Here is a 71,571-nt window from a genome sequence, read left to right as displayed (position 1 = left end):
CCATCCTAAAATTAATCTTCCACTTCGTAAACAAGAATTACGTTTAGTTTGGCTCATTATTCCTTCCCGGCAAACGACACGCTGATTCGAAGGTACTTTTTTTGCAAGCAGCAAAAGGACCTGAAGCATTCCCAAAAACAACCACCCGCACCCCCACTCCCACTCCTTCAACCATACCTTCAAAAAGGATTCCCAGTAAGCTCATATTCTCAGGGCCCGTCGGGCTTTTCCAGAGCTGGGGAAGATTTTCTCCCGTCACCGAAAACAAGAACTTCTTCCCCGAGGCTTTCCGCATTCGTACGTTTGTTCCGTTAAGTGGGTGGGCTTTTTTCCCCGAGTCAATCATGGTGTGTCGGGACCAGTTTTTCACACATACATCCTAACATGAACACACACACACGCGTGCACTAGCATAGACACCTGCTGGGAGGGAAATTTTAATTAAATTTACAACCATTATCACGATACTGCCCGAGTGCGCGCGCGTGTCTGTGTGTGAAAATGGTTGGGTCGGGTTTTTCGGAGGTCGCCCACGGGGTTATACGAACATAAGGCCTCCGTAATGCATACATGTACGTACATATATCCGTTACAGCAGGGTACCGTTTCGCATCAGAGCTGTGTTTTGCTCATTACATGATGGGTGTGCAGAAAATTATGACGAAAATAATAACGTGTGCCTTTGAGTGAACGGAAGGAAGAGGTGACGTATCTTCATTACATACACAAAGCGCACAGGAGTAATGAGCCCATGCGTTTTTTCTTTCGTACTACAAAGTTTACTTACAACTTTCTCACTCGTCCCCATCGAACGACCACCCTTGAAGGACACTTTGGGAAAGATATATTCGATAGAAAAATATTTTTCCATCGGAGAATTTTAATTAAGTTTAAATTTTCACGTCATGCTTGTGTGCCAAACACAAAACACAAACCATCATCCGCTCGTGCGGTACGTTGCAACACAACTGGCAATCTTTGCAGAATTTTTTTTCCCATCCAAAGGGAAAGCTCGCACAGCAGAAATGCGTTACTGGAAAGTGCCTGTCTCCCTGTAGTCAGCCTCCGCAAACTCCAAATAAACATCTCAACATGAAATTCTGTGTTACACACCGTCACCATGTAATTCTTGAAGCACCTTCCGTAGCTTAATTCTAACCGGAAAACTTTCATCCACGAAGGTTCGGCACCAGCGACAAGGATTTACCTTTCGCGTGGCGAAAATTGGTGCAAATGTGCGCCAACCCAACTTATCGTGGCTTCCGAAAACGGGCTTTACCGACCCCTGCTTGGTCTGCTCGGTCGGGCGCATGGCAATCGTTCTAATTACCTTCTTTCTTGTGGTGAAACCGTCGTTCCCTTCGTGTTGGGTGTAAGGTGTTGAAGATGGAAGGAATCTTCAGCAAACTATGTTTCGTTGAGGTTTCTTCCGTTGCGGATGGGTACACACACACACAGACACCTTCCCTTCATGCTCTGGGAAACTATTTTCGATGTTAGATTATTCTGCATCCTTTTGGCTCGTTTTAGGGATAAAGAAAAGGGCAATGGGAGTTTGTGGGGCGGGTTTGCTGTGCGCTAAAATAAATACATTTAGGTTGATTCGAGGTTCAACCCAACGGTCTTCTAGAAGCAGAGTTCGGCAAGCAATCGCGGGTGTCGGTTGGCAGAATCGAGAAGATCAATAGCTGCCACAAAGTAAACATCGTTCAGAATTGATTAACAGGATGAAAGCAAATTTTAATATCATCATTAAAAAACGGGGAAATCTTGTTTGCAAAACTTTACGCATTGAGGGAATTGAATAATTTTGCTAAAATTTGAACCAAAATGCTTAACATTAGCTACATATATTTAAGTGCCACCAAAGCACCTAAATGTATGCAATTTTCATCGCAAAATAATGTTTTCAACTACTTTCCTAACATAATGAACCTAATATTGAGTATTTTTACCAAATCTTCAGGGTTGCCGAGCCCTGGAGATTCTGTCGAGGCTAAACCCCTTTACCATCACGTCCGCAACGGCTTCTCATCGCGATTCGCAAAATTGGGTTCACACGTTTGACGTGGTTAAAAGTTTGCCTTAGAATCGTCGTTTTGTCACCACGGCGCTAGAGACTTGCGCCTTCCGCCGTACCCCCGTAGAACAAAGATTCTTCGCCAACAACGGTCCCGAGACGAAACTTGAGTGAGTGATTGCAGCGAGATAAACTTTCATCACACCACAAAGCGAAACGTGTCCTTGCCGTCGTGCATCGTGTGCGTTCTTCCAGCAGCATCAGTGGAATGATAGCTGATTGTGAGCACAGACACACGCGTCTATATATGCACAGCGTTGGATGAGCTGTGGAAGCAAATCTTGCTCACGCTTGCTTGCACAATGCACATCTCCAATCCGGTGGGATGCGAGTCAAGTCAAGTTTTCCTTTGCCAGCGCATCAGTGCCGGAGATAGGTTGATTATTGATTCTGGTGCGAAAATATGTTTGTCAAGGCATGGGGGAAAACCACAGCTTCTTCTTTGAACAACCAAGCCTGAAGCCTGATGGTTTAAGGTTTGGAAATATTCCATTTCACACACACACACACACTCACAAAAACAAGCTTTTTGTCGCCATGTGACGCATCAGATTGAAATCCCGCTCGTCGAACTCAATACAGGATTATTTGCTTACCCCGCTCCTTCTCTCACCCCTAACCCACCGACAACTCCTCTGACAGGTGCTGATCAGTTTGTGCAGCGCGGAATTGCGGAATTGGAAAATAAGCTCTTTCCCATCGAAACAAAAATGCAATGCCAATCAAATTCACACCCTGTGCTTACAATGTGTGGCATGTAATCAGAGAAAGAATGATGCACACAAACACACACAGACACAGACACTCATCACATACTTCAAACTCGTAAAAAAGTAAAGTGAAATCTTTTTTAAATTAAAATCCTCTGGTACCTCACTGATGGCCTCAGTCTGGTGGAAACATGCGCACACGCACACACGCACACACGCACCCGTACAAGTGATCCACCCCGTCGTCCATCAGCTGCATCGCTGGAGTGGATAATGGCCAATCAGTGTTTAATTATTCCACTTAATACACTGCACGTGGGGACATTGCTTCATTTACGTTGTAGCCGGTCGCCGGTTGCGCCCAAAAAACCGGTAATGGCATTATTTGCTGCAAGTCCTGTCGTATTTGCTGTGATCTTCCTCCTCCTCCCCAAGCGGGAGGGGCGTTTTTTATTTAAACCTTTATGGTATTGTTTTTTTGTGTTTGTGTGTCAGACAAATGAAAGAAATTTAAATTACCGCTGCGAATTGAATTGCATTTTTCGGCAATTAACGCCATCGGCGTGTTTGTTTGTGTTCCTTTCTTTCGCAGAAGCAATCGGAGCAATTGTATTACTCGGGCTCATGTAATGTGCATTGTTTGGTTGACTGTGCGCTGTACTGTTAATTGTACTTAAATGTTGAAAAGGGTGTGATAAAGCACTTGAATAATACATTTAAAAGCAACCTTTTTTCAATAGTGATTATTGTGCTTATTTTCTGTGAAAAATGTTCGCATAAAGTTATCAATTGTAACAAATCCTACAACATTATGTTACCAAACGCATAAAATTATGTAATTTTCTTATCTTACTAGTCAGTCAATGATGTTGCTACCAGATTTCCAAAGAAACTGATTAAATTTTTATAAATTTGTAAATTGAAACCACCTCAACACTTATACACAAATTATCTCTCTATTTAGGATATTATCATACAAATAAAACGCATACAATTGTTCACGTAAAAACCCACCCGACATCCTTATCTCCATAAGCATTATTCGCGCCCGTGCGCTTTTCTAAATTAAATCGGAACATCCAATCTATGAAAAGCACGAGAATAGCGGCCACAGACACACGGACGCACACCGAAAAACTGCATTGCAACAGTGATTTCATTGCTAACAGCGCACAACCACATTCATCATACGTCACCCGGTTACAAAATCCCATTCAGGTAATGGAAAACTCCAGCATCCAACAGAGGAACTCTGAACTATTTTTTTCCTTCTCGTTCTTTCTTCCCTCACCAAAACCTCCGTCCTCCCACCAAAAAAAAAAAAAAAAACGGTCAAACGCCATATTCCCGGTTATGTCGCCGAAAGGTTTGCGACTTAATCTCCACCTAGAGCCATCTTTTGCGCCGTGGTCCAACCAAGGAACGAAGGGACAGATGCAAATGGCATTTACTCCTCCTGCCACTGGTGCCGCTGGGCACGGTTGTGTAGAGTGTGAGGGGAAAATCATCATAATTTTCCATATCTGTCTTGCGCTCCTAACCTCCTAACCGTCGTCCACCTTAACTTAATCTGAACCAAGAAAGCACACGCAAATTTTGCGCTTCTATCCCACCACGCTGCTTCACACACGGTGCCGGTCGCACCAGGTATGGTCGAGCGCGGCACATCACATAAAGCACTTTGGTTCCTGTTCCTGTCCCCGAATGGAACGATGTGTATTCAAAGCTTTCACAGTGTGGCAGTGTGTGTGTGTGTGTGTGTGTGTGTATGTGTGTGTGTGTTTGTATGTCATAGAACGCGCGCACACACACGCTCATAGAGCCACGCGCAAAGTGAACTATTACCCGGGCAAAGTGGGCCGCAGGATATACACCGAGGCTCATGGACAATCCTCGTCGTTGTCGTCTTCTTCGTAGTCCTGATCCCTTCCCTTCTGCACTGCTTTATGCTGGATGTGCTCCGACACTGGTACGGCTCTCGTACCGGATCGTTCCGAGCTCCATCCGAGAACGGCAAAGGTTGGTGAATTGAATCTTTTCTCATTTTTATACACACCTCCACGTGCGTTCCTGCATACTGCATGGGTTGTCGCCGTGTTTCCCAACCCCAAACGCCTTACCGTAGGGCGCGGATCTTCATCGCACTAAAATAAAGTCATCAGAATTTTTATCTTCTTTGCAGCTTCAGACTTCACCACTGGTACACCTTCGCTGACATCCCTTGTCCTCTCAATTCCACCGTGGAATAGTACAATCCCCTCACTGCTAAAGGATATTCCGGGCGTTCCTTTACTTTTTCTCTCCCTCTCTGCCTCCTGTTGTATGGCGCTTTTTTATTTTTTTGCTCACAGAGGACCATCCACCCCACGTGTGTGTGTGTGTCTGTGTGAAAAAAAGCGCGAAGAAAAGGTCGCGAAAAAATAATCCTCCGTTGATATCGTTACGTTTTCGTTTTCATTTTCCCACCCTCAAACCGGTCGTTCGGCCATCTTCTTTTTCACACGCTTCCCTCCAGCGCTTTCCGGCGTGCTTGTTCCACCCCAAAAGTGGAAGTCTTGTGTTGTGCCACACAAACAAACACACACACACACACACACTTAAAAAACAAACTCGCCTTCTTCACACTATTTGCAGTTGACTTGTGGGACTTACGGTCGCATCTCGGCGTTTCGGCGATCCTCTGCCAGCGACAGTCTACAGCCGAGTTCACAGCGAGCACAGAAGGGACCCTCGGGAAAGTGGGTTGCAAACAAAAAAAAAAAAAAAGAAAGGTGGATCATTTCATATCTAGTGTTGTCGCATGTGTTTCCACCCAAAAAAAAACCCCCACCGGCACTCGCGCATATTCTTCTCGCTCCGTCTCGCTTCGCAGGCTGTTTGTCAATTTTAAATTGAATTTTCTTTAATTTAAAATATTTTGCCGTTCTCTTTTTCACATTTTGAACCTCGCCAGCGACGGCGGAATGATGCGTGTTGGGAAATAAAAACACAAAACTCTTTGCGCAAATCCCTGTCTCCAGGGGGTGGTTTTCCTTGATTGGCCGCCGTTGACGGTAGCCGATGCAAAGAAAAACAACTAAAAATGGCTACAAAAAAAACCACCTCGAAAGAGATTTTAAGTCCAAGAAGCCCCCATGAACGGTGCAGAGTTTTGGTGGGTCGGTTGCCGATGTCAAGTAACGCTGAGCTGCTTACACAAAACGTCATCTCGTCGTGAAGGTTTCGTGTTCTTGGCTGCCCCCTGTACCCTCCACTACACGGGCAGAAGAGCACTTGGGGAAGCTGCGAGTCATGCAGGTCACGACGCCGAGGCCTGGCCGTCGTCGTCGCTTCCACACGTATAACTCTGGCACTGGAGGGTGCTTCGTGACACTTGCAGCGTTTTGCCATAGTGCCCCTCCCGGGTACCGCTGGGAGTGGGAAATTGTTTTATGGCGAGCCAGTCGCCAAACCAAGCAGCGAGGGAAAGAGAAGCAACTGCCCACCGCATTTGTGACTTGTGACTGGAATATTTAGAGGATTGGAGCTTGGAATTGAGCTTATCTTTTCTTGTCGAGTGGATGCTTTCCCCTTTAAAATCCTCGCACCAACTCCAGTAAGTGGAGTGGTTCAAGTTGTTTGCTGCGCTATTGAAATTAAGTGAAAACAACACATTCCGAACCCTGCGCCAGGGGTTTGCATTTGTTTTAAGAAAATTAAACTCAACCATAATTCCGTCACGTCAAACCGCGCGTCATGCAGCGTTTTTGTACGTGCAGCTATGAACCCGACAAGACTGCAGTGTGAGCGATGTTACGTGGCGAGTGAAATAAAAATACTTACACATGTACGGATGGACCAGAAAATAGCACCGAACGGATGCTTGGCTCATCTGGCTCCTGATCGTGTAAAAGTCTTCAAGAGCGAGGACAGCCACTACTACCCTAGTGGTTGGATCAAATGAACAAGTAAAATGTAAATTACCTCCAAGCGGGCATGAATATTTCCCCTACGCTAGATGAGCTTCCAGTGTTCGTTTTCTGCTTCTTGCTCTTCTTCCTCCTCTTTCTCACTTAACTTGACTTGAAGTTGTGTACTTCTTTTGCTGAGCTCGCTCAAACACGTCGATACTTTAGCCATCGTTCTGGTCTGCCCTATGGCTTTACATTTATTTTGCTATATTCATTACCAATTCCTTTCATGCATTGCAGAAAACATAACACTCCCGGTGTCACCGCGCCCATTCCAGCACAATCTGTCCATCGCGCCACTATCGGAGGACGATTCGTTGACGTCGTCGGCATCACTATCGTAATGCCGATGTGATATGGAACCGTCCCAGCAGCAGTGTAGAAAATTTACCAAGCAATTACAAAACAAATAAAGCAGCACTGGATGCCGGTGAAGTTTGTGCGAAGGCTGGACTGGAACCCCGTAAGTTACTTTGATGTTTGCCCGAACGAATGAGTGTGTGTTGCTGTGTAGACGGCCAGGTAGGTAAGTTGTTTGTGTGAGTCGTACATGGCACAAATTAAATTGTTCTCCTTCGTTTGACCGGTTTACTTTCCATATATGAGGAGGAGAATATCACACAGGACGCATTGAATCGTGCGTTGATGCTAATTAATTTCACATTTTGTAACAGATTTTGTAGCATGGGTTGAATGGACATGACTTCTTCTTGTATGCCAACCTTCGGTAAAAGCTTACAGTCAGAAGAAAACTTAATTGAGGGTAAAAAAGCGATCGAAAAGTAGTATCTTTCATATGTAGGAAGCAGGGATTGAGCCTTACAGCGAGCGCTGGTTCGAATCTCATAATGAACTTGTCCATTACACATAGAAGCGATTTTTAACAAGCTCACCAAGGGTTCTTGGAACTCGTCCAGTAACGTTCTCCTGATAGCACGCCTCATTCTTTGCTTCGAAATCTGATCAGTCTCTTCTCTTTCACACAAATTTAGCTCAAACTGCAACACGAAACTTCCATTTTCTTGAGCCTTTTTTTATAACTATCGTTTTATCTCATTCATCCATTTAAACGATTCGAAACTCTTCTGCCCTCTAAATCTCGAGGTCCATTATCAGACAATCACAGCTTTTTAAGAGTCCATCCTTCGAACGCTGCCAATTCGAGCTTTTAAAAAGAAATCGTCTCAAGCTAATAGCACCACAAAACTAACCAATCCAACCGACAAACCAATTTCAGTTGCATTTGCCCCATTGCCTCACCGTGTGTAAAGGCTAAACTTTAGCTGCAAAGAAATCTTTTTCCTTTTGTAAAATCTCGTAAAATCGTGTTTTTATGAGCGCAAAACTTTTCACCGTTTGAAATCAACTTATCTTCCAATCGGACCTTCTTGGGTCTTTGTTTAGCAGCGCACCATCACGGTGATGAGTATTTGACTGTTTTTTTTTTTTTTTGGGTTGCTAGCTTTGGCAAATCTTACATTCTGTCCAATAATTCTGATCCCCTGATGGACCACTCAACAGCTCAGGGTCAGAAGAAGTAAAAAAGAGGCTGTTCTCAGCTCAATCTCTCTCTCACACATACACACACAAAGCCTCGAACACGAAAAAGCAATTAAAGTACATTTTATCACTCCCAAATTTGGGGATGCTTTGGGGAACTTGAAGTACGAGAAAAAAATAATTCCAACGAAGGTTTACAAAAAAAAAAAGAATTATGAAAACTTTCTTCACGTATGAATTATTTGCCGTGCCTCGGTACCATTTACCGGTGTTCCGGATTTTCTTTCCCGCAGTTTTACGAGAAGGTTCTGATTACGGTCCGACACTCATCTCAACCACACAATAGCATCATTGTTGTGTTTGTACGCCGGCTGGCAGAGAATGGAATCAACTTACCAAAACTTGCGGCAAGTCGTTAAATTTTTAATCGTCTAGCGGCCACAACAATACCCCATACATTCCACGTATCGATACACATGTCCGATCGTATCATATCGAGCATAAAAATTCTTTGTCAGATTTATCAAGGGATTACTACTACGGCCGGCTGGGCGGAGTGGATGCGCATTTGCCATTTTCTCGAGGCAATGCTATTCTCTTCTCCGTGTCAATTCCCATTAAAAAGTAATAAAGCTAGACAAAATGGCAGACAGCCATCCACCGCGCCGGTATTCCACAGCTTGCGTTCATTTCAGTTCTCGGTAACAATAACGTGCGGATGAAGTAAATCGAAGTTAAATTTAAAACTTTTCCGCACCGGAATGGGGAAAAAAGGGAAACACTAGGGGGTGGGGACAATGATAAAAAGCTTCCTGAACGTGCTGAGACATGTCAGTTATGGTGGATTTATTTTGTCGATGCTTTTTTATTGTCGTATTCCCGCTCACTGCGATTCGAATGGAAAGTAAGCTAACAGTAATAATATTTATTTGCAAGTAAGAAAGCAGAAGGATGACAAAAATCATCAAGGGATTGGTTATCGTAAGACGAGTTTGTCATGCGAATTGCACAACTTCCCTGTTTTTGTGAAGAAAATTACTATCAGTGCCTAAAGTTATGCAATGTTGTGTTGTGCTTCAATTGGAAGCCCTTACATCAAACAAACCTTCAAGGGGCACAGCTTATCTTTGGTCTTCTCTTACTTCATTTTAATTTAATCCTTCGTTATATTGTCTTCCATTTTGATGGAAGAAACTTTACCCAGTAAATTTCATGACTTTATTAAAAGTCGTCGCAGCGCTTGCTCTCTTTTCGCTAAGTTCATCCCGTTCGGGGATAAAGTTGTAAGTTAATTTGTCTTGATTTTTATTAAAACTTCAATCATCCCTTCAACCAACTTGTCAAGGTACACACATCTCCTTCGTTTTCTTTTGTTTTTTCCTTAAATTTATTTTACTGTTGGAGCTATCCACTCCGACAAATTGTACCGAACTCTATTATCAAACTTCATCCATTCCAGCCAAAAAGCGGAGATGTCGATGTAGCAGCATTTTATTTCTAGTACCCCACCATCGTGCCCTCGGCTGCTTATCTAATTCGCACACCCCCGATCTAGTGCAGCTGATAAATATTGAAAAATGAAAACTTCGTTTACCGTCTGTATATACTCGCCCGTTTGAGTGAGTGAGTGAGTGAGTGGCTGCTATCTGACGAAGGGCGATATGGATGCTTTAGGAATATTGAAAACCTCCTTGACAAGAGACCTCACGTCTTCTAAACTATCGTTCTCGTGTACTCAATTTTCTTCAATTTTTTATTTATTTTTTGCAGCAGTTCATACCGACTAGAGTCCACCAGTCGCTGCGAAAATGTTGGGAAAAAAGGGTCGAAAAACATTGCCCTTGGCACACATTTATCTGTCTCGAGCGTATCCCTGTCGACGGCGTAGTCACTGAGGAGGATTTTGGACCCGTTTCAAGTTTGTTTATCGTCTCGCAAAGGGCAGCTTCTTCTGTCTTGCTGCCGTTTCGACGAAACGAACGCGCCAATGCGAGATGTCCCAGCAGACAAAACGATAGTGAAGCGTATATTTGGCGTCTTATAAGCACTATGCAACGAAATAGCGAGCAACACTACCGATAACCGCCACACTCGGACCCGAGAGATAGTCGACGAAAGATAGTCAGTCGTTTCATATTGCGGACAACTTTTCCCTCTATCGAGGATGCATCTAGATTGGTACGACATCGGTAGGGGTTTGTAATTTTGGGACAAACGGGATGTACTTGGCCGAACGAATGGTAGATGGAACACACAGACGCAATCTCGCCTTGGTGTACTGGAATGGGGTTCCAACCAGAAAAAGAAAACAACGACAAATAACGCCCAAGGAACTAGCAATAACTGTCATCCGTTCTGTTCTGTTTCAGTGTTGGCTTGAAAGCGGAAAAAAATCGTCTTCATGCAGAATCTCCAAGAAGGTAACATGTCCTAAACGGCTCTATTTACCAATTTCGGGTGAGTTTTCGGGTTGCCTTCGGTCTGCTTTTGGCGAACGATGTTGGCTCTTACCACCCACGTCAAGGAAGAAATCAACGAACGGTGAAATTGGGCTAACGATATGTAACCTTTTGCTTGTCGGTTTTCTTCAAACTGGAATTTTCGTTATTTGTTTTTCGTTTGTAACTGGCAACTTTGGCCCTTTAAAGTGTGCTCCAACATCCCTTTTTCCTTTAGAATAATTTTATTTAAATTCAAATGTCAGCATCCTTGCAGAGTACTGCCCTGCTCGGCCAAATTATCTCCACTTTTTACCAATTAATCAATAACAGAAAGGAAGAAGCGGTGGCGCCACTTAAATGACGGAACCAATCTGGATCGGATTCATCATTAATTAACCTCACAAATCGTACACAAATCTCTTTTCCCCTTGCGCTCCCGTGCCCGTGTACGATGTCCACAACAAAATGGTTTAAATTTCAGCCTCCACAGTCCGGAATCCGCTTTCCTGCCTAAATCGATTTGATTCCGCATTCGGAATGCCATTTATTCAAATTTCTTTCCCCAATCCCCTCCAAACGGTGTTCAAAAACAAAAAAGCACACGTAAAATGGGAACAGATCCCCCCTCCCTCCCCAAATCGCAACTGAAGTAAAAGCAAACAGACAAACAAAAAAGTCATCTCCATTGTGAACAAGATTTTTCGAAACGATTTTCCATCATGCTTTCTCCTGCTTTCCCAGCCAGCATCAGCGTCAAATATTCAAACTGAGATTTTAGTTTTTTCATCATAAGAGAGAAAAAAGTTTTCATTCATTGCTCTTCTACTTTACGGGAGAATGAATTGGTGTTTTTCATTCTTATTCTAGCATTTCCTTCTCGCTTTTGAGAATTGCAGCAAAACGGAGGTCGTCGTCGCTTTCGCATATTTTCTCCCACAATTCCACCCAGTCCACGTTCGGTGGAAACATTCCTTCGTGGCGAACGGAAAAGCGGGAAATGGAAAATCTTTACCAAATACGTCCGTTAAAAAAGAAAATTACAGCCCCCTTCGGCTGATCCACCAACGATCGTAAAGTGTCGATAAGCCGTCTTTTGTATTGTCCATTGGATTACGCACACACACAGCATATTCACGTCGACACAAACTGTTAAGCATAACGGAAATGGTCATTAAAGATGAGACGGATTCACCTTTAGCGAGGAAGCTTATGCTTTTTTCTATGTATTGACGGTATAAAACTTTGACTTGTTATTGGCTGCCTTAATTTTGTTCCCTCTTTTGAGACGTTCATTTGCCCATCAAGATGTTTTTGTATGTTTGCGCTATTTGGATTTCTTATTTATTTCGATGCCTTGTTGTTGAAAATTTTTCAGAATATTTGTCTCTAGTTAAGGTCTAATATGTAAAGCAATTTACTTACAGAACGCCTTACATTATTAAACTTTGCCCAACCACATCCCATTTTTTCGAAATTTTGCTATCATTTGCAAGCTTTTTATTATCTTTGTTTCGCTTCACCGTATGCTGAAATTTAATCGCAAAATAACGAATGATTTATGCAAACAGTCATCTTTTATCGCTTGCTTGAAAATATTCTTAAACAAAATATTATGATCAATGCTATCCCCAACTACACTCAGCCAACATTTAAGCATAAAGTTTTCCATACAACTCCCCCCACTTTCTCGTTCGGTGGGTTCGCATCATTTTGTTTGACTTTCGTTGCCATTTCTTTCCCTGTGTTTGTGTTGTGCTTCAATCAGCCCTCGACTTCGACAGCAGCAACTATGACTCCGTACAAACGAAGTAATTTCCTTCGGATCGAAACTTTTCCCTTTTACGCCAACGAAACCCAGAGATAGAGAGAGCGGGAAAGCGATCCAAACCGATTGGGAAAGCATTTATCGCACAATGAGAAGGAATATAGAGGGAATGGAAACGGGGAAAAACACAAGGCGACGTATAAGAATGAAGTGTAGAACTTTTACTGACAAGAAACAGGAAAAAAGCGGTAGGAGATTCGCATTCGGATAGATTTGTTTCAATTTATCTACTTTATCTAGCGGCAGCTCGTATTGGGTTTGTTTTGCGAGATCGAATAAGTTTTGTGTTTATTTTTGCTTTTGTAGAGAGGGGACACGTTCTGTTCCCGTTTGTTTGTTTGTTTGTTTTGCTGGTAGTGCTTGTCCCAGTGTCTTGATGGAGACACAAGTGGAAACTTTTAACCGTCCCAAAAAAAAAAAAAACTCTTCACTCTCAAGCTCAACTCATTACCAATTTTGCTTTCAAGGGAAACCCCAAACCCATCTCCAAGCTGACGCGAGCACACCGAACGAACCCGCGAAATGGAACGATTAATTGATTTGATTACAAAATTGTTCCCATTTCCGAGTGGCCCACCCTGGAAGGATGACGGGGCGGTGGAAAAACAAAAATCAAACCACAACAAGCAATCCCCCTCCACAGGAAACTTGGTCTCTTTTCCAGTTCGCTTGCAACCAATTAAATCAGTGCGCCCGATCTCTCTCCCGCGATCTGAATGGAAAGAAGGCAACACAGCCGAATGCGACCATCGTTCAGGTTTTGATTGGTGCTAGGGGTTTGGTGTACCCATCCTTTGGAGGGTGTAATGAGCGGGAAAATTCACTCTGTCGTTCATCGTTCGTCGTGGTGTTTTTTTTTTCTCCTCCTAAACATTCTACGCAAATGGCAACCCTTACTACGAACCAATTCGATATGCATCAGAGGGCATCTTCGTTGCGAACAACAACAAAAAAAAGGAGAAAAGGCATTTACATTCGATTTCCTTTTCTTCTGAAGGAAACGTACCACCATTGCCTGTTTTCCATTCGATTCCATTCATCAACTAATACTTTCGACCGTTGTTTACCGCCCTTTTAAATTGGGGCCGGCCGAGCTTCAAAGCAAGATCGTCGCGCTTCTCATTATCATTTCTAATTTCCTTTTCTTCTTTACTTGCCTTGTTTGTGGTGTCGCTTTGGGTGTGAGAGACAAAAAAATGCAAAACAGCTTGATTTGTGTCACACCATGCAAGGGCGAAGCAAAATAAAAGCTGAGATTGAACTTATCGCTGCATGTTGGTTGCGTACTTTCAGTCACCGCACAACGTACGGCTACCGCTGTGCGCTACCTGCTGCGCTGGATGGAAACTTTCCCAAGGACACTTTCTTCCATTATTTTCACTTTTGTTGCTTTCTCATATTTTTACTCTCCTGCAAACTTGCCGACTCTTCTACCTTCCTTCTGCCAACTGCCTCGACAGCATCTCGCACAAAGCTGTGCAAAGATGCCCGGGTTCCTGGCCCGGAGAGCAAGGACAAACGGTGAAAATTGTATGCGGTGGGGACACAGTGTAATTATTATTAAATACATCCCGTCGTTTTCATTTGCGCAGAAAGCAATCAGTCATTCCGTCGCCATTCCGGGTCTATGCCGGGCCTGCTGCCAGCCTGCCGGTAACCACAGCCAACAACATTGCCAGCTTTTGATTTTATGTCCGTGCTTTTTTCGAGAAGCGCCTGAAAGTAGGCTAGAAATATCTGCGTGCATGGGCAACGCAGCCGTTATCCTTGTCATTGGAGATGAGAAAGTGTGTGTGTGTGTGTGTGTGGAGTGTGAGATGGGGAAAGGGGAGAAGAATGGGGGCTGGAGGTGAGGAGAGAGTAAATTTAAATCCTTCAAAAGCTTTGAAGGAGTCGAGGAATCCCACAATCCAGGTGTGTGGCAGGAAACTCAAGTTCACACCACTTCGACTAATGGAAATGTCCTTAAGTTGTGGTGTACAAGCAGCAAAGAAACGAAGGTTCTGGGAAAACGGAATCAAACAAACACATTCTCTCTCTCTCTCTCTCTCTCTCTCTCTCTCTCACTCCCGCTCTCTATCACACCTACAATAATCAAGAGAAAAAACACATTGCTTACATCCATTTCATTTTCGTCCATTCTTTTTGTCATTCGCCACCGTTGGCGCCACTAGAACGTTGTCCGTCCAGCTGTCCGCCACCCCCAACTCATCTCACGCGGCCATATTCGAACGGGAATTCTCTCTCTCTCTCTCTCTCTCTCTCTCTCTCTCTCTATCCTCCAACTTACTCCCCATTGGAAGTAGCTGTCAAGCTGGTTTGCTGGGTTTTGTGTTATCATGGGGCTACTTCCGGTACCACACAGAATCCACAAATCCATGGCGCGGGACTGTTTGTCGCCAGCCGTAGCCGTTTTACGTCATTCGTTTGATGAGATTTCCTCCCACTCTTCCTCCTGTCCCCCGTTCTTCGTTTAGCATAAAGCCAAGGAAAATGGAGCAGGACACCAAACAACAAATAACAGTCGCGTGTCAATGCGCCAATGTCGCATATCGTCTGATTGTGTGGGTTGTGTCCATTATCTTCCTAGAGAAGTAGATGGTCAAGGGAGAGAAGAGCCGTCGGGGTGACACAGCACAACAATTGCTTCCAATATTACTGATATTAAAAAATTACCACCAAAATTCGGAGAACGTTCTTCGGAGCTAACAAGGCACAAGCTTGGTGCTCTGGGACTGGGACGAAATATTTGCACTAGAAGGTGCGGAACAGAGCGCAGAGGATGGAAACCGTTTATTACGATTGTTTGTCGGAATAAACAGAGCTGGAAAATTCATCCACCACGCGGTGCGGATCGCTGATGGAGTGTTGAAAAATGATGGAAAAATGGTTATTATTTATATTGAAAGGTTATTAATATCGAGAGGACAAATATTGGTGAAACAATTTAATCAAACATTGTTCTTTTATCAAATGGTTATTAAAACTTAAACAAATTATTTTTACAATACAGTTATTCTGTATGACACGCAACAGTACATTTAGGGGCTGTTTTTATAATCCAATCATATCTAGGGAAAACGAAAAAAACGTAAAATTCGATCTTAATATGTCTCCAAACTATTTAAATACACCAAATCGCTCCATAACGACTTATTACTCCGAATGTGCTACACCGTTCACAAGCGTCAATTATGTCAACGGTGCAGAAAATACTTCACAAAAGCACATGTATGTCTCGTACGCCGTACAGTTCATTCGTTCGTTCGCACTTTACGACCTGGAATCACTCTATCGCACAGTGCCCGATGCGAAGAATCCCCGGAACATGACGCAAAACTATGCTCTCCAGCTGTTACTGCATTAACTATGGCTATATTACCCAAATATTGCCCGAGCAAATGTACTTCACTTCACCGAGCAAGGCTTCACAAGTACCGACGGCCGAAGTGGCCGGTGAGTTGCGGAATGCTTCACGTGAACTGAGAACGAATGGGAGGGAATGGGTGGGAGGGGTACTGGCGAATGCTTGCCGCAGTTATTCGACCACAACTCACCCGGGCGGTAGATATTTCGACCGTAAAATACAACCGATGTTGGAGTCGTCCTTGTCGTCGTCGTCGTTGTCGTTAGTACCGCTGGCAAGCTGGCGGTGGTGGTGATGCAACTAGCTGAGTTATGGCCCAGGCAGCTAGAAATCAGCAGCAAACTCTCTACTGCGGCACCACCACCGCACCTAGCACCACTGGCAAGTGGTCCGGGGTTTTTGTTCGGGTTGCTAGTTCTTGATGTACGCTTCGATACGCCCGGAGCAGCTGTTGCCGGAGAAACTTCATCCAAATCTTTCGAATTCACCGAAAAACCAACCAACCCGATGTGTGTGTGAGCGAGCGTATGTTTTTCATCTTGCACGAGGCTGTTCTTTTCGTGAACAACAACCAGCATCCGACGTCGGTACTTGTACTTTGAAGGTCGCGGAGGAAACACCACCGCACGCTCGTTGTGGAAGGAAACATTTGACGAAGTTCCGGAGACACGGTGGGTTTTCCTTTTTTTTTTTATTTGGCCAACACGACTATGTTGGCCAACCACATCATCCATCCATATGGTTCGTGAAACGTTGGTTGATATGCTGGTACGCACTAAAAACGGACCTTTTTTTACCAAAACCATTCGCGAGTCGTAACATCATCAACTAACAGACGCCTCGCTCCGTCGAAGAAAACCACAGTACGCGCAAAAATGGCTGTCAAAAAAGGACATGCATAGGCTGTCCGTTTGTGAAACATTACGATAACATTTTTTTTTGTTCGCCCACACCAAATTCCTTGTCGACCGACCGACCCCCGTTTTTCGAACAACTTCCGGTTTCGCTCGATCGCTAGTGGCTGGATAGATTTTGCCACTTCCGCTCTTCAAACCACTGACAGCTTTGCTTTTGTGTTTGTCTTGGCTAGGTCTTGCTAGAGACGGCGTGATCCGTTGCCAAACGGTTGCCAACATTTGTCAGGATCGGTGCGCACTTACGTAACGCTTATGTGGAGAAGGGGGTGAAAAATAATTCGCAATCGATTGTTTTTGGTCTTTGCTGGCTTTTTCGCGTTCATTGTTGACGATGGGATAGGAAATCGATACCGGGGAACCGGAGACCCGTTTCGATCCGCCCACCGAAGCAACGCAAAGCGAAGAAAAATACACACATATTATCACCGTTGTGTGCGTTGTGTGTGACACTGTCCGTGTACAGCGCAAAAGATGGAAAACTTCAATTTTGTCATCAATGTATTTATGTTTAATATTGAGACGGATCGGAACTGCATGATTCATGTCTTTTTTTGTGTCCTCTTTGGGTGTCATCTTTTATGAACGTCTTCGTGACAACCCACTCCGAAGATATTATGACATGCGTATTTTATGTTGCATTATCTAACAAATGTGCCGGTCATTATTGCTTACGACAATGAAAGACAGAAAAAAGACTAGCAAAACTGTTACAATAACTGATTTATGCTTTAGTGAGTTTGTTTTTCGGGTTTTAATAAACCCTCTGAATGCCGTTTTCCTCGAATTAGATAAAACAAGCTCTTCAATAATGTGTTGGTGCTTCGATACAAAGGGGGTTTGCGCATCGTACTCAGCTTGAGGTTTTCGTGAGAAGAGTTAACGAAGCTTGCAATTATGCTTCGTAAATTTGAAGAATTCTTCCTGACAAGTTTTATTGACAGTCTTTCCGATTATCATACGGTTTTTTAGAATCTAAAACAATGAAACTTGTCGAACAAAATTTCCTTAAATTACTTTCTAGACATATTGTCTGCTGTTGCCCTATTTGGTACGGCAAATTTGCAACAAAAAAGCTTTGTTGAATGCCACAAAAAAACAATCTTCCCCACATAAGCCATAGTCAAAACATATAAAACATTCATAAGCCAGCATCCACCCAGCATCCATCCATCAGGTCAACCTTTTGGGGAACCAAATTTGGAAGCACAAAATTAATGATTCCATACAAAAAAGGCTATGTACGTTTCATGGCACGTTATGCACGTTACTTGGAGCTGCTTAGCCTAACGTCCGAATAAATAAATGTCGAATGGACGTACACTTTGTTTGTAACGACAGCAGGGAAGCAAAGAGAACAAAGGTGTCCTACCGTGACCTACCGAAACCGGATTTCTTTTGAATTTTATTAGCAACAAAACCCCCTTGGTAAAGCGCAGTAAAGTTCAACGATTCAGATTATGGTTTCTGTTTGATTTCACTTCCCTGACTCGAGCAGAGCTCGTAATTTTTTCAGTTTTGTTTTTGCTTCACATCACAGCAAAATGTATGTATGGTGCTGCTCTGCTGGTAAGCTTTTGTGCTGTGGTTATTTTTATTTCTTCTGCCACTGCTCCTGCCCCCACTATGCTAAACAACCCGTTATTCCGGTGGCCGTGTTTTTATTTGACATGGGTAAATATCGAAAATAAACCCGAAGCGTACCGGGAGCGCTGCATTGGACACACTGTTTGCCATTGACTTGGGATGCCGTTGCCCAGCATGTACCATAAAGAACGATTCTTTCTCGTCGAGCTGAGCCGTGTGTCTGTGTGCCGGGTTGTAGTGTAATCATCGTCGCCAACCACACCGAACCAACCTCCGGTACACGCTGCTCGCTGTAAGCTTCTCGATAACTTCGGTGCAAGGGCAATACTCACATCCCCCAGTTATACAGACGGGTTCCGAGGCGCCGGATATAAATGTCCGATATTGCAAACACCGGAAACTTACTCCCACCTCGGCATGCCACGATCCTCCTTACCCCTTGCAATGATCGAGGTTTTTTGTAAAAAAAAAAGGATCGTCACTGGGCTTCATCGGAGTCGTCGACGACGTCGTCTGGCTGCGACGTATCGATATCGATGTCCGGAGATTGGATATTGAGCCCCCAGTAAGACACTGGTAATAAACTGTGAAAAGAGAACCTTCAAGGATTGTGGTGGGAGACATGAGGGAAACTAACGGCAAACGAACCGATGAGCATACAGGCATGCAGGCGCATCTGAACATCGATGCGAGGATGAGCTCTGAGATGATAAATAAAAATTTATCTGTAAAAATGGGAATAAACACATTCTACATCCTACAGGGATGGATTTTCCTTGCCCTGCAGCCTGCACCGTGTTTTCTGCACCAGCACAGCACAAAAATGGACGATCTCCCCTGAACCCATATTTTTACATCCATTTTCTTCTCATCATCTTCACTATTTCCTGTGGGCGATTTTCTTGTTGCTTATTGCTTCCGGCAAACAGTGTACGCTTCCGGTTGTTGTGTAAAATGTTAAAGCGCTTCCTCCGTGCTTGCACACACGGACACACGGACACAAAACTCATCCCGGTTTTTTGCCGTCCGCTACCGCAACCGAATGGAGACGCCTGGTCACCCGTGCAATGAAACTGGCTGCGTACTGGGCTATTGCAAACCTCCCGAAGCGAAACAAAATGCAACCGGATGCCGAATGGATCGAGTACGGAACGATCGAAAAACAGCACACCCTGCAGCAGCTGTGCAGGCGTGCACATCCAACCTTGTACGACCCATTAAGTTGCAAAACTGCGCACGCGAAACTAGATACATGCTTAGGATGTGGAGATGTGGGCACCCTTCTGCTTCGGCGCTTCGATACCGACCAGACCAATGGGAAAGACAACGTTCGCATAAACAATCCACCGTCCCGTGGAGCGTGTGATTTATTAGGCACGGTTCGTGCACCATTCCGGAAAAGCCTCTCCTACATCAGCGTCTGACTCGGAGTCCCCGGGTTGAGTTATGCCGGATTGTAAAGTGGCACATCTACTTCTCGACTGTACACCGACCGTTGTCGAGCAGCAGCAGCACCAGCAGCAGAAGTAAAAGGCTCTTTCAACCATGGGCACGGACGCTCGGTTTTTCGGTGCGACCAGCGCACCGTTTCGCATGCGGTTGTCGGCCGTTTCCATATTAAACTATATATTTTTATTACACATCCAGCTGCGATGTTTTGCAGCACATCGGGGTCGGGTCGGCTTTGTACCGCACGGTTGTACGGGTTTGATACAGAACCTCCGAAAACGAACGGCCCCTCCGATAGGCTTTGACATGTATCAAATGACGGACCGGACCGAACTGTGTCGTTTGCCTGTACGAACCTGTCTGTCCATCACTACAACTTCAACTATACTACCCACTGCACCGCACGGACTCGGAAGCTTCTGCCGTGCATCGTGCACATTGACAACCACGGACGGTTGTGGCCTCCTAGTGCGTGACGCGCTATTTGTGACAATCTGTCACTTTTGTTTTGCGGAATCCATCAAATGGAAATTTAATGTACATTTGATCAGTTGGACCAGTGTGTCGGTAATGTTACTCTGTATGTGTGTGTGTGTGTGTAGAGGGGGGTTTGATCGGAACGAACCGACTGTCGGACACGAGCAAGATGGATGATATGGAAATGGCATACAAATGCAACACCGTAATTTAGGGTTCGATCTATAGCACTCCTTTGATGTCGGCTGCTCGAAACGACCTAGCAAAGTGTTTTATTTTGCCTTTGTTATGGCATTTTCTCGAAACATTCATGATCTGTACGATTTTAAGTGATAACTTTAAGCTTTTTTAATGTTCCCAAAACAATCGTTGAGTAAAAAAGCTCTTTGAGTGTGAAACGGATTGCATACAGTACAGGCGCTTTTCTTTCGTTTAACTCTTTCTGCACCATTTATCTCCGAATGTTAATCAGGTGACCCGTAGCTTTAACTGTAGCTTCGTAAATTTCTATCCGAGTAAATCGTAAAACACTCGCCTACACTTTTCACTTCACTTCCAACTCATCTAAACCTTTCGGCTAATTGAACCCATTCCCTCGAGAGCTACACATCGTCCACCGTTTCGACCGAAAAAGGGATTTTTGTTAGGTTAAATAAATTGACGGCTGTTTGATTGGCTTCCATCGTTGGAGATGGATGAATCGATGTGGAGTCCAACAGGACGCATCCGAAATTGATGATGTCGATTTCAGCTCAATCTCACTCTAAAACTTCATACCAGCATGGTTACGGTTTCAAGGAACCCTATTCGGTGCCTTCAAAAATTGAAACATTCTGCGGGTGTAATTAATTAAAGAAAACCCACCATTTTAGCCTTCTATCCCTTTGGTGGATCACTGGTGCAATGCTTATTGCGCACTCATTGCTCTCTTTGTTAGTTTTCTCTCTAACTAACAAAAAAACGTACCCGAAACTACTAAAATTTAACAGGAGTTGAGTTGGTTTTGAACTCAACAACACCTCTACTTCATGTGCAAACCATTGAGCCAAGCCGTTTAAAACACAGCACTCCGGAACACTGTTTATGGGACATTGGTCTCGTGAGAGATTGGCTCTTAATTAAAGTGTTCCTGTTGTGTCGGTGTGCCTTTGATGAACAAGAATTTATTTGTCCGGGTCCAATTTTTCACGCCACAAAACGATGGGCATAAATATTACCCGACCCCAACTGTTTGAAACTATGTACAGGCTAAAGAGTAGGAAAAAGAAAATAAGAAATGAGAACAACCACAACATTTTTGCTGACAGAAGAAGGGACCTGCCTTTTCGGTGTTGCATCATACTAAGGGCAAAAAATCACCGCATTGTACGGCGGCGGTATCCTCGCTCATATCTACATTGTCCACACCTCGCGTGAGAAGGCGAATTGTCACACCGAATGCTGCATCCACGCGCCACCGTCGTGTTTTGGACCACTGCCAGAAATGGTCGATAACAACCGATAACTAATTGCTAGCGCTCCCTTCCCAGTTTTTTTTTTTCTTTTTTTTTCCAAATGCAAATGTACCAATTTCCCGTATCCGTGGGCAACGAGGCAGACGAAGAAAAAAAGCTCCCATCCCCACGGAAGGTGGAAAGCTCGTTGCCAACTTCATAACGCTAACAGATCGCGACGAGGCTACAACGGAACATCGCAAGATCTGGTACTTTATTTTCGCTCCGCTTCGTTTGCTGTGTTGAGCATTTTTCTTTTCCGTGCATCAGAAGCATCCACCATAAACCGGTATCCTTTTATCAACCTCTGACAACAAGGAAAAGGCGCTCACACCGCGTCTCGCGAACCGATGCATCGTACGGGTGCATCGCTGAATCCAAATAAACTCCAGATTCAATCACCGATCGCTGTGTATCGGTGTGTAGGTGCCCCAGTAGCAGAGGTCGCGATAACTTCGTTCGACCTAGGATGAAGCTCCGGACCGGATTCTTCCAGCTTTACGCCGGTGCCGGGCGTGAAGACGACAACTAAAGCCAATCCACCAAACGAGATTCTATTCTATTTGGTTTCCTTCAGGGGAACTGCTGCTGCTGCTGCTGTTGCTGCTGCACCGTGAATTCCAAATCCGTTTTGTCGGTTTTTCGATGCCATTGCATAGATTCAGGCTCTTGGAAATTTCTTTTTCGTTCGCATATCTCTCTGCTAAAGATCTCTCCTAGGACGCTGGGATCGCTTTTTATTTGATTTCATTTTATCCCTTTTTCAAGCACGAGCGTTGAAGTCGGTTTGGGGGTGGTTGTTGGAAAGAAAAAGTCAGCCCAAAAATGTATCCAGTCAGCTTGTTCGTGAAGAAAGTCGCCGCCTCAGGAGGCCACACATTCGGTTCGTTTGTTCGGTTTGCCTGTTGGTTTTATCTTATTTCTCGTCCTTTCTTTTCGTTTCGATGTCGCGCATCCTCAGCGCACCGCTTTCTTTGTCGGTTTTTGGGTTCGAATCACAGGAAAAATACACGCAAAAAAAACGCAGTGAAAAAGACAACGCTCCGTTTGGTGGTTTGGATGCTGTGGCCATCGAAAGGTCTAGGTGTCTACATTTGCAACAGCAGAACGAAACGGATATTGGGAAAGGCATCATCATTGCTCAAACACAGATGCACAACTCGCACCTTCTTGATCGATTACGGAGCTCGTACCCGTGAAGAAGGCCAACCTGCAGACACAGCACAGAACCGACAGACATTACCCGCCGCTTACGATCGATCGAACGATTTGCATAACCAACGTCGTCGTCGCTTTGCTGTCCGGAGAGCTCTTCCAATTGTGACATTAGTTTTGCTCACCACCATCCTTTTGCTTGTTTTAAATTTGGCTCAAACGACAGGCGATGAAATCGATGTATAACCTCTGTTATCCTAAATCGGGACATCTTTTTCCCCTTTCCTGCTTCCATTCGCAACCTAGATCAAACAGGTCTAGGCTGAGCAAATCAACTCACAGTCACTTAGAGCTGCCACCGTACGGATAAGCATCAGCAGACTCTGGTGGAGAAAATACAACAAAACGTCCTAAAACTATCGTCATCGTTGCTGCTCACCAGAACATGTCGGCTGGATGGCATCTGGAAAACACATCAGACGTGACAGATCTTTAAAAAGAACCTACTTTTGAACTCACAACAAATTTCCCCTTGAAATTAGCTTCACGGTACGTTTTGCACCAAATATGCTGCTGCGGATTTTCTAAAGTTGTTTTGCAAAGATTTCTTATTTTAGTAGCGCAGCAGCTGCAGGAGGGAAGAGTTTTAATTTTGCTAATTGCAACACAAGTTGCACGAATGGTGCAATGCAATCTGCAGGACAACAATTCTACTATTTAGTTCTCTTTGATTTAGTGATAATGGAGAGATTATACGTGGTGTGCGATGTGTTGTTTTTCTGAGGAAGACGCCAAAATTTATGCAATTTTTGTGTAAAAATATTTGAAAAAATATTTGCTTGCTACTCAGCTACTGTTACCGTGCATAGAAGAGTTTACTTTTTATTTGAAAGTTTTCATTTACTCAGCATTTTTGAGATTCATAACCACACCGTACGCTAGCAAATATCATTTATCTGTAACGAGGCTTACTATTCAGTAGCAAAACCTTTATAAAAATACATCTATTTTACACTTCGTATACATTTTTTACACATCTCTATCGTACTTGTCTGTGAACTGTGAATTCAATTCCATGTGAACTTCGAACCCAATCACACAGCTCTATTACCTCGAATAAGCTCCACTCGTTGGTGAGACTGCCTTGAACCGAAGAAAAGAAGAAAATATATCGTATGTATGTTACACACAGTTACACAGAAACTCGCACCGGAATGGACAGCTGGAAAATGATTTTTACCTGCACACCCAATAAGATGTTCGGTAAAAGTGCTCGACTGTACTGTACCGTGGCTTATAGTTCGCCTGGAAGCAATTTGTTCCAAGCTGCACAAGCTGAAGACGGTTCCCAGATACCCCGATCATGGCGAAACTCTCGAAAGAAGTGCACTCCTGGAACTGGGCGACTTGATCCGTACATTCGCACCATTCCTTGTCACGAGCGTTCGGCTGACCGATTACCAATAAAATCGTCCGAGCGTCTTTTTTTTTGTTCTTTTCTCCTTGCTAGGCTCACTTTAGCTTGTAATCGTAGAATTGGTCTCGGTAATGAACGCCTCCACGCGCATAGTGGAGTAGGATCTTCCTCCCTGTCGGCTGTGTCCTTGCTTTACCAGCCTTTAGGTAAAGGTAAAGGTAATCTTCAACATTGCAAGAAGCAGCACTCAACACAAGAAGCGCCTTTCCAGCGTAGAATAGGAAAAGGTTCAAGTAAAAGGAGATTACGAGGCTTTGTGCTTGGGACTCTGGGGACCGAATAGTACGAATCCCGGTCTCCAAATGCATCCTCATTGAGTGAATGAGCCGAGCATAAACCTGTCGCCTTGTTATCGAGCTTTGTACAGTGCCCGGTGAGAAATAATACCCATTTTATTCCCGTTTTTCGCCCATCCCGGGAGAAAATAGTTGCTGATAAAACGAAATTAATAATAGTTTGAAATGGATTTATGGTGCTTGCGTTTGAATTTATTGCTGGGATGGACGCACTAGCTAGCTAGCTACCAGCTGTCGACGTCAACGTTTATTACGGACAACACTCTCCTGGTCACGGCACCACGTCATCACCTCACACTACGGACCAGTTGTTCAAATATTGGTCAAGCGAAGTAAACGCTGAGGTAAACTTGGGTACAAACACACACATACACCCACCCAACTACCTTCGGACCCAACCGGCCCCAACAATTGTATGCCACCCGGGCGTACCGACCACTCGGAACCGAAGCTCTTGGTTTTGCGGAGTTAACTTTACTGCCCAATTAATGTGTCCGAAAACGGTTCCAATCTTAACCTCACACACACACACATACAAACGTGCCCAACAGTTTATAAGGGGATAGAGGGATGCTTTGTAATAGAGTTTTTGCATCCCGAACCAGTTTGACGTTGACGCTGGTGACCAACAAAACCCCCAAAAAGGGTAAACGATACTTTATATCGTCCTATTCCCACCTAAAAAAGAACAACCCGAGCTAAAGTTGAATAAAAACTGAAGACCATCATCATCGGAGGGAGCTGTGATTTTGGTGTTTTCCATCGTGAAAGGGCACATAAATCCCACGCTACTGGTTGCCGCTACTATTACTGTTCCAGTTCAGGGCGTTGACGATCCCGCATTCGAAAGTCCTCTACTCGCACATACACACACATACACCCAAAAAACCACACGTTGCAGCAATTAAGGAACGGAATCCCGCTTCTCACACACTCCGGTCGCTTTGTGGTGACAGCATTCGGTCAGTTCGGAGTGCCACCGCACCAGAGATAGTATGACAGTTTGCCACAGTAGGATCGCGCCAACACGCGCGGACTACGGTTCTTTGTCCGTAATAAAATTTACACTTTTACGACCATCGTAGTAACCGTAGTTGAGTTGGTGTGTTTAAGCAGTTGGATGGGTTTCTTGTCACAGGTCTTTTTGTGTCATTTTAATACGGGTAAGCTTCACCCTTCGAGGTAGGAGATGATGTCCAATCGTTTCGTGTCCCTCCTCGAAAATTGTGCCGTCGACAAGTGTCCCTCTACGGGCAAGTTACTTACAGTGCCACACATTTATGTGGAATAAGAAAAGGAAGAGAGAAAAAAGCGAGAACCATTTGCGTCACTATGGAGATGTGCGATTGGTGGAGGTGCTAGTTCTCGTGCAGAAATTCTGAAATTCTAACCTTTCTGGTCCATCAAAGTGCACCCACCCAGAGGCACCGAATGTCCAAACCGATGAATGCATATGGATGGATGAATAACGAGTGGCTGATTTATGCCCTGGGTTCGTTTTGTCCTCTCAGTGAGGGTTAAAAAAAGTCTCACTCAAAAACACAATAAAACCCAGGCCTTTTCCACCGTAATCGTTAGCAGATGAGGACCAGCACTGTGTGTATATATGAGTGTGTGGCATATAGTAAAGCCTGTATCTCCGTTCGGGACCTCCCACTAGTAGTATGGGACACTGGAAATCCAAATCTTTCATCGTTACCATCATCAGCGGGCTTCACAAGCCGGTCAATTCCGTTCGGTATGAGCAAACCCTAAACCAACAGTAGGTCCAACCAAGTAGAATACCCCACGTGGCGTCCCCAACAACCTTTTACCAAACCGAGCAATACAACGGCCAGAACAACTATTGTAACTCAACCCCCTCTCCAGGTCCTCACACCCGGGGTATGATGATGATGATGGCGGATAACATGGGTTTTATATTATTCCTTGCCTTTTCCATTTTTTTCCTTTTTTCCAAATCCTAGAGCCCTGGAAACATTGAAAATGATCCGAAATGGGACAGCAACGCTGGGATATCCTGTACGTTGCTAGGCTAGGCTAGAAGGCTTAGCCCAGCAGTAAAGGAGGATAAAATGTACAATTATTTCACAGCTCCAACAGCATCAGCATCAGTACGCCAGAGCGCCCAATGTTAGCGGCATGTCCTCTGCAGAAACTTTAATAATTCAAAATACTACTCTGCCTGCTAACCCGCTGCTACCCTGCCACGCTAGTCACTCAACCCCGTCAGCGCTAAAGCGGGATGTCCCATTTCTGTTCTAGGCTGGAAAAAGCGTCCGAGTGCAAATGGCTGCAGATAATGCTCTCTGTGTGTGTTTTCAGCTTTGTCGAGAAGCTTTTGGCGCTAGCCTGTCTGCTTCGTTTAGATGGTCAAGTAGGCTCAATCATTCGCTATATCTAAGCAACCTTTTGCGTTGGCAGGTCGCTTCATACATGCGGTGTGTGAGAGATGGGTCGTGTGTACATGAATATTCCTCACCCATACATGTACGCTGCCGAAGGGGAGTCACTGTAAGGGGAAAATGTAACCAACTTCCCATCTAACACTCGCCTACTTTTGCACATTCCTTAGTGTGTCTTCTTTTTCTGTTGTCCCCATTTTTTACATTTCTTTTTGTCCCATTTCAAGTTCCTTTCAACCAACTGAACATCACGTGGTGACAGTTGTGGGATCCTTTACTTTTTCCTTCATTTTCACTATCGCTAGTTTAACAACGATGCAAATGTTGTGCAGTTTGCCTAACTAAAGGCACACAGAAGAATTTCAAACGCTTTTAACGTAGAATTTTCTCTTACGAGCTTCTTCAGTAACCTGCCCATGGATTGTCCTTTTATTTTATGGGCTTTTTTTTACTGGTTTGTCGTACGCACGTATTCACGTGCCATTTCTGCTACTGCGTATCATACATGCTAAGACTGCACCTGAGCCCACATGGGACAGAATTATTGGCTTCCAGGGAAAGAATTTTATTGCACTTTCTTCAAATAAAAGGGAGTGCGTCTAAAACTAAGGTCTGTACATTGCCGGTGCTTAAAGTAAGATGGTCGAGTAGCAGGTGTTTAACAGGCCTCAAGTAGAAATGTCCCTCCCCGTGTAAGGGGACAGCGTTCTGGAAGAGAGGAATTATTCTTGAAACTGTATAAGTATGAAATGAAAATAATTTCTATAGCAACATACGCAATTTAAGGATTCAAATCTCATTCAAACGATCTTGATCCCGAAACAAAGAATTCTGATTCGTTCTCACTAAATAAACGTCTGCTCTATATAGCTTCCATTGCGAGTATCTCTCTGCTATACTTTGAACCGATTAGGTTTACTGTTTTTTCCTCCTTTTTTCATAAACTCCACTTACACGGTACGAGGTTGTTAACACACACACATAGAGAATACAGAGGCTGACGTGATTTTCCATCCTATCCTTATCCTTACAGGTACCGAGCATATCAGCATGACATATCTTCAACCATATCATCACCGGCACCCGGCGGCAGCAGCACCAGTTTGCTCCATTTCTGATCATATCGGAAGGTTAATACTTCGTACGAATCCCTAATCACAAAAGTATACGGTCGGATATGGGTGAGTATACGTATGAGTCTTGCCAACAGTGATAGTGATACGCCTCAATAAATGGGTGAGATTTCTTTCTCGGGTGAAATAAAGCATGAAAGAACCAGTTTGGAAGGGATCACTTGCTTCCGAGAAAAGGGTACGGTAAGATATGCCAGTTTCAAGAGCTGGAGGTTGTAATATAGTATTTTAAAGTGTGTATGTGTGTGTGTGTGTGTGTTTTTTTTTTGACGAAAAACGTGTCATATCAAGAGCTTACAGCTTTATTCAATCTTTCTAGCCTTTCTTAGACCATACTTTCTTTCTTTCGATTTCGTTTGAATTTTGTGAACTTCCTTTCTTGTTTCCTTGTAAAAACAGTAATATTTATTTAAATTCTTTTATTGTGAAAATACAGAAAATGTGCAAAACTGAAGGCAACTTTGGATTTTCATTTCGATCTACAAACGAGAAATGATCGTAAATAGTCATATTTAACCACAACCAATCGCAGATTGAACGGGAACATTGATGTCCATTCGATCCCAAAACCAGTACGAGGGTGCTTTTTGATGTCCTCCCTCACGGTAACCGTTCCGGACTATCCTTCCCCTTTTTACTCTACCGTTCTGCGGTTACTCGATAATGGCGTAAAATTGTCATGCTTTTTAGGATTATCGCGCTTAGATAAACGGTCTAATCGAGCGGCTAACATGCCACAAAACTCCCGAACTCCCAATCGTACGTGTGTGTGTGTGTGTGTGTGTGACGGAAAATGGCCATCGAATGTGAAAAAGGGGAGAAAAGTCCTTGCGAACGAATGTTCCTTTATCTGCTCAATTTGTGTAGCTCTCTTGCTCTCTTGTACTGCTTATGTGTGTGTGTATGTGTGTGCCCCGGTAATTTCGGATTTGGTCAATTTGGTGGAAAATTTTCGGCCAAATGGAATAGTATCGTCCGGTTGGTCACATACTGGCCACATCACACCCTCCCAATTGGTATCCCCTTCCATATTTGGTGGAAGCTTTTCGTGGCTGCGTGTGTGCGGGTGTGGTTGTATGTGCGACACAACAAGTTACAACAAGTTCCGCATCACTAAACACGAACACGCATTCACACAAACGTACAGCGTGATGATGGGGCTCAAGTGAACGGAACCACATCACAAACGATAGCTAGCGTTTAGGTCAACCTATCAATCAGGATTAGGAACTCGTCTCCAACCCGCTCCCTCTCACCACCACGTCCAGTTCCCGGAAATGGGCTTTTCCTTACCTTTACCGGGTCCATTCCCGTGTCCTCTCACAAAGCAAAAAGGTCTAATTGCAAAGGTGTGAAGTTTACTGCTCATATTGGCTGTTATTTGTAATGGTAGGGTGAGACAGAACGCGCGCCACAGCAAAAGACGAACAGAATCGACAAAAAAAGGTGGGTCGGGAGGAAATGGAGGAACCAGATCGGTAAGGTTGAGGATTTTTGAAGTTATTTATCGTCATCAAGCTCTTTCTGTGCCGAGGCTAACCTCGGGTAAGGTTATTTGCCACCCGAAAGCAAACCGGGATTAGAAGAAACGGGGCAAAGCCTACTAGACCAGTTCGGATCAATGCCGAACAAATGTGACCCATTAACCGAGGGACGGTGATCGTCGCAAGCAGAAAGCCTGAAAAAATGACCACTCATAAACGTGACCACAGGACAGGTGACTAATTTGAACCATTTACGAATACTCCTAATCCTTTGGCTGGATTAATTGAACACATTCAGACGCACACCGTACTATAGGTTCTGGTTAATGAGCATGATTGAGAGTGAGATTTTTTTATGTTTGCTGTGTAGGAGTCTGAGCCACAAATTAATAATTTGATTTATATGTCATATCTAGCTACTGATGCTGAATTTATCCCCCCAAAAAGCAACTTTAAAGCACACCTTTAAAGAGAAACAGCGCCCGAAAGATATGCAATCCGCATGCCAACCTCGTAGGGTAGAGTTCCAAGCTTCTTGTTTTCATTTCAAGCACGCCTTAAACATGATCTTCAAACCGTTTCTTGATTGAAATTTAATTCTTCTTCCTACGTACTACACATTATTTATTCCCAGTAAAACCGTCCCATTCTTATTGAAAGTCCCGTCATATCCACTGCGTCATGCTGGAGACGATCATCTAATTTCCTGTATCTCTTGTTCGCATGTCACAAAAAGGGACTTCACTGTCTCATCGCACCGCTGTCACGGTACACTGACCACCATTACGCTGTGTGACAGGTAGAGCGAGGACACATTAAATACAGGTCCCTTCACTGTGCAGTACCCGGCGTGCGACCCCTTACTGAGTTGAGTTTGTCAAAAAAAAAAAAAAAATTGGTGGTTCCACCATACCCTCTCTTCGGAGCTATCCCTGGGTAACCTGGTTTTCCCCTTCTGTGTGGAAAATTTTCACATGACCAAGGTCCGTCGTGTCGTGACCGAGTGGAGAGACGACAAAAAAAGGCACAAAACAAATGGCACAAATGTAGCGCCACGGGTTGCTCGGGTGTCGCCTCGGTGTAACTGGGACACGCTAATTCGTGCACCACAGCGTGAGGTTTGTTAATTTTCCAGCTCGCTCGGGATGAAGGTTCGTTTCGGGGTTCTTGCTTTCGCTCTCGCTTCACACATTTACTTGCGTCCATTTTAATTTTGGTCCCGGAGAGGAAAAAAAAACGATCGCCACAAACCCCAGAAACGGGCCTTATTGGAAGGCTCATAATCGTGACTGAAATTGTTCAACCTTTCTCAAGTTTTCGCTGTTTGTGTTTGGGTTTTTAAGGCTGAAACTGCTCGGAAGGTACAGTACGGTGAGTTTATAAAAATATATTTGCTTTCCCGGAGGACGTGGGACTGTGTTTGGCAATAGAAGCATAAGCTTTTTAAATGAAAATCATGTGACAGGAGTAAAACCCCGTTTTCGAAACGAGGTAGCTTAATAAACGGGGTCTAGCTAAATAAAAAGTATGCACACACACACGCACTGAAATACACAATCTGGTCAACGAAACATACCACGAAACGAAAATTTGATTCGTTCGTTGGGGCAGTCAGACTAGCAAGCAGCACCACGTGTCACCCGTCAGCAAGTTGTCAGTGGTGGATTTTTTTTCTCTATCTCCCTCTCTCTCTCTCTCTTTCTCTCTTTTTGGTTTAAGGACTTTTGGTCCTCAAACCACACGGTACTTAACACACAAACACACTCTGGATGGACGTAATAATAATGAATGTGATGTTAACTCGCGATTTCAGCAAAAAAATGCGTCTCACTCACCCCTTTGCCACACGTGCCAGCGTGGGAAAGCGTAGCAGGGGTTGCGGGAATGGGTCACCATGGAATGGTGAGCTGCGTAAATTGTCACATTATCGTCAGCGAATCGTGTGAACATCGGCATCATCATCGTCATGGCCGCGTATTATCGTTATCATCATTCGTCACCTCATCGATGGAGACGCCTGGTGCTCCATCCTAAACGGACACCAAAAATATAAAAAGGATGAATGGCAACCGGGTACCGGAAGCGTGTGACGACGACGTCATCAACGGACTGCTACAACCCCTGTACCCGTAGGTCAGCCACGTTGTGTTCCAGGAAGCACTGAAGCTGTGCCTTTCGTCGGTTGTTATTTTCTATCCTTCTTTTGTGCATTTTTATTTGCATGCTTCGAAGGGTGCAAAAGGGTGCTACACAAGCTGCTGCTGGAATCCAGCTTTATATAAATATTACTTACCATTTCTGGAGAAAAAAAATGCTCGGGAGCTCTTCCTCTTGCTTTCTCCGTGCTACCATTGCACCTCGGGCAGCATGTTACATCGTCCACTGGCCGTCGTCAGTGGACGTCATCAGTGTAATAAAAATAAAATGTAAAAAAAAAACCACGGCCCCCTTTTTTTAGAAATGGACACACTCACGTGCATCACGTGTTTTCCACCATCCGATCGGTCGGTTTTGCGATAAAAGCGGATAAAGGACCCCGTTCCGGGAACGTCGACAGACGACCCGTCGTCCATGGTCATAGCAACTGGACGTGGCGTGAATGGTGAATGGTTGGCCTGACTGTTTTTTTTTTTTAGCTGTCTGTATGAGGTTATGGATACTTTTTTTTTCTGCAGACACACAAATCTACAATTTTACTAGCGCCAAAGCTTTCCTTATGGTTGTTAGCGGGAATGATACGATACAGCACAGGAATGTTAAATTAAACTCTTCTGCTTCTGGGCTGATGTGTCGTGTTCGAAATGAGGAGAGTTCGCTTTCTTTTTATTATTTCTTGCATAAATTAATGAGTTAGAATTTTATTAACATTCTATTCATTTGCTTCTTTTTCACTTTTTGCTTCGTAATGAGTTTTACGATGCGTTTTTTTTTTTTGTTTTATTTCCTGATATGTTGTATTCAAAGCTTGTACTTAGAAATATGAATGAATGAATATAATAATTACTGCTGATTTTCTTTTTTCGCTTTGAAAAAGTCCCACCTCCTACACAAAAATGAGTAAAAGAAACCTCTCATTAGTTTCGTGTATCATTAATTTACTCCCATCCAAGCTTATCTCCCTGCTGCTGCTGCTGCTGGGCGGGTAAAATGTTCCTTTACAAACCCCCAGCCACCATCGGACCATCGGAACTTTCGATCATTAAAGCACACGTCCTGCATTAACGACCGTGGCCATGGTAAAAAGGGCACATGGTGCGTCCTAAAGCGGGTCCACCAAATTTCATCAAGCTTGCAAGCTTGCATTCCTAGCATTATCGCTATTCCGGACGGGACCTTGGAGGACTCCGGAGGGCTGGAAGCCATCGTGGCACGGGCATTGCATTCTAATTATTATAATTAGCGACGGTTGAAAAAGATGGACCCGCGAAGCTCTGCAAACTAATGCTGCTGCTGCTGCTCATCTCGTTCGGGGTCAGTGCAGGCGAGCGAGCTAATAAATCCTAACGAGCTACGTCCAAACGAGCGCACTGATGCACTGAATATTGAACCAATTCAGAACCCTTCCCGTGCTTACGTCAGGCCAACACAGTATCCCGCTGCCAAGTGTGCGAGGTTGTGTTTAGAGTTCAATTTAAAAACGGCAACATCGAGCAGAACCCTGAAGAGAAGTGGCACACGACACGGTTCAACTAGTCTCATGTTACCATTTCGGAGTGTGTTTTTGTTTCTTCTTTCTGTTATTTGATAGCTTTCCCTGCACGAAATGAACAAACAGCAAACACACAAAGGTACGATTTGGACATGGCGTCAGCACATTCCGTACCGTTTCTCGTCGTCCAGATGCACAGCAAATGCAAGACTGTCGCTCGCCGTTTGGATGGAATTAGCGATTGTGGATTGGGAAATGCTTTGTTGTTGCACTCGATTAATCCAGATGCGTAATGGCTCCACAGCGATTATTGGACTTTATTGGAATGGCGACGCGATGGGTTCAACTTTTGCAAACAAAACGCGTTAAGTTAATCCATGGAAAAGTAGCATTGGACCATGTTGCCAATAATGCAGCCAGTGTTGAACATTCAAGCTTTACATTGTGAATATTTTTCGACTGCAGCGGAGATGCACAGGATAAGTATCTCGATATATTATACCAGGATTTGTGTTGGTTAAAAATTGCACTAATCAGTAGTAGAATAAATTTTTGAGGATAATTCTTCATACTTTGTCGTGTGGATTTTATACAAAAAGGTGCGAAATTTTTAGTGGCACCATGAAAAGTGCCTATAAACACAGTTTTTTCATAAAATTTGACGTGACGTTTAAGTGACGCCTAATAAGGAACGTTTATAGCACCAAAACTACTCACATCACTAAAGCAATTCCGAGACGAATCATTTACAAAAGAACAATTCCATTCCAATAATCGATCCCATTCGGCAAACATTTCTCACATTACCAAAGCTGCTTTGAAAATCCAACTGCAAAGGAATAGATTACGCAAGGAAGAATAAAGTTTTCTCAAACTGCAGAGCCTCAAACAGCAAGCGAAAAAAAAAGGCTCTCCAACTGATACTTCCTCGCTGGCCCTCCCAAAAAAAAAAAAGCTTCTTCAACAACCAAAGCTGCTACAATCGCAAACTAGTGCACAAAGGCACCGAGCGCGACCCTTACACAAACTTCCCAAGAAACCTACAACTTTCGCCTGCCTGCAAACGGCACCCCAAAATAAAACACCTGCAAAACTTACCTACCTTTTGTGCCGCTAGCGATCGGCAGATCATTCTGTTAGTGAACGGTATATGGGAGCGTTTTTTTTTTTCGGTGTTGGTTACGCTTCTTCTACGCCTCGCTACACGCTGCCTCGAGATGGCTCGGGGGCACCTGGAGACGGCACCACACGCTGTTCACTTGCTGCTTGCGACGTGTACGTGTACGGCTGGTCACCTTGGCAGGGAGTCTGCGGGCGGTAGAAGTTTTTTTTGTCGTAAGTTTGTCCTGGCAGCCACACACGTAGATACACACACTGGAGTGAGCTAACGATTTTTGTTCTCTTGTTCGAAAGCTCGAAAGTATGTTCTGCAATTTTTCATGCAGACTTTACCTTTTTTGTAACATTATTTGCACTTCGTATATGGTCTTCGGATCACATCTGCACACACACACACATATCAGGTCCACAGTCCATTATGTAAGGTTCGATTTTTTCCCCTGTTTTTTGTTCAAGTCACAATAGTTTAAAAAGTTCGCAAAACAACATTAAGCTCGGCCAGCAAACGTGCTGGCGTAATTTTTCACCAAAAAAAAAAAACACAAACACACATACACTCTCGTTCAAAGTTGTGCCACTAAACAGCAAAGAAAAACACAAACCTCCTCCACACTTGGTACGATTTAGAAAATTCACCAAACACTCGATAAAAACTCATCACCAATCAATAATATACCTTCACAACGAGCTGTGGAAATGGAAGAAGGAAGAGAAAGAAGCGAACAACCTCAAGATGAAAAATAAATAAACCCAACAACACACCGCACACACACGCAGAGCTGAAAAGTTCCATTACTAGCCTTCCCATGCTCCGTTAGGTATTGTTTTAGCTCAAATTAAATCGATTCGGCCCCGGCCGTTCAGTAATGTTTAAATATTCAGGCTGTTCGCGTTTTGCTTTGCTGCACGTTCCCGCCTCCCGTGCTTGTGTATGTGTGATAAAGGGAGGAAGAGGGGGGGGAGTTTGGGGGATACATGTGTACGTGTGTGTGTATTGGCTAACACTACACATATCCGCAGTCCGCAGCGTATGGTTGTGGCCTTCTTTTGCACGTTTTTCGCCCGCTCTATTAGCTCCCACCGTACGACGGAACCGACACAATCGAAGGCCTAGTGGCCTTCTAACCGACCAACCAACTAACTAACTAACCCAAGCCAAGCCAAGTTAGTCCACCCCCCGGTCCGTGTGTTACGCGTGTGGAGTGAGTGTGTGTTTTGTTGGTCCTGGCAGCGAAAGCACTGACCCACGGTTCGATCCGATCGCATCGGTTCGCTGCTGCTTTTTCCGTAAGCATTCCTTGAAGCGTCCGAAACGCGGAGAACTCAATGTGAGTGTCCGTCGTGTATGGCACGGCCTGTGAGTTGCTCGCGATCGGGAGCAGCACGATTATTCTGCAGCGGCAACAGAATGGCTCCTTGCGTTCGAAAAACCCGAACAGTCACGTTCGGGCATATGTAACGGATGCGCTCCAGCGCTGAGAACCTTCCACTACTCAGACACACGCATACAAGCGTAGTGCTCCAATCTCAGTAAACGGACGTGCGTATTCTCACTCTCACCACTGCTCACAGCTCTCCGCAATTCTCACGGTGTCCTGTCCTGCCTTGTGTATCCTTCGCACGAAAAGCGCCAGTAAGTCTCTCGTCAACGTAGGTTCGGCCGTTCTTGGAGGAATCCCTACCCTACGCGTGGCTCTCGCCCGCGAGCTGCCGAGTGGCCGATAGATCTGTCCTCATCCTAACCACCGAATACGTCACTCTCACCGGGAAACTACTACCACCACTACCACCAACAACAGTAGCAACAGCAGTACCTAGTACTTTATCGATATTTTTGGGGCTGCGTCAAGGATCAAACGGAATGCCAAACAGCATGCATCAAGGGCTTACATTGCAGTTTCGGAAGGGACCATTTGAGCGATTCAGAGTTTCGGCCCCTTTACTGGTTAGATGACACCGACGATAGCCGTTTGGTTGGAGTCTCTTTTGACCAAACATGCATGGCGTTTGGCACTCTTGGGAGCACGTATTGCGGACCACTGCAGATGACCGCACGTTGTGATACACCCTTGTCGCCTGATTCACACCTGACACGCGTGACATCGTCAACCGCTCCATACCCGCATTATAATACACTACCTCCACAAGCTTCCGACCACCAAAACGGTTAAGGTTTTATCAGTTCACCAAACCAATCCTGAGGTTGGTTGATTTACCGATAAACTATTTAACTGCTTTAACGTCACTGTTTTGCACCACAAAATTATGATCCGTCCCACCAACTTCGACGCTCCGCTGAGGGCAGAAATTCAAAACACAGAAACACATTCACAGTTCTCGACCGGAACGAGGGACACACAGAAGCCTGGACGATTCACCGGAGGATAAAACCACACCACACAAAACACACATCGCCGAATACGCCGAACAACAGTGTCCCTGGTGTTGCTGCTGCTGCTGCTGCTGCTGCTTCTTGCGCCTTGCTGGTTTGGTGCGGAACCGCCCTAAAACATCACTGCTGGGCAATAATGCTCCAAAAACCTTCTCACTACGGGGTGGGGTTGTTTGTGTGCGTGGTTTTTAGTGCTCACAAAATGAGATAGAGAGAAGGTGAGAGAGATAGAAAGAGAGAGAAAGTTGGAAAGACACACACACACGCGCACACACCTCACAGGATACGGAGGAACTCCAATCCCAGGGATAGTGGTGGTGTCTGATGTACATGAGAGTGAGAGTTGATTCAAAGAAATCTAAAGAGGAAATGAATGAGCATCGGAACACTCCGGGGTGGGCAAAAACCGTATGTTTGTCCGTTTCGGAAACACTCACGAAACGGAAGTAGCGGAACGGAACGGAAGGATGGTAAGTTGGCGCAGGGGTCGTGTGATGGTTCGCTATTTTCTTTTTACCTTTGCTGGGTGAATAAAGGAATGGAAGAAATTGTGATAAGAGAAAACTAAAACAGATTCAGGCTAGGAATAGCTGAGGCTTCTAAGGACGTTTCGCAGCAGATGCCTTAGGATCTGTTTCGTGCAGCAGTAGTTGAATGGCTAAAATACCGGTTATGATAAGAGACTTCACACCAACAAGAATTCTTAGGACTCAAACGAAGAGGACAGCTTCAATTCTAAATGCTTTGAAACACACAAACAAGCCCGTTCACCAGCCAATCGATATGTCCTGTCTTGTTCGTCTAAGTTCCTCTAATGCACCGGTAAAGTCAGAAGGCTCCCTCCAACAATCGTAAAACTTTCCCGGTTTGCCTATAGTATTTTTCTCATATTTCCATCAAATTCGCGTAATAATTTTGCCACCTTGGAAGCGCGCCACCAATACAGGCGCCACTGCAGCAGGGTGGCTCCACCGCAATACACTCACACACTCGACATACGCAGGCTCACCCATATACACACTTACATGCACACTTAAAGCAGTGTAGAAGGCAGCAGTAGAGATCAATATCGTCCTGCAGCAGAGGCCTCTCGGTTGGAAACAAACCCCCTCCCACCCGAACGCGCACGGGATGACACGAGTTGAGAGTTTGTTGGAATGATTTTTTCTTCTTCTTATTGTACTGTAAACTTCATCGAATTCTGATGGCATTTGTACTGCTCTGTACTACAATAACTAAAACACAAGCGATTTTTCTTACATTTTCTTCGACGCTCACAGTATCATCAAACATTCATCCAGCAGGTTTTCTTGCCCCGCTCTCATGGATAAGCACACACACTGACAACCCCACCTTGGGTGGCCACCACGCCAACAAATGGCCGTCCTCGCCCCCGCGCTTCGCCTCACGCGTTACACGTTGCGACCACACGACACGGCGAAGATAAGGATGAAGGAATGGGCGAACATTAGTAGACAGCGCGCACATAGAAACACACACACACACAGAGATGGCAACGGGGAAGGAGGTACACACACTCCTGAGCGTGGGGAACGTGGTGTCTCCTTACGGTACGACGTCACGACCTTCACGTGCGGGATGGCAGAATACAACTGAACTGACTGTGGCTGCTGCTGCTGCTATTGCTCGAAGGATTCCTGCGTTGGAATCGCGTTTCGGGTGCTCTGCAGGAGAAGAGATCACATCAGCAGATGAGAAAGAGAGAGAGCGCGTGAGAGCACCGTGTGCAGGTGAGAGCGAACTGGATGGAGGCGCCTGGTGAGTGTATTTGGAAAATGAGATACTTTTGGCGGAGGCTGAGGATGTTTTGTACCAGCACAGGTCGCAGCTCGCTAGGATGCGTTGGTATTGGTGACAACGTGCTTTCACTGTGTGTTTGAATGTCAAATCGGTTTGACGGGTAGGGCGAAAAAGCACGAACGGCTGTCAAATTTTCGCCCGTAAAAGAAAGCAGCGGTTGCGTTAATGTGGTCCACAGCTTAAATGAGCCGTTTAGATTCAGCAAGAGGCTTGTGAACTGGAAATTGCAATGCATGGGAAGCTTTTACCTGTAAATACGCAATCCGCTAGACAAAATGATTGATTGTTTTCTATGCAAGAAGCAATCAGTATCGTTGAGTAAGTTTTTAAGTGATTTAGGCTTTTGAAAACCCAACTTGGAGTCATTCACAACAAACATTTATACAGGCTGCTAAATTGTAAATTGATATTTCATACATACAGGCTAGACTATAATAGCTATTTAAAATTTAAGATAACATTACCACCCGCTAACCTTTTCCGCAAACTGATTAGGATACATCCTGGAGCGCTATAATACAGTTAAATTAACTGTAAAAACATGTACATGATAAGCATGAAAGTTGCTCTTCTACATCCTCAACTAACGACACTCGTAAACGTTTATCTTTAACTTTTACAGTCTTTAATCGTACCACATTAACCACCGATAATTAGATTAGAACTTCAAATCCACTACTTAACACTCGTCGCATCAACTTCACAAAACCCAAATTGTACAAATAATATCCCATTTTCCCATACCGCCCGTTCCCTCCGTTGGCCGGAACAATCCAATCCTTACTATTCAAATAATCAACCCACATCAAGTTGCAATCCTCACTAGTCCTTATTCTACATTCCTTCACGTTCTCACCAACGCACACACATTGATCCTGCAACGGAAGCTATACACTTTGCACAACCCTGCTCCATCTCCGCTAGACAAATAAACGTTGACCCAAACTGTGCTGCCCCGACGAGATGCCGACAAACGTCACCAGGACCGCCAGGACCGTCGGGAAAAGTTAAAGTTCACATAACATAATCCTATTAATAGCTTCCTAGTGGTGCTAGTAGAAACAACAGCAACCAGCTACTACCACACTATCGCTGCTAATACTTGCCATTGTGAGCCATCCGGCGGGAAGCGGGAAAACACGCAACGTAACTTCCGAATCGAACCGAAAGGAATGGAACGAGCGCATAGCAGCACGGGTAGCACACAGAGCATTAAATGAAAAGTTTGGCGTAGAAAAGCACAAAACCGTTTGAGAATTGGTCGTACGATTTCCCACCGCGCACCGGAACCGTGCTCCCGAGGGAAAGTGCTTTGATTGTCTCGAGCCCTGGCGCTCTGGAAGCTGAGTCGGTATGGGGCGGAAACCCCCGGAAAACAACTCCCGGATGGATGAAGCCCGAGAAGTTTTGTGGGCCTTTAGACACTCACCCATCCCTCCATGTCTTCTGCGCCATCTGCTCGCTCATGGGAAACAAAGTCACTCTCTGTATGTTTGAGACAAACTTTCCTTTTTTTGTTTTTGTTCTCTCTCTCTCTCCATCAGGTCACAGCGGACATGCAACCCGTTTGCATGGACTTTGTCCAAAAACTTCGCCTAATAATACCAAACGGAGCTTAACCACTCGGTTTGGCTCCATTTGCTTATGGTTGACGCAGTTTCGGAGGATGTTTTCAGTTCCTGCCGTAGGCCTGAAAATAGTGGAAGTGTTAGGGGAGGTTATGCGAATAGTGATGTTGTTTTTGGTAAAGTTCTTCACTGCTAATTTATCGGTAGCTAAAGGACGCAACTCTGCCTTATCCAATTGTCAATCATTCTAAGATTAAGTTTGCATTATATAGTTAACTGTTAAACAGGTAACGATTACTTAGCAAATAGGATAAATTTAATTAAAAAGCCAAAAAGCCTGCCATATGTACAACAAAACATTGGGGGTTTCCCTCTTATTTTACGCATTAATCAATAACCTTGATTGAGAAGCCTAAAGGTATGCTTCAGTCTGCTTCACAAAACGGAGAAGCTCCATTAATCTAAATGCTTTTAAATGAAGAATGACACCGTTACACAAAAAGGATTTGCTTGCTAGGTAGTAGTGCCTTACATCGTCGACCATCGTCCTCCACACATCAAGTGTGGCCGGTGTGGGTTAAATCAATACCTGATAAGAAAATCGTTCACAGAATACCTCAACGTTCGATAAATCACTCATGGAGCGGAACCGCTTCCTTCGCATCAACGGTCTGTGTTCAACATTTCCAGTTGGAAACGGTTCCCCGGAACAACGGGAAACAAAGCAGAAAAAATAACACACACACACAAGTTATATGACCGAGGGCCATAGCAAGCATCCCCCATCGACCGACGTAAAAACACGCATCCATTTGGATTAAATTTTATAGCTTTACGATTATTAAGCAAAGCCATGCAGTCGGGATTGAAGCAAAGCAAGGAACGGGAAGCTGCTAATGCTGATCAGGAGCCGAAGTGGATGCAGTCGTAAATATTGCTCCGATAGCGCTACTTTCGGTGCAAATCTTACTTTCAGCTTCTCTAACAACCAGCGCCGACGGTTAAGGGATATGAAGCCTTCGGAGCTGCGACTCCTATCCAGCTTAACCCTGGCCATTTTGAGCTCGTAAAACCTGTGATACGCTAGAAACAAGCCGCTTTCTTGCTCGGGGAAAGTCCCTGTGTGTGTGTGAGTGTGTGTGAAGGGGAAAGGGATGTGTTGAGTGGTTCTCATTGAGTATTTTATGAGGTACGGTATCATCCACGCCAGACGCCCGGCTAACGACGTGCCAATGCTGAGGCAGCTTTAAACTCAAAGCCCGATGGTTTGGAGTTTTGCAAGCGTGTTAGGAAGGATTATGTTTCTAACATTTTTATTTTTATTAAACTAACAATTCCTCAGAATCATGACAAAACTAATAATTCAATGGCCTGTTAAGAATTAATCAAAAGCCTGTAAAGTCTTGTAAAGTCCTGTAAAGACTTTCTTCCTTCATCACCATCACATCAAATCAGCTACAAAAATCGCTCAATCCAATACGGCACTCATTAATGATTTTCTACATTTTCAATCGTCCTTCAATAGACATACGGGCGCAGAAGAAGCAATTCATCTCCATCCATCTTCACACTCGTTACTTGCTTCATTTACTAATCATCAACTTCTTCTTTCACTCTCAGGAGCATTCAAGATCAAGAACAACCCTTGTTCGCTGTCATACATTTAGTCAGAATTATCTTTTCTCCGTCTTCTCACACGCACCACGTGCATCATTTCACGGCCGAGTTCACTTTCTCGGCGTTAGATAAGTTTATCGAATGCATCTATCTACATAGAAGCATGAGATTTGTTGGATTTCCCGCGATCCATACGATGATGTCCTGTAGTCATGGTTTTTGCCAAAATTTTTCTTAAAACCCCGACCGGCAACCGTTAAAGTAACGTGAGACTCACCTCATCGCCTTCGGGGTAGTATCTGTTTCGGTGGAATAATTTTAGAGAAATAAACCGAAACAGATGGTAGCGTCGAGCGTGATTGCTCGATCGTTCAGTTGTGCGGCACAGATTGCTAACATTTTACGATCTGCTAATTGTGATCCGGTACAAAGTGACTTTTCTGGACTCGGCGGACAGAATGCTCCATTTATTACCGGTCTTCACTGACAGACATGAGTTGCCGTCCGCTCATTCGCGATGAGGACTAGTTGGATGAAGGATCTTGAAAGATGAGTGAGTATTGAGATTGAGAGTTTTCTTAGGCTTTATACTTTCCCACTAAAATGCCCCAAAGAATAAGTTGAAGCCTTGTAACAGATTTATTTATTCAATTTATTCTACCATTAAGTTATTTTCCTCAGGATTGGCACTCTCATGCCACGATTAAAGTTTCAATTCTTGACCAATTACCTTGTGCAATGCTCTTGAAAATGCATTTGAAAAACCTTCTAAACGAGGCAAAAACCGAACCAAGAGTATCCTGTTTTTTTCGATGAATAAATTTAGATCACTGCCCTACGACAAACGAAAGCGCCAAACCACATCGGATCGCTTCTGGTTTTTGTCTCGATAATTTCTTCCTTATTTTATCCCTTGACCAACTGCCAAACTGTGTTGTAAAGCAAATCTGTTTGAAGGATCGTTTAGGGGGAAAAATAAAAGAAAATACGAGATGAGTTCTGCACGTAACAACCCTGTCAAACCCGATTGAATAGTGATTCACATCACGAATCACCCACACAAACGCAACGGGTCGCACAAAGTGTCACGGCGTCCAATTTTTCCGCCCTCAAGCGTCAAGTTCAGCCCAATCTTTCATTTTCACCCAGCCGAGGGAACCTAGGGAAGGCCCACCGAACAGCGTCAGCAAGTCTCAAACGTGCGCCAGCAGTAGGTGGTAAGGAAAGTAAAATAAAAACATAAAAACAAATCAACGCACAGCGACACAAGTTGCTCACTTGTCTTGTCCACTTTGGAAAAAGGAGGACGCTGTATAAAAATTATAGCCTTTCTTCTTGCTGTGCTCTTCTTTCTTTTCTTCTTTTTGCCCGCTTGTGAATGAAAAATGAAACCGGTGCAATCGTCATCGTACCCCCAGGCCAGACCAGGCAGAAGGCAACGATCGTACGGACTACGATCGGTATAAATAGCAAACCTTCTCATACTCAACTCTTTATGATTTATGCGTCCTGAACCGTTTCCGAGAAGCGATAAACGAAATCGCGACCGCCATGGGATCGAAAGATTTGTCCACGTCTGGAGCACTGGTTGGGCGATCTGCTGGTAAACCACCTTCGGAGGAGGTTAGTTGTGACTGGAGAAATGAGCATTTTGGAAACTTCCGAACGCGGAAACCTCACCACCCCCAGTAAAAAGGGCGATCGTCAAGTGTTTCGTTCCCGTGCCAAAGACTCAACGCAACGCAGGGAAGCAGCTGAAGATCGCAACAGTTGTTGATTTATACCAGACAACAACAATTAGAAACGGAGGGTGGTTTTTGTGTTTGCTTGATAGCTTCAAACCTTGGTTTAGTGGCAGCCAAGAGAGCAAGCACCCAGGGGACATGGATTTGTATTTTATTGCTTTTAAATTTCATGTTTAAAACTCGTTTTTTTTAAACGATTACATACATTGAGGCGTCACTAAGAAGATTATAATTTAAAAATCAATTCAAAATATATTTTATTGCTCAAAAGGGGCTTCTCAAAGCCTTATATTCAGCTTGAAATTCTCAAACTCTTCTGCCAGTTGGGTAGAAACAACAAAAAAACCTCAACAACGGACGGGTCGTCCAACTGGTCAACCTGTCGATTGTTTGGGCAATAGATTACTATGTTTAATTGCAGCAGCAAGCTGAGATCATTTTCATGCTTTGTTTGGAAAGACCCGCACCCTCTGGGGACCAATAGAATATCACACCGCGATCGTCCTCGCTCCACAGCAGATCGTGTTTGCTAGGTGTTTAGCACAACATCTTTTGTGTTTAAATTTCCTTCAGCACACCGAGCAGAGCAAGCGGCCCACATTGAATGAACCAATAAATATTATGATTAAACGTAATGTACACAATGTAAATAAACGTAGCACCCCTCCTCAATGTTGCTAATCTCACACTCAATGGTGGGGTGGGTCTTACAGTCGCTTTCAAAAATCCGGACTCAAGAAGCAAACGTTTGGCGTGTGGCGTGAGGATTATTTTAGAACTCTGGACACGCCGCACAATGAAACAACATGCACACGGCTAGAGCGCGCAATCGTAGGCAAAACAACACAAACGGACTGTATTCGGACAGTCCCCCGGAGGTACCGTAGGTGTGCAGCAAGTAATAAACAATTAGCTTTCAACCTCCGAGAGCTAATTGTAACGTGCTCGCGGGGACGGTTTCCAGTGTGAGTCCACCTGCTACGTAATGTCACTTGTGTTGCGATCCTTTGCCAGGGCAATACAATGAGTTCCTTTCATCCATATTCACATTGACCCATATCGCGTTTCGGGTGCAGTTGCATTTGTACATATGCACACTGCACCTTCAAAGCATGCACCGGTTCGCACCGGTTCATTTGGATCTATTTTTAATTCGACACTTTCTGCACCGGGACCCGGACTGTCGTTGTAAGCCAGCGATAATGGAAATGTGTTCCCTTTTTTTCCTATTGCATGTTCCAAAATAAAGCAATCCTAAATGTTTTTAAGGAAATAATGTAAAGTCATTGTTGGGTAAATATTTCACTCACGTTTTGGGTCATTATTTTGTAAAGGTTCAATCAACACGTTTTGGAACCAGTCCGAGCGAGAAACCTTGAGCAGGCGCATCCATCCAAAACAAAAGGCGATGAAGTGCACGGTCTGCTGCTGGACGTTTAATGCGACTGCGTTGCAGTGGTTTTGTGTGGCATCATCGCCGAGCTACTGAACACATTTGCACTTGCAACTGTCATCTGTCAATCTTGTGTATGAGGATTACCTTCTGCCGCTGCAATTCAATGGGACCCGAATCCTTCAGGGTGTATTGGACAGAAAGAGGAATAGATCACCTTGAAGGTCTGTTGTTTTTTGTAAAGGAAAGTTGGAGACTCTGGAGTGCACTTCAGGGTGTGTTAAGAATTGTGCTTTCTCTTTTCCACGATATTATTCCAAGTAAACAACAGTTGACCGGCAAATACTTTGAAGAGAACTTTCTATATTAAGAACGTGGTTAAGACCTTTTCAAGTAATGTAAACTTAAAGTTGAAGATACCATTTCGAGTCTCAAAACTGTACACAAGAATCTTTAACTTTGTTAGAGTGAGGTTGAAAAATTCAATAATTTATATTAAATGTCAAAATGTTCTACATCCCATCCATTGAATTGTCTTTCATTTGCAGTTCTTTACAACTGCTTATATTCCTGCTCCCTTGGGTCATTGTGCGTGGAAACACCCACAGTAGGCAGCAGTAGACAGCCAATCAACGCATCGTCTTCTTTCGCATGGCTCGCCAGTAGCGGGAAAATACTCATTACCGTACATCATTCAGCCGATGTACCAGAGCGACAACACGTGTGCCGCAACAACAAACAAGCGACAGAAACGAAGCAAAATTGTACCCCAAGTACAACGCGGACACTTTGTTGTCTACGTATTCCTTCCCTCCCCCCCCTCCTCCTGCTCCTCAAAAAAGAAATGCTCCCCCGCCAGACGGACAGACGGAAGACCTCATCCTCATCCCGCAGTTCAGTCCCGTTTTTCACTTCCTTTTTTTTCGGCGGTAGAAAATTAATTTCCTCTACGCTTCGTTTGCAAAGTGGTCTCGTGGTGCAACGAGCTGATCATTTGGTTTGGTTAGCTGTTTTACGTTCAAGTACACCCCCGAAAAAAAAACCATCCCCTTTCTGTTTGGGACGATTTACATACGCGCTCCCGACGGAATGTCGTCTGTCATGGCGGTGCAGTCGCGATTAATTTTGGTACGGAATTTCTCTGGGGCTCGACCGCATCTTCTTCTCACGTCGATCACGTCACGATCGCTTCTTGTTATGCTTTCCAATTTTGCGTGCATATGTGTGTGAAATGACGATCTCATTATCATCGAATAAATGACGTGCTATTCTTGTACACAACTGCGGTACAACTGCGGTTTTTCTAGCCGATTTTAAGCGATCGCGACCTCTCTTTAACCCCCTCACGATGGCACACTGTCCAATTTGTTGATCAACAAACCTTCACCCTCCGTGTGTGTAACCGGGGTAAGCACCCATCATCTTCACAAAAACACTCAGTTTAAATTAACATTGATAACAAAAACAACAACCAACCGGTGGTGCTTTTGCGTTTTTTTTTTCTGAGAGACGCGTGCGCGTATCCAATATTCTAGAAGCAAAAGAATGGCGTTTTCCTTCCATCGTAAGATTTACCATTCAATGATATTGTTTGTTGAGGTTCTGTTGCCCTCGCTCGGTTTGTTTTTTGACAAACAAGCAAACAAATTAACGGTGGGCAGCTTGGCAATTGCGCTGCTTTGGTTTAGCTTCGTTGGCGCTGCACAAAAACAGGAATGGATGCTATTCGTGCATGAACAAAAATGCGTTCGTGTCGTAAAGATTTAAAGTGTAGGAATTTATGAATGCACTCGGTGGAAGTTGACATGATCGGTTTAGATAGGAGACAACTTTTTATGGTTCTGACGTTAGCGAAGAGATGGCAATCGTTGCATGGCGGAGTTGTAAATTTAGACATAACTTTGGAAGGGAATGTTTGAACTTTCTTGTTTAACTAGAGGAGGAGAAACGCAGGACTAACAAACATATAAAAATGCAATAAATTTGTTGAAGAATCTGCAGCAAATTTCATTCAATCATTGAGGTTAATGATGAATAATTGATTTTGTTAAGAATAAACAATTGAAGAAGTTTTTTATCTTTGCATAACATCTATTTCCATCAATGGAAAACTTTAATCAAATAAATTGTAATCAAACTGTAAACTATTTTTGTCCATAGTTGTTGCAAAAGCTGTCGAGCACCTCGATGTGCATATTGTGCACACAAAAATTAACCTATAAAACCTCAAGCTGACATCACACTGCAGAACCCCTGATATCTGTATAATTTATTTATCGCGCTTCCCTTTTTATATCCTCGATTCACAAAAAAAAAGCAAAACGAAATACTTTAATCTCGCTTTTCAACGCGGTTTACTGGAAAAAGCACCCCCCCACAAGACGACAGTTTGAGCACGATCATGCATCATCAATCTTATCCCTTAAGCCAATAGTCCCCCGAAGGCAGGAAAGGGAAGGAGAAGAATTGCGAGGAAACGCTCGACATGGCCGTGTTTACAATCGTTTGACCCTAACCCTCACCACCGCCTTCCTTCCTTCTCCTCTCGCCTCTTTGCTCCTTCTGCCTCTATCAACCACCTGCACACACCGATCGCAACAACGACTGCAACGCGGCATGTCAAACAACTACGGTACGGGGAACTTGCTGCCCGTTCATGCCCATGTGCAAGAGCTTGGAGAGTTGCAGTGCTAATGACGGACACGAGCATGACCCACGATTCGGTTCCATGAAGGTGGTGATCGTGCGCCGATCTACACACACACACACATACACACACATACAAAACCATTGGGGAATCAGTCGCCTTTTCCACAGGTGGAAAACAACTATAACAGCGTGCTCGCAGCACGATCGTTGTGTGTACTGATCACGCACACATACGCACACTAAAAGACGCCTCAAACACTCACACGTACAATACCCTCCTCCCGCAACGAGTGGGTGAAATGAGCGATGAGTTGGTGTTGAGGAAATGTTTGTCCCAATTTTCCCACCCCATCCCTCGACTGGCGAGGAAAAATGCTGCTGCTTTCGGGGATTCGCTTTCTAGCTGCTGCAGTTTACACGCGCAATAAAGCGATCGTGTTGCGGCGACTTCAACACAAACACACACGCACCCGCGCGGGCGCTCATAGATGGGAAGAGCGTTAGCCGGGTGGGGGGATGGAAAAAGGAGACCAACTGGGACGCATGTTCCATTTGAACACAGCTAATAAAAACGAACCGTACGGCCGTGGGCAGCGATAGTTTGTTGGGAAATTTTGCACCACAACCCCAGAGAGTGAGACGGAGGTACCGTGAACAGGAGGAGGCCTGTGCTGTTTTTTGTTTTTGGAACGGAGATTTCCATGTGTCTTTGAATTGAAGAAAGCCGAAACCAACTACACACTACTACGTGGACGCTTGAGTCTTTGTGTCTGTAAGGAGAAAGTGAATTAAGGTCCAGCCGTCGGTGCTAGCGTTCAGTCGATAGTGGACGATCGCGTCGGAAGCAACTCGCAGTGAACAGAAAGTTTCGACCAACGTTCGACTCAAGTTCGGGTTTTTAGCCTTATCTTAAGTGGTTTTAAAGTCGTGCGAGAAGCAAAAAACACCAACTGCACTAGCCATGGTTAGTAGAAAATGTGTGTGTGACATGTGATTATCTTTTGGTGAAAAATAGTAAAAAGGTCAAATGAAACGAATTTTGTTCAAACTATTCATAACTGAAGAACAATATCCAGAGATCTGCTAGTGGAAGTGGAAGTGCTAGTGTGTTACCCTATTTTGCCACTAAAATATTGCCTTTACAATGTCGAATAGTATCAATAACGATTTGATGGTGGAACATTTCCGTCCAATTTTATATATTTTATTATTTTAATGATCTCCTCTCTTCTACTAGTGACTGAACTGTCGAAAATCATAAAAAATACTCAATTATACTCTCAAAAGATCAGCGAAACCTTGTCATTTTTCTACAAAACAAACAAACTATTTCTCCATATTCGTTGAAAAACACCAGGCGTCTCCATGTAGTTCGCTGTAGCAATGTTTAACAAGAACATAAATTCCATGTGACGCATTTGACAGAATGCTTTACATGACACCAGAGAAATGGCTACATGACATTGTGAAAATTCAGGTCACGCTAAGATCGTCTCTAATTTTCGAATCAATTTCCCCTTTAGAAAGGGGGCGAAAAAAATTAACATATACCCTCTCCCCCCCCCCCCTCCCCACTGCCACCCCCCCAACAGGGGAGAGCGGGAAGGGGAGCGTATTTTGAACCTACCAAATCCCGGTGGTTACAATCTAAAACAAGTGACTGATGTGACAGTTCATACAGCATACCATATGTGTGTGAGAGAATGTTTTTTTTAATCCTGCTCTTTATTTTTTCCTTTTTCTTTTCTTTTCCAGGAGGACCTCAACAACGATCAGATTGCAAGTGAGTATGCTTTCCAATCAAATAATTCGCCTACTTCGATCCGTTTGATGAGGTGACAGAGAGACAGCGCTTCTCAGCACGACAAACAAGTAGGCGCTGTATAGGGAGGGTCGTATGACGTTGGCGCTATACTAACGCCACACACACACACAATTAAACACATTACAGTGGGAGGCGCCATCTGTTTCAAGATGTTGTACTAGTTTTTTTTTCTGTTTATGCGTTGCTTGCTGTGTCAAAGTACGTCCCACGCCGGCGACACGCGACACACAAACACCCGGTACGAGGTTTCAAGGTTTCATCCGAAGAAGGTGGCCCATCAAACGGAAAATTTCAAACGCAAGCCGCGTGTGACTAATTGCCTGTATCCGGTCAAGCAATTTGAAGGAAGCTCAAGAACGGTGACGTCCACGACGACGGCCCGAAAGTGCTTTGTTTTGACTCGTGCCACGGAAGGACTCCTTCAGAATTCGCGCTTTGTTTACACTTTTTTTTGGCCGAGTTTCCACCACGACTTTCCACAAGCTGGCGAGCTGGCTAAGTAAGCCATGTTTTGACAGCCATCATTCATCGCTTAGCAACGATCAGTATCGATCTTCCAACCTGTCGGAGCGTATACGGCGAAACAGATGAGTTGCTTTGCTTGCGGTCTGAATCATCCCAGACGCGGCCCATCGCCACAAGCTTTGTTGATATTTTCTTCCACTTTTTTTCCAGTTTTCAACACGATCACACCTACGAAATGTGGGAGGGGGGAGGGGAGAGGGATAGGATGGGAAATGCAACACATTTTCCACCACATTCGCCAGAGTCGTACTGTTTAATGAGCAACTGATGAAAACCATCTCAGTGCAAGAGTTGGCTTTTCATCATTTTCTTTTGGCGTGTGTGAACCAGCCGAGCTGGTTCGGTGTTCAGTTTTCTTGTTTTCTTTTACCTTCCTGAGTTTGTGTTTTTTTCCTCGGTTTTTTTTTTTGTTGGTTCATTCCGCAAACCGATCCAAAATTTGTAACCGTTCCAAAAATAAGCACCGATTTGTTTTCCTTCTTTTTTGTGTATCCACCACGCATGGTGTGTATGTGTGTGTGTGCGTTTTACGAACGATGGATTTTTTCGATCTTGATTTTTGTTTTAACATGCATGTACCGGTTCTCTAGCATGTATAGCGGTGGTTTTTTTTTCTGGTAGGAAATTTCCAATGAAAAGGTGCTAAATGTGCCTATCCAGCCCGTGGGCGGGAGAGGTATTGGTGGGAAAATTAAAAATGAATTATTTTGCTATTTGAAGCGTTGATCGGTAAAGATAATCGAATGGAAGATGCATGATGAATGGCCTTTCGCAGGGTGTCCGTGAATGTGTTTAATGATGATCATCGTTTGGCGATTAAGATCGAGGAGTAGTTATTTATATTTTATTTTAAATCTTCATAGAACACCTCAACCTAGCTTTATTTTAATTTTGGAAATTTTTTCTCGCATTGATATTTGATTGATTAATTGATTAAGAGAAATGGAACTTATAACGCAGAAGTCGGTGGCATCTCTTCGCTAGAAACTTTTGGCTACTCGAGGCAACAGAACTGCTCTTGTTTTAAAAAACAATATGAGAACAATCGATGCCCTAAATCGATGATGAGGAGCATCGTACGGTGGAGTAGCTTTCCATTCAATTACAATAAATCTTCAAAATTCGCTTTTTAGCTTGACTAAATTTGAAATATTTTCTTTAAACGAAATTGAAAAGTTCATTAACCCCCAATACTCAACGACTTAATCATCAAATACAAGCCGGCAGTCGGTTGCTCACGATCTAGCTATCAATTTTCACTACATGGCAAACATTTATTACAACATTGGGCAACAAGAACCGCTGCCAGAAACTTGCCCTCACTCTTTCTCTTCGTGCACACTACATTTCTACTATAAATGATTCAACTAAACTGCTTCTGCTCGCCGCACCCAATATCATCCGATGGAACTTACGACGATCGGTAGACCATTTTCACTTTCACACCGGTTTGGCACCGGGCCAAACATTACAGAGCCGACCGATGAAAAAAAGATTTATCCATCCGCTGAATACTAGATGCGAGCCTGTCTCACTCGATTGACGACGCTAATTGGGCGGAATTTATTGTTGGCAGCGGCACACGCTAATTTACCCCTCCTAGAGAAAGGATGTAGGAAGTCCCCTCGCCATATAAGTGATCGTTCGATGCTACAGTGTTGCTTTATCTCATTTCCTCTGTTTCTTCTGCTCTCGCTCTCTCACTCTCTCTAGTCCTGCAGAAGGCATTCAACAGCTTCGATCGCGAGAAGACGGGCAGTATCTCATCCGATATGGTGGCGGAAATCCTACGACTGATGGGTCAACCCTTCAACAGCAAGATTCTCGAGGAGATGATCGAGGAAGTTGACGAGGACAGTAAGTGCAGTGCCGGCCGGCGGTGATGGATAAGGTGATCTTTTGACTGACACTTGTCGCCCTTATTTGTCCAATCAAAAACACGCAGAGTCGGGACAGATTGAGTTCGCCGAGTTCGTGACCCTTGCCGCCAAGTTCATCGTGGAGGAGGACGAGGAGGCGCTGCAGAAGGAGCTCCGGGAAGCGTTCCGTCTGTACGATAAGGAGGGCAACGGGTTCATTCCGACCACCTGTCTGCGGGAGATCTTGCGCGAGCTGGACGATCAGCTTACGGACGAGGATCTGGACATGATGATCGAGGAGATCGATTCGGACGGCTCCGGTACGGTTGATTTTGATGGTAAGTGGTCCAAGCACTTCCACAACGAGACTAAACTTACGCACACTAGCTGCTGACTCCACTGCACACGCAAACACATTCGAACCCTTTTTTTCTCTTCTCCACTTTAACATTGGAAATTGGAACAGTTGATGTTTATACTCCCCCAGAAGAAGGAAAAAACACGAACAAATAAACCTCCATATGAAATTGAATGTTTCATGCCCGGGGAGGCGATGTTTTGCCATCCTTCCCCCGGCCATTCCTCAGACGGCGCCATCGTCCCTTTGCTTTAAACATCTCATAAATGCTAATAATAACACGCCACGTTGACTCCACGTTGAATCTACTGAGATTGCGTAAACTTCCGTCCAGCGAGCAGCGACTTAGACGGGTCTCGTAGAAATCGATGCCAGGATATTGATTGTGAGGAAATCATTTCTCATCAAGACGAGCATCGAGCGTGTGTGTGTGTGTGTGCATGCCTAATGGATCTGATTATTTGAATGCTTTTAAAGTAAAATTGTAGCATATTTTAGAACAATCTCTGAGTTTTTGTGTTTGCCTTGACAACCCAAATGAGATCATTCCCCGTTTTGAAAATGTTCAGAATAATCGTAAAGTTGTGACTATTTCTTATGCGCCTTTTATTCGCACGTAAATCACACCGTCTCAGCAGCAGACAAGGCTGTTATGGCGCTGTTTTATTCTCGCACCGTACGTGTCCGACTGTGCTATAAATCATCGTCTGCTTTGGACTGACTGTGGAAAGGCGCAACAACTTTTGGCTCAATTATAGTAAAACATGTTCCATGTTTTCACGTCGGGAATGTGGGTCATAAAGCGAGAAAGAAATGGCGATCGACACTGAAAGTTTACTGCAAGATGGATCGTTGACAAAAGGGTAGTCAGGCTAGGCTATTAGTTGCTGAATAGAGGACACCGAAACGTCATGTTTCATTCTTCAAATCATCAGCTAAAGTTGGCTAAATATAGTGTCATGACGATTGGTATTGTGTCATTGTGTCCAGTTCGGAACACTCGCTCTTTGTAGATCTTTCAACGTACGACTAATGCCACTACTCAAACTGCTGCCAGAAGTAACCTGACCGTGAAATTCCTTTTGCAAAATTTCATCCAGATGTTGTTTCTTTGGAGTTGATTTCTTTCCCCGGAAAACATTAAACGTCCGACACAGAAGACGAAACCATTCGACGTCTTACTTCATCGATTGTACGTACACAGCTCAAACCGGCGGTGCAGCTGTTCGCATCATTTCTTTGCCACCACCTGACAAAACAACCACTCCCACTTGCTTTTACTCTTGCATTTCGCTTTTTCCCATTCCAAGCTGCACTACACTGCATTCCGTAGCAACGTACCGTACCCACAGCAGACTGTTTACAAATCACTTACTACTGCCCGTGGTTGCGAGATTTTCGCATTAAAATCTAATAAAATTCTCACTTTCCACTTTCAAATTCTACTTGCAGAGTTTATGGAGATGATGACCGGCTAGATGATGATGATCGTTGGAGCTCAACCTATCAACTATTTATTTGCATATTTTCCTATCTCATCTTCACACGATCAATCCCTTCGCTTCGCTAGCTCCGGAGCATCCACTATCTTCGATATCTCCCTTCTTTTTCATCACTCATCCATATTAACTGTATCTTGTTTTTGTTCTTGGAAGATACACGTTTGAAATGTGTAGCAAATTCTTAAATTAAGAATGAAGTCTTGGTACTGTACACCACTGGAACTGATTTTGCTACTGTGTCACTGTCATCGCTATCCCGCGTTGAGACGTATGTGAAAACTTATGAAAGTATTTTGAACGTATTTTTTTGTTTTGCTACGCTTACTTTTTTAACTAAATAGCTAAATTACCGAACACCGATTCAAACTGTGTTCAACACGCATTAAAGCTCAGTCAGCAGTAATGTAGACTGGTTCATTCTTTACACTACACACCATGCAGCAGCTCGTCCAACAAGCTAAACGGATTTGAAATCTTTGTTGATGGTTCTTTTTTCATACTTTCTGTACTGGTATTATTAATATTTAATAAAGCTACAAGTCTAATAAAGTTTCGCTGTGTACATATACTGTGAATGAGGAAGAAACAGCTTCCATTTTGTTGATTTCTAAACTCCGAACGCATTTCGCACATTGTTTAGTGCCCATTTGGATCGGGATGATGGTCAGTGCCGTACGGGTGGATAAGCTCAAACTCACCTAAAAATGAAAATGCCAAAAACATCAGGTAGGTTACGATCATTGCGAGACCCACGCTTCTACGGCCTTGAAAGTTGGTAAACAGTAAGCAGAGCCAGGTTGTGGTGAGGATCTGAAAGAGATACAGTTCGCAGTTTTCTCCCATCACTCCTTTGCGAACCTTAAATGGACATTTTGTTAGTTTTTTTTATTTTTTCTTTTTTTTTGTTAGCAAAAATGTTACTCACTTCTGCTATGAGATCGTGAACTTCAAATGATTTCGTCATGAGAGTGAGACCTAATCCCAAGCAGAGATCTGTAAGAAAGAAACGCTCTTATTTGGAAACAGATCTCCGATTGCATACTTTACCGCGTGAAGCAACAGCCACCTTTACTTACTCAGCAATGGACCACCGAAGCACGCTGCGAATGCCATCTTTCCGTAGCCTTGTCGTGCTAGAGCTACATTCGAGAAAAAGTCGCCAACACTATTACCCCAGGCAAGCAGTGAGAGGCCCAGTACAGATTTGGACAGCTTCAGAACTATCCCAACCGTTTCGAGCACACTCACGACTTCCTGTGCAACAACGTAGATCACTTGAATGCAGCCGAAAAAGCTCAACAGCGTAAATAGTTTGTGATATCGTGGACATTGATCGATTCGGGATGTGTAAAATATGACAATCATCACAGGTAAGACGATCGCGATAATCCAAATAAAGACGTACAGTTTCGCTATTCTTACGAACGCGACTGAAAATTGTAATACAAGGATAATTAATAGTAGAAGCGATCCTTTCCTTTCTAACTTTGTAGTTTGAGCTGCCTACTTTAAGTAGGTGTTTAAGTCTTCAATAGCATTAGTTATCAAACTATGAGCTGATCTCACATACTTACCTCCATTTACGAACACTATCAGTAGCGGTAGTGTCAAACAGTGACAGATATTTAGCAGTTTACACCATCCTTCTCGGTGAACATCCGCATCCACTATTGGAATTGTTAACAAAAGTAGTAAAACAAATGGAGCCTTCAGCAAACAAAAGGTCCGCATCGCCCATCCACCATCGTTCCATTCTTCTGGATCAAGAGGGTTCATGTGATTGCAAAAATCGTTTACCAGTCCTTGATTTGCTGAACTATTTGTTTCCTGCTGAACACTTCTTCCCGAGTTCACTGTGGGTGTTGGAGATGCACCATCTACAAGGAGGTTGTTAAGATCATTAAATGCGTCCAAAATGCTGTAGGTGGCGCTACAGACAAAAGCTCTTGAACTCTTACTTATTGAATTTGTCCTGCTCTCTTGCTGCCTGCCCCGAATAAACTCCCATATAACGAGAATTAGAAAGAGCAGATACATTCCAATCAAAACGGCACTATCGTACACGCTGAATCGTTCGTCAGCTGCTTTCAGCGTTATCCACACGACGGCAGCAATAAAGAATGCCAGATCTCTTGAGATACCCCAAGGCGGAAAGTCAAAGGGTTGTATTATCAGCACGGCACCCCCGATTACTCCAATCACAAACGCAGCCGATCCGAGCAGTTCCGAAAACATCAGCTCTGTGTCCGCATCTGGATTGGCGACAGCCGTAAACAGATCCGGGGATCCATTGCCAAACGCGAGAATCGTAACACCAGCCAGTGCTTCGCTGATGTTTAACGATTTCGCAATAGCGGCTAGCGTTGGACAAAAGCTGAAAGACAAAGCAAGTAACTATTATTTTTACTTATCACTATCGCAGAGAGTTATCACTACTTACAACTTGTCAGCCGTTGTACCCAACACAACGAAGTAGTAAACACAAATACACAGCAGCGATACAAATCCCAAGTAGAAGAGATGCTCTCGGTCGGATCCAATCGTGCAGTACAGGAATCCGACGTAGTTGAAATAGAACTCACTCTCCGCACAAGCTTCCGTCATCTGCACAAACTCACACTGCTCGTCGATTGGCAGTCTGTGGAGATACGAGCAATCATCCTGTATCGAAAAAGAGATTTAAAAGCTACTTAGAGGGTAAGTGTTAATTAAAGAATCATTAACAAAATCTTACCGGGCGCGGGAAGTTGACGTACGTGGCGTGACGCTGTGTCCTCCGAAACAAGGAGCCATTTTGTGGAAATGTCATCGTGAAATATCTGTCCCATAGATTACTTTGATGGCATCTCTTTCTTTGCTGTAGTAACCAGAACTACCTACCATGTTCTTTGTACCAAATCATAGTAATCTGCATTCTAGCAAAATCCATTCATTCATCAGCCATAGATGCCAGAGCTAGGACGTCTGTTCGAACCCGAATTCCAGAACTCTACACCTCACCATGAAGCACATCAAAGCATCTTCGTATCTCTTCGATCGCAACCTTGCAACAACGTCCACGCCGTACGGCAACAAGATCGATGTCGATTTGTACAAGAAACTGAAGAGTGTCGTGAGTCCACGCACTATATTGATTACATGCATTTTATGTTTTGTGTTGTTAACAGCACAAACGTTTTTGTCTTCTCGACCGCGATCATTGCTTTGGTAAGTATATGGCAACACCAAATTATTCACAAATGGTTGACAAGGATATTTCTTACTCCAATACAGCTCCTGTTCGTGTGTACCCTCGCAACACTAATTCGTCATCTTGCCATTAATCGGTTCGTCGATAGCATTTTATATGTTAGTAAAACATTCCGCTTAAACGAATACATTGCCGGTGTTACGCTCCTAACGTACGGTAACGGGTTGGCACAAATATTGTCGGAGCTGAAGCATCACAAATCCGGTGACACCGAACTGATCTACAATCAGTACCTGGGAACGGCCGTCTATCAGGTTTCGTTTCTTGCGGCACTCGTCATCTGGATGGGCCCATTTACCATCTATCCGGAGGTGGTTGTTCCAAACATTGTAAGCCTTCTGATCGTATCATTGCTGGTGGAGGAAATTATGTACGATGAACAGGTAGGACTCTTTCAAACGATCATCCTGGGTGTGTTATATGTGGCGTTTCTTAGTGCACTATACACGGTCGCGTTAATGATGGATCGTGAGGGGAATCGATCGAGAAGTCAGATAGAGGTTCGGGATGCTGCTGGAAAGCCAGTGGACATTATGTTCACTGAAACGGTAACAAACGAGGAAAGAGATCGAAGTTCTTCTTGGTTGGAACGCTTGTGGATAGGAATGAGGACATTCCAAAGAGAAGATTTCCGAACGGCCAACTGGTACGAGAGGGTTTATTTTCTTTGCAGCATTCCTGTGGAGATTATAACTGCTTTACTGTTACCTAAGGTGAACTATGCTCTACCTTTACACGGGTGGAACAAGTTTTTGTTCATCATTAATCTTAATTTATTTCCCTTATTTGTCATCTGTACTGCTCTCGGTAAGTTCCTAAACTACTTCACCTGCCAGCGATCTTATTGTATATTTTTCACCTTAGTTGATATGCTCTCCAGTAGCCATCTTGGTTGGGTTTGTTTGGGAAGCCTCGTAACAACCTCCATCCTGAGTGTGATCGTCTGTGCCACCACTAGTGACGTTCAAAAGCCATCTTGTTTCACCTTCATCGGATTGTTTGCCATTTTTGGAACATCGTACCTCATCATGCTTCTCTCCTACGAGCTGCTTGCCATCTTGGAAACGTTATCAATCATCGCGAACATTTCTCCAGCTTCGTTTGCAATAACCATTATCTCCTGGGCCAGCTGTTGGATTGACTTGGTCACATTGAAAGCCCTCGCTGAGCGTGGATACTCGAGGTTAGGGTTTGCTGGTTGCTTAGGAGCACCCGTTTTCAGTAAGTACACCATCTCGAACTCTGACGAACCGCAAATATTTCCACAATTACTTTTCTTTCAGATATACTAGTCGGATTATGCACCGTATTTTGTGTTCAAATGATAAGAACTGGAAGCACAACAATACACGTCCGTGATGGCACATCTGGTCCAACTTGTTCGGTGTATCTGTTCACCATTTCGTTGACGCTTCTCCTATCGGTGCTGTTCTCAAGGTTCCAGGCACGCAAAAGTCTCGCCTTCTGCTTGACAACACTTTATGTCACCTTTATCACCTACGTCGTATTATGCGAGCTGGAGCTAACGCATGGCTACGGAACGGATCACAACGATGATGGAGAATATTTTCAGGATTTTGTGCCACACCATTAATAATTGTAATAAATTAGAGAGTAGATAAAAAGGATTGTTGACCTTTTTATACCAGTAGGATACGCTTAGAAGGCATCCTTACATCAGCGAGTCCCACTCTGGAAGGATCCTGCATCTGGTGTTCGAATGTAATACAATTTCGTGGCACTCTTCGACGTGTCCACACTAGGTTTGGTAAAGACGAATAAAAATTACAATTTTACGCTTTATTTAACTTTTATTCACAAAATAGTTGGGTAAAGTTGGGCTTTTAGTACTTTTTTTTAAATTGTAGCCCGATTCGGCGAACAACCGTACCAAGTTTGAGTAATGCCAAGTATTTTTTCTGTATTTATATAAACTATTTGCAGCTTTATAGCAGCGATAGTATTACTTACTAAACTTAAAAAAAAACTATTTAAAGTTCCAGCACTGCAATACTTACACATGCTCACCAACAACACATTATTCGCAATACTTTCGCTTCTTGTCTGACTCACGCTCTCTTCTTCTCTCTCTTTCTCTCTCCTATTTGCTCATGCTAATGGCATATTTTGATTACTGATTCGGTTACTTTTCACGTTCGTTCGCAGTACAATTACTTCTAATCTGTTCGATTACTTTACGGCCATAGGGACTCTCTATCCAGTTCGAAGGATGCATAACATTAAGATTAATTTTCCATACTGTTTGCGTTTGCATTTAAAGGCTTCGTATCTGTTCAATTGGCTCGTTTGGGCTTAGTTTTTGTAATTAAATTCGAACGAATGCTGATTTATCCCCGAAACAGCCGGTAAACCAATCCAACGCATCGGGGTAGGACGTATATTAGTAGCTTAGCTTATTTAAAAACGGTTTCTTCTTTATCTTTAGCAGTCCTAATGCTTGTCGAAGGAAGCAAACATTGTAAATTTGGTAGCTTTTGTTTCTTTAATTTTCTTATTCTCTCCTTCTCTCTTTCTCTTCGTTTCTTGTCTACACCACCACAATCACTTTGGAGTTTTCACTATTCACTATTCTTCCTATTGTTTGCTCTTTGTTTTCTGTAAAGTTTGATACATCGTGCAAACTGTGTGAAAGCAAGAGCAGTTCGATTTATGTTAGTAAGGGTGTGGGAGGGAGCGTGTGTATATGTGCTGTTGTACAAAAGATGAATCCTTTTTTGTTTTAAACATCAGTGCCAAAATGAACGTTTTATACCGGAGCAGCAAGGATAGTAAAATTTAAAAAAAAAACATTGTTTTACACAAAACAAAAGAAGGAATCTAAGAAAATGATTAAAATACAGTAAACCTAACCAGAATAACTAGAAAATGTTAGAGTTAAGATGGAAAAAGAAATGCAAAAAACAAAGGAATAATAAAGGCTATATTGACATCCTTCGGTTTCAAGATATTAGCAGCCATTTTTCGCTAGAAATATGTACAAAGCACACTATACAAAAGAAGGGACCGGGAGTATCCATTTTTTCGGACTTTAATTTTGACCAAAACCGAATTAACCGTAAAACAAATCTTTACACATGATGACACAGACAGTGGAAGGATCTCAGCATCTGTCGAGGAAACGAGAAACGAAACCATCTAGAATGTGTACTCTCAGCAGTGAAGCTTATATATAGATGCGTTTTCTCCTACACCGAGAAAAGACTATAATAAATGCTAGAGAAAAAAAAACAAATGAAACAATGAAATGTTGGAAGTTTTGGGTTTCGTGTCCGTGTGATGATGTAGACAAGAGCAAGAGCAAAGGGCTAGCTGTTGCTATAAAGGCGTTTGGTTGTTTTTTTGTCGTTACAGCGGGTAGACATCGATTTCCTTCATCTTCTACTTCACCGTTCAATTCCTTTTTTAAAATCGTTTTCAATTCTATTCTGTATTGCCAAATGAATGTTTTTCTTAACTATCTAATCTCATATGGAAGGAATTCTAGAAGTGTTTCATATTTACTACAGCTAACAACCGTACGGCATGGAACTATCAACGGAGAGTAGGGAGAATATACGATCGCACGCCACTCAGTGGTTTACCGTGAAGAGTGTACGAACGAACGTGTACATGTGGGTAGAACAGTATAGACGTGGTGCTGCGAGTGGGACTATTAATGAACCGTTTTCTGCTACTCCTTTTCATTATTGCTAGAACACTGGTTAACAACATTTCCTACCTTCTTGAAATGTTAAATAGGAAGTTTTGCAAGGTCTACTTCAAAATGCGTTTAAGAAATAAATTATTATCTTTACACCTATCTCTGTCGCTAGTAACACATGATGCGCAATTCAATAAATCGTTTTCTACTCTTGGTTTATACCTCTCACCCTTCCTTTAACACTTTTATCGCCTCTATGTAGTACGGAGAACGGTAAATCACAATCATATAACCTACCTTTTTGCTTTTAACTACGGGAACTACAACGGGAAATTGTTTCATATTCGTTTGCTATTGTTTAAGTTAGCCTTTTCTTCATACTTTTTCTCTAATCTCGCTAATCTCGGTGCGATATTTTATAGCTTAAGTTAACAAAAAGCACGACAAATTATTGCCTCTCTGCTGAATCGATTAAATTAAAGAAACAAAATGCAATCCATTGTTGCGGACTGTACAACATGAAAACTAATAATACAAAAGGAAAAAAGGAAAACAACAAAACAACCGCCTATAAAGCCAATTCCAAAAGGGAAATAAAAATGAACTTTACACAATGTTGCTTCAGGAAACGACGAAAAAACGTAATAAATAATAATCGCGCTAACTACTAAACTGTTCCATTAAGATTAAGCAGTCGAATCGATGTAGCAGCTCGGATCAGCCACAACACTTCCCGCCTCATTTGCGAGCGTTGTTTCGTTGGCATTTAAATCGATAACACCATTGCCGTTCACACCGGCGGCTCCATTACCGTTCGTACCGACCTGACCACAGTTCAGCTGATTAAGCTGAGCGGCCGTTACTAGTGGGAAGCTTGAGGCTGAAGCGAAGTTTGTTTCCTCCAGATCGCGCTGCAATTCCATCAGGGCGGGCGTTTGTTGCACTACCGACTTTACGCTGTCCAAGGTCTGGGAAGAAAACGTAAGGCAACGAATTATTGCTTCCACACTTAGAAGAAAAAAAACTTTTGTTTTACCTCTAAAGCGCGATCGATTGCTTCATACTGTCGCTTCGCTTCGTTCAACGCCTGGTGCCAACTGGCGGTCATTACAAAATTTGCCCCATTCGTAGCGTTGCTTGCCATCGTGGCCAACTGTTGCTCTTTTTCGTACAATTTTGCCTTCAGTTTAGGAATCTTGAAAAGGTAATTAAAATTTTATTTGTATCCCAATAAAGTAATAGCAAAACGAAATGCTTACCTCTGTGCATGCATGGACAATAAACTGGGACAGTTCTTGCTCCGGCACGACACCATCCTCGTTGCAGAGCTTAAATGCGTTCAAGATTTCCTCACGATCGATCACAATCTTCTTCGCCTGCTTACTATCACTGCACAGGGTGCTTAACTGACAAATGTCTTCATTTAATTTCTGCAACAAGAAAGTAAAAAGATCATGTAGGAAGCCGAACTACAGGGAGACTGACAATGAGCTCGTACGTACATCGATTTCCTTGCGGTGCTTTAGTAACTCCACCTTGTTAGTGTTTATTTCGCTTCCTCGCAACTGTAGCTGATGGTAGGCATCTTTCAGATCGTCTTGCAGTTTGTAGTTAAGTTCCTCGTACTCCTTCACACGATCCTGAACCTCTTCGTTTGAGATCGCTAGTTTGTTTCTGTATCGAAAAAACATTTCAATAGCATTAGTTATACTTGACTGTATACCATAAACGCTTACAAAAAACAACTTACTTATGGTTAATCAGTTCCTGTATGCAATGATCATTATCCATCTGGACGATCCGCAGAACCTTCAGCAGTTTCGTGATCAGATTGTCTACATCGATCACTTGATCAACGAGCGACTGCGCATTGCAGTATTCGCAGATGGAAGGCATTTCAGCCATCGATGCCTCCCCGCAGCAACTGTTCTCTTCATCGTCCAGCGACGAAGAATGGCTGGCCGTCGTATGGTCCGGTGCTGTCGTTACAGCGGCCGCCGCCGATGTTACTGCGGACGTTGTGTTCCGTGCCTGCTGCTGCTGATCATTGCTGCTAACTGAATGGTGGAATCGGGACGAGCGTCCACTAGCGATCATGTTCGATTGCAGTTCGATCTGCTGCCTGTTAGCGATGGCTTGCGATAGATTGTCGAGCGATTCATCGTGTGCCATCGTCATGGCGTTACTGGTCGCTCCCACACCACTCTCCAGCGATGATGGCATTTCGATCTGCGAGATGCGAGTCGACGATGAAACCATGTTGTGGGAATGTGAATCCGGCATCGTCACGTCTTCCAGCACATTGTCCATCATCAGGCACGGTTCCGTCTCCGAATCGAGCATCTCTGTTGAATCTGATTCTGGAAAGTGAGCAAAATTTGAACTGAATAATTAGAAAGCCATAACAATTAGCGATTTCACTCACCATGGCCATTATTTTCCCGACACTCCTTGTTCGCAGCATTCGTACCGTTTGTGGCGGCTGTTACTGCAGTCTTGGTAGTGACCGTTTTACTGGTTGCGTTCTTTATAGCACTGATGACTGCCGCTATGAACGATTGTCCACGCTGAGGAGAAAGTGGCACGGCACAACCATCACCAGCAGACTTGGCACTACCCTTGGTGGATGTGGAATCCGTGGACTGTTGCTGATGGTACTGTTGATGCTGTTGCTGCGAATGTTGATGCTGTTTGTACGCGTCAGCAGTTTGCTCATATTCCGGACTGCCATCACCACTGCTCGCACTGTTTGTATACGCTTCGTTGTGGTAGATTACGTCCTGTAAAAAAAATATACAACCATTTAAATTAATTTTATGAAGAAATAGTATGCTTTATTCGTTTCAAAAGTTTCAAAAATCAAACCGAACCATACATACTTCATGCAGTTAAGGAAACATGCATATATCTTGGTGGATTTAATATGCATCTTCAAACTAAATATAATAAAATAATTTTTATGTACAAAAACCTTAAAAATAAGTGGTATAAACTAACAAATCGAATAGAAGCGACCTCCACGTCGAGATTTCTTCGATGAAACATTTCACTAGTACTAACTTTGAGATGCAGAGGGCGGTAGTGTGTAACGAGTCTTGCAGATACACAAATCAGGAATTGCGATTGCAGACACGGGGTTTAACTAAATTTATCAATATTTACACAATAAAATGTCAATAAACTTGACTTCATGAAAGATAAATATATCATGTCTCGCTAACATTTTCAAGCAAAATGTAGAACATTACCATAAATCAATAATGAATTCAATTGTAGGGGTTTTGTGCGGTTGTCATGTTGCCAATAAATGAGTTATACCGCAATAACGATACACCTTCCACATGCAGCAACAGTTTTTCAATCAAGCCAAGCCATCAACCAACATTCTCATCATCCTAGAGCCTCCCTACCGACCTCCAACCCTCAACCATGAGAGGAAAGCCTAAAGAGTGGTTCAAATGATTTGGATGAAACTAAGGCACAAACGGTCAATCTCTAGGGTCAAGGATTCGCAGCAACTAGTGTGGTCTGAGGTCGTCAACCTTTTCCAAACAAATCAGCAATCACTCTACAGGTTTAATCCTTCGGGGAAGAATAAAAAAACAAGTCACACTCGCACACGCACACGTGGCAGAAATACATGCAGCCATGCCTGCTTACTTACCGTATGGCTCGCAATCGCTACAAACAGTGCGTATGTACAGCATTGGTTGGAAGCCAGCGCGTTCAAACAACGTTTAAACCATTTGCATAAAACGGCAACAAATGGATCATGGAAAGTGCAGTTCCGGGATGCAGTGTGCATCGTTCGCGGACGGGGGAATATAAGATAAACACACACACCGAGAGTGCACACGATTCCTCAGAGGACGGGTATAATGGGGGGTTTTGTGTGTAAACAAAATTAGTTCCACCAAAAAAAAAAACATACAAATCCACACATTCACATACAAAATGCGATCACGAAATCGATTTGGTCCGGTTATAACACAGAGAACAAGAAAGGAAGAGACAAAGAGAGAAAGAAACAAGAGTAGCATGATGAGAGGAAAGATGTTAGTGATGAAGTGTGAACAGTGTTTTACATTTGATGATCATGAGATGTAGCATTAGAGATATGAGAACAATCAATCTACGACCATCTAGAAGAAACTACTAACGAAAATTCAGTCACTAGTACTTAGCCATTAGCCTTAACATCTCGATAGGAGTTGCGTCGAAAGAGACCCACCGAAAAACTCACCTCGAGATCCTGTTCTGAGATGTTGTAGGATGCTATCAACTGTTCGACCAAATTGTCCAATCGTGAACCCAATCCGGAAAGCGCAACGGATGCTCCAGACACAGCAGCTCCTTGTTGCAGCAGAATGTCTTTGGAACGACTTTCCAGAGCATTATACTTTGCCTGCATTCCCAGGTATTCTTGTCTGGAACCGGAAAAAAACATTACAATTAGCAGATTCCTAGAATCTGTTATGGCTAAGAAAACTTCATTACCTCCTCTGCTCAGCAATACGGACTAGATGACGACACTCTTCCTGCTGCCGTTCGATACTGCCCTCCTTCAACATCAAGCTCTGCCGCAGCATGCTAACCTCCTGCTCGGCTTCCTTCAGCGCATCCATGCACGATTGTTTCTCAACCTGCAAAAAGTCCTGCATTTCGCTCGATTCCTCCTCCAGCTCAGTCTTCTGGCGCAGCAATTCTTCCTGGTTCTTGAGTGATCGCTCCATGTCGATTTGCAGCGCCCGGCAGATCGTCTGCAGACGCACGATCTCTTCCTGCTTCTTTTCCAGCACTGTGCCGGACAGTTGAAGCTGCGATTCCAGCATCAATAAACTATCACACTCCCCAGTGTCACCGTTGTTCGGGATGGCCTGCATCGATTCCAGCATGCCCAGCACGCGATCCGTATTATTTTGCAGTTCCTTCTGTGCGGTCAGCTTTTCTTCGCGCTCGACCAACAGCTTCTGCTCCAGCGCCGTCACCATCTGGGATTTCTCGGACAGCTTCGACATGAGCGATGTATATTCGCCCGTCACCTTCTTCAGCTTCTCCTCCAACCGTTCCATCTCCTTGTCCCGTATGTCGGACTGTGTTTGTTTGCTGACCATCTCAACGGCATCGATGCGTACGTTGCGTGCATTGCCTCCGAACGCGTCCTCCACATCCTTGCAGGTGATGGCCGTCTGGACACTGGTTTCGTGGTAGATCTTTATTTTCTGTGTCAACTTTTTCGCGGACGACGCCAACCGGGGATGTGAAGAAGCCGCCAGGGAGGACATTTTGTTTGAACTTCCCATTTCTGCCGACGTTTTGGCATTGCCGGGAAGCTTCTTAAACAGTGACATTGCCATCCGATTGGAGACCTGCTCGCGCGTCACCGAGTTACTGCGCGAACTGGAACCACCCGCCAGTCCGGCCTTGAGATCCTCCGCCGAACGTTCTTTTCTTCGTCGGGGAAGGGTGGCAAATTTATCCACCCCACTGGGCAGGCTCATGGGCGACCCGTTGTTATTGTTGTTTGTCATCTTGATGCTGCCGCATCCATCCAACGATAATGGTCCGATGCGTGTTTTGATGGACATTCCACCGTCCGGTGCGGCAGAGCTCGCTCGCATGGAACGAGGTGTCGTATTCCCACCGCTGCAACTGATTCCACCTTTACCACCAACCGACGGCCACCGACCATCGTCCGTCGGCGTTCCTAGCGGTGTGCGGCCACGGGTAACGGACGGAGTGCGCGACACAGTTACTCGCTGACCGGACGGCGAGTCCTTGATGCCCGTCGGAAGGGAGTCTGGTTTCAATGGACGTCTCGGAGGTGGCATCGGTTTGGTCGGTGTTTGTAGAATTCGATTCATGCTACTCGACATGGTGCTGGAAGGTGTCCCGCCGGCGGCTGGACAAACACCAGTCGACGAAGTTGATTTATCTCTCGAGCGAGCACGCTCACGAGCCGCCGCTGCCGCTGCAACGTTCGCCGCCGACGTTGGAATTGTTTTCAAATTCAACGACACCGAACGGCCCAACGAAGAGCCTCGCGAGCGGGAACTGCTCCGACCACTGCTAGATACACTCTCAGTTGACTTCCTCGGGGAACGGTTCGCCGGTGGTTCCTTCACTGCCACCTTCTTCTTAACCACCGGCCCTGCCTTACGCAGCGAGCTCACCGGTCCACCGGTCACGGAAGAACTTTCGCTTCCACCCTCGCTCGCACAGTAATCCGTACTCAACCGTCCGCACAGCACAGTGTTGCCAGTCTTGTCGTAGATATCCGAGCTGTAACTTATCATGCTCGAGTTGCACGACATACTCATGCCGGTCGGTTCTCCGTCCAAACCGCAGCAGCTACTTGCGTAACCGGCACTATTGTTGCTCAGCGCACGTTGCAACACCCCAGTATCGGTGAGGGAACCGGATCCTGCGCCAAATTCTACCCCACTATCACTACCATCCCCGTTGCCCCCCACGACCGTCACCGTGCCACCGGTTCCGCTGGCCACACTCTCCACCTCATCGTTGATCGTGAGAACTTTAAACTTTTCCTCGCTCCCAACACCACGCTCTTGTTCGTGCGGCTTGATGAGATCCTCGATCAGTTCGGTCACCTTTGCGTCCAGCTGCAGCTCATTCGCGTCTAGCTTGTCCGTACGTTCGATCAGCGACGAGCAGTTGCAATCGGTCACGGTAAAGGAACTCTCCATGGAAGATTTCGTGGAATCGACATCCTGACCCGTGTGTCGCTCCGGTTGCTCCACCTCAAGCTCGTCTCCCTCCTCCTCCTCAGCCGTGTTCGATGGCTCACCGTTCAACCGCGTTTCATCCGGTCCGACAGTCGAAGGTACCTCCGCGATGGTAGATTCTTGATTTACGTCCTCCATCATATCGTGGGAAAGACCAAGCACGGGAGTAGTTATGGCTGCGTCATGCAGCTCTCGCCAGCAGGGCTTTCTGTCTTTCTGTCCTGCTTCACGCTTCACCTAACACGAAACAGTATCATTTCATCCGTACAGTTCGGGAATCGCCACTAGCATGTCACGACGAACGAAGGTAGGCAAGCATTCTGCAAATAAACGAAGAAAGAGAACAGATAACAAGTTATTATCGTGGTTTGTTTTGCATTGCGAGGAGACGGCACGTACTCAAATTAGGAAGAGAAATCTGGTAAAATTATTCAGCCAAAAACTTCCGGACCAAAGAGTCGTAGTGTACAAAACGTTCTTTGATAGATAGGGGACACCCATTGCTAGACATTTATTTCCTCTTTAAAACCACCTACTCGAGCCCTATCTTATCGGTTCAGCTGTCAAAGCAGCGTTAGCCGCTTGATAAAACGGTTCAATGTAGTGTGAGGTGCATTGATAATGGCTTGACTTTTTTATTGTTTATTCCGGCAAGTATAGTCCAACAGATATAGATTTATGTGCCACATTGTAGGTTAATCGAACATCGCGATTAAGCGTAATGTGCAGAAATCTTCAATCTAAACTCTATTTCTTAAATTCCTCACAGATCCACTCAAAACAGTTATAATTCACTCGTTCCGTTTATGACTTTCCCAGGACACACGGTTCCATAAGGCACCGAATCGAACAACGAAACAATTGCACAGACGGCATGCTCAACTTGCATGGGAAACGCTCTGTTAGACTGCAATCGGTGGTGTGCAGTTCGTGAGAAAACACAAAGCAAAACCGACCCAAACCGATGAAGCACACCGCTTTTTCGCCGCTAATGTGCAATCTGATCCATAATTCTTCAAAATGATTTCTTTGCTCACGATTTGCTCATCAATCGGTTGTCGCTTCGCCCATTCCTTTTTTGAAGGTTTTTTGCTTGCGTTGCATGGTGTGTGCCACTTTAACTAGAGGAATGTGAAGAAAAATAAATCAAAAATTCTTTATTGCACTTTACGAACTTAAATAGTAAGTTCAAAAAAGCGAATACGACATAATAAATTATACAATAAATTCGATTACTTTTAAACCATCCGGAGCACAAACGGGCATGCTAGTACCGCACAGGTTTAATTAATTAAAATTAAAATTAATTAATTAAAATTAAGATAACAATTTAAATGCAGACCGGAAAACAACTCTGCAAAAGCTGCTGCTTTCTAAAATACTAATAAAACGCCATACATTTAAACAAAAACCACTTCCGATACGTTTAGCGTTTAAAAAGCGAGTAGAAGCGTTCCATTACAGCTGACCCGTTGTATCATTTGAATAATTGTATGCGAATTTTGTACCCAACTTTGGACCAACTTTAGGTCTGCAAAAAAAAACACACACACAGGAAACAATTCGTTTTCGATTTCTGGCATAACCTGCGGCCTTCCGGTTGCTCTTGTTGTCCGGCTGGTGGTGGACAGACAGGCAAATCTCATACACCCGTATGCTGATGATTGTAAATCGAACGGAAACGTAAGTGAATGGAAAATTTAGATCGGGGGTCCGTTTTTATTTTTTTGTATTTCCAAAGCGCTATTACAGTTTACGACATACTGCACCAAAAAAATTGAACTATTTCACATGAAAAATGTGGCCCAAAATCACCCCCTCAGATTCAGCTTGCTAAAAACGAAATCTCCTTATTCTGTTTCCGTGTCAATATTTCTTCTAACCCTCAAGCAATGCACCATCCACCCTCTCTCATGCTACCTCGAGCCCGATGATTATGTTACTGCCCACGTTTTCCCGGTGAAATAATTTCAATCTAAAAACCCATCCCACCAATCTGATCCCACCAAAGGCACATGAACGTATCTATCTCAGCATAATCCGACGGCAGAATTCAGCCCTCGACGCCGGGACCTTTATTTGGCAATATCCCTCGGGGCGTATGACATGTGCACGTTCGCTGAATATGAAACATGTTTGAACAGCAAACTTTGCAGGGAATAGGGGGCAAAAGGATGCTACATTATGCACCGGTGCACCACTACATCGTGAAATCGAAAACTCAATTAGTGTAGGAACAAATTTACTGCCCACCTATAAAGGGAAAAGGTTTTGAGGGAAAATCGACGGAATCAAAACAAACGAAAGTCGAAACGGACCGGCATTTAATCGAATTTTCTTTGGACATTAATTATTTAACACGAACGACGTGAACATACTCCCTCTGTAAGCTTTTATTTTCTGTTTAGGAAAAGTACAGTGAATTTTAGACGGACTTAATCGGTTTCGGAATAAATATTCTGCAGTGTGATATTTCGGCAAAAAACTATCGCCAAACTGTTTTGAAACGATTTTATTTGTGCGAAACCACACCGTAAAACTCATTTTCCCGTTTTATGAGAAACTCATGGAATATAAAGTTAGCTTTTTCATTGGAATAAATTTGCCGGCCCCTTAAACAAAAAAACGCATGGCCTCGTGGCGGGCTGCAGCTTGAAAAACGGCATATCTGACAATACAACAACGGAAAAGCTTAGATACAAAGGGGCTTTTGTGCTCTTTTTTTACATGCACTAGCAAATGCATAAATATGTTTTATTTTTCCACAGCTGCAGCACACCGCCTGCCGGTCAAATAAAATCACAAAATCATCCTGCCTGGTCAAAGGTTGTACCGCGGCCCTCGGTACATCACACATCACCACTTTCACTGCACCAGCGGTTCAACTGATTTCCCATACCGGGCCGGAACCGAACTGAACAAAGCCAGGGGAAACCGGCACTCGACCGATCGATCGATCGGACACGGGGTACCACCAAGGGACCGGCTTTCGATACGCCTCCATTCCCACACCATCCATGTGCAATCGATTTCGACACGTGGAGACGACGAACTCCCTTTCCCGGTTACGGCGAGGGTGTGTGATGGTTGCTTGCACACACACACACACAGAGTTACGTTACACAAATGCGCTTTATTTTGCCAACCCTCTCTCTCTCTCTTTTGCCACTCTTGCTACACTGCGCCCAATGGAACCATAATGGTACCGACACGGGCGGATTCTCGTTTTACGACGCAATGCATTATTATTGGTGTATCGATTCGGAGCACCGTTCTTCACGCGACGTCGTCTTACGGCGGAAGGATTTATGCAATGAGGAGAATACGCACAGCAATGGGGGATGTGTTTTTATTTGGTCAAGCCGGGATATGTTCGATGGGGATTATTTGTACAGCCATAAAATCGTTCCCGCAAATCATATGGTCAAGGGATGGACAGTAAAAGATTATCTTAAGCCTAATGGCTTTATGTTCTTGTTCAGTGATACTTGCATGAGATGAAGATGTGAAACGATAATAAAAAAATCAACCAAAATTATGATCTTTCTTCTACTATAAAACGGAAATAATCATTTGTATTCTCAACTCCAACAGGAGTATTATGAAACAACGAATAAATTCAACTCACCCCAAGCGCGACCAGTGCAAATTACAGCCTCCAGCGTGCAATAAAGATTCTCTCTCCTCTGTTGCAAATTACTGAGCAATGGACACTACATTTCATGCGTTCGTGTCTCGCCATAACGTTTCAGTTGACAAAGTAGAAAACAAACCGTTATTGTGGCCGTTCGTGTTGTGCCTTTTAAAGCCATATTTCACTGCATTAATTAAAACTCTTGGAAACTTATACCCACTACCAGCGGAGGACGACGAAATGACCTGTCCTGTCCTGCAAACTACACAAGAGGTGTGGTTTGTTAGTTTATTGCATGATCCCCGACCGCATTCCGGCTCCATGTGAGAAGAAAAAAGGATTATTTAGTAACCTGAACAGCAGCAGCAGCAGCAGCAGCAGCAACAACTGCTTGCAATGAAAGAAAATCTGATCGTCCGATAGTTTGTGGCCCAACTCACCGAGGGAAAGTGAGTGCGACAAAGCAAAAGGTGAGGATGGAAAAGTATCAGGAAAATTGCTATAACTATCCCGCG

At 44.1% G+C, this 71,571-nt stretch overlaps 5 protein-coding genes across 5 annotated transcripts in view; 3 read left to right on the top strand and 2 right to left on the bottom strand.

The window, feature by feature from the left end:
* LOC126561800 (uncharacterized) overlaps window positions 1-7,084 on the top strand; it is a 39,681-nt gene extending 32,597 nt beyond the window's left edge. The window contains exon 6 of the mRNA XM_050218124.1: window positions 6,981-7,084. Coding sequence (XP_050074081.1) covers window positions 6,981-7,084 — 104 coding nt within the window. The remainder of the gene's footprint in view (window positions 1-6,980) is intronic.
* A 36,376-nt stretch (window positions 7,085-43,460) lies between these two features.
* On the top strand, window positions 43,461-53,741 carry LOC126561162 (troponin C-like). The gene is made up of 5 exons (XM_050217109.1): window positions 43,461-43,532; window positions 49,452-49,479; window positions 51,703-51,903; window positions 51,992-52,243; window positions 53,716-53,741. Exons 1-5 carry the CDS (start codon window positions 43,461-43,463, stop codon window positions 53,739-53,741), a joined length of 579 nt encoding a protein of 192 aa, XP_050073066.1.
* Window positions 53,742-54,401: 660 nt separating this feature from the next.
* On the bottom strand, window positions 54,402-56,574 carry LOC126561161 (putative sodium/calcium exchanger 7). Its single transcript, XM_050217108.1, has 6 exons — window positions 56,500-56,574; window positions 56,206-56,426; window positions 55,340-56,139; window positions 54,842-55,195; window positions 54,691-54,758; window positions 54,402-54,623 (listed from the first exon to the last, which is right to left on the bottom strand). The coding sequence occupies exons 1-6, from the start codon at window positions 56,572-56,574 to the stop codon at window positions 54,402-54,404; spliced, it is 1,740 nt and encodes a 579-aa protein (XP_050073065.1).
* Window positions 56,575-56,711: 137 nt separating this feature from the next.
* LOC126561984 (mitochondrial sodium/calcium exchanger protein-like) lies at window positions 56,712-58,609 on the top strand. The gene is made up of 4 exons (XM_050218383.1): window positions 56,712-56,972; window positions 57,039-57,822; window positions 57,880-58,236; window positions 58,299-58,609. Exons 1-4 carry the CDS (start codon window positions 56,712-56,714, stop codon window positions 58,607-58,609), a joined length of 1,713 nt encoding a protein of 570 aa, XP_050074340.1.
* Window positions 58,610-61,296: 2,687 nt separating this feature from the next.
* LOC126561362 (myosin-4) lies at window positions 61,297-67,608 on the bottom strand. The gene is made up of 8 exons (XM_050217467.1): window positions 65,174-67,608; window positions 64,920-65,103; window positions 63,102-63,456; window positions 62,427-63,036; window positions 62,179-62,350; window positions 61,936-62,106; window positions 61,713-61,871; window positions 61,297-61,644 (listed from the first exon to the last, which is right to left on the bottom strand). The coding sequence occupies exons 1-8, from the start codon at window positions 67,561-67,563 to the stop codon at window positions 61,363-61,365; spliced, it is 4,323 nt and encodes a 1,440-aa protein (XP_050073424.1). The 5' UTR covers window positions 67,564-67,608; the 3' UTR covers window positions 61,297-61,362.
* Between the last annotated feature and the right edge of the window lie 3,963 nt (window positions 67,609-71,571).

Source organism: Anopheles maculipalpis, chromosome 3RL (genome assembly GCF_943734695.1).
Source record: "Anopheles maculipalpis chromosome 3RL, idAnoMacuDA_375_x, whole genome shotgun sequence".
Taxonomy (NCBI): Eukaryota; Metazoa; Arthropoda; class Insecta; order Diptera; family Culicidae; genus Anopheles; species Anopheles maculipalpis.
The sequence above is the reverse complement of the archived record's forward strand: the minus strand, read 5'-3'. Positions and strand labels throughout refer to the sequence as shown.

Excerpts from the sequence above, each read along its gene's own strand:
- LOC126561162 (XM_050217109.1), top strand. The coding sequence starts at position 43,461 with ATGGGATCGAAAGATTTGTCCACGTCTGGAGCACTGGTTGGGCGATCT. Across the intron at positions 43,533-49,451 it reads GTAAACCACCTTCGGAGGAG|GAGGACCTCAACAACGATCA; the intron begins GTTAGTTGTGAC and ends TTTCTTTTCCAG. Across the intron at positions 51,904-51,991 it reads CGAGGAAGTTGACGAGGACA|AGTCGGGACAGATTGAGTTC; the intron begins GTAAGTGCAGTG and ends AAAAACACGCAG.
- LOC126561161 (XM_050217108.1), bottom strand. The coding sequence starts at position 56,574 with ATGACATTTCCACAAAATGGCTCCTTGTTTCGGAGGACACAGCGTCAC. Across the intron at positions 54,759-54,841 it reads CTTCGGTGGTCCATTGCTGA|ATCTCTGCTTGGGATTAGGT; the intron begins GTAAGTAAAGGT and ends TCTTTCTTACAG. Across the intron at positions 54,624-54,690 it reads TTCACGATCTCATAGCAGAA|GTTCGCAAAGGAGTGATGGG; the intron begins GTGAGTAACATT and ends TGTCCATTTAAG.
- LOC126561984 (XM_050218383.1), top strand. The coding sequence starts at position 56,712 with ATGCCAGAGCTAGGACGTCTGTTCGAACCCGAATTCCAGAACTCTACA. Across the intron at positions 57,823-57,879 it reads TGTCATCTGTACTGCTCTCG|TTGATATGCTCTCCAGTAGC; the intron begins GTAAGTTCCTAA and ends TTTTCACCTTAG. Across the intron at positions 58,237-58,298 it reads CTTAGGAGCACCCGTTTTCA|ATATACTAGTCGGATTATGC; the intron begins GTAAGTACACCA and ends CTTTTCTTTCAG.
- LOC126561362 (XM_050217467.1), bottom strand. The coding sequence starts at position 67,563 with ATGATGGAGGACGTAAATCAAGAATCTACCATCGCGGAGGTACCTTCG. Across the intron at positions 62,351-62,426 it reads CAGGAACTGATTAACCATAA|AAACAAACTAGCGATCTCAA; the intron begins GTAAGTTGTTTT and ends TTTTCGATACAG. Across the intron at positions 61,872-61,935 it reads TTGTCCATGCATGCACAGAG|ATTCCTAAACTGAAGGCAAA; the intron begins GTAAGCATTTCG and ends TACCTTTTCAAG.